Genomic DNA, 72,089 nt, shown 5'->3' with positions numbered 1-72,089 from the left:
AATTTTTTTCCATCTGTCTCGTTTTCATTTGACTGGCCCTTCTATTCTATTAAATTGTTACGTATTTCTTTGTTTCCAGTAACTAGTTTCGAACCTTTTCGTGTTGCGCAGCACGTGCTAGTTGTTATTCGGTTTCTGTTGATACTTAACGTTTACGGAATAGTAATAATGACTCGCGAGTAGTGGTTAATTCTTCAACTGACAAGCACTGCAATGGAATCTGCGTGCTGTATGTTAACAGCAAAACCGCTTATATCGCCAGAAAAGGCTACGAACTTCTGTGTGCCTCATCTGAAGATGAGCCTGAAAAGTCTCGAACTCTAGTTAACGATATAAATAAATACTTTGTAAGTGACTGGTCGAAGCTGTCTGTAGCTACAGGGTATAACATGAAATAGCGAAAACTGAAACCGTTGGAAGTATAGAATAATAGAAGGAGAAACGCCCCAGTAAGCATGCGTCAGCAAACGAGCCGTTAGCTAGTTAACTGCAAACATATGGTATCAAACCACCTCTAACCTCAGTATGCAGTATTGTCCTAGTTACTAAAACTCTGTTTGAAATGTAATGTATTCGAATAAGTTTGCCCCTTGGCCTATGGTTGGAGGATGTGGTGGGTCGTGATGTGGCAGCGATGTGCGACGGCGTGTAACGCGCTAATATGCTCCAAGATGGATTTTCCGAGCAGGTACTGCACGTGGCTCTCCAAGACCACCTCGCCTCAATGAACTGGTTTTTTTTCCTGTCTGAGGTTATCTCACACGTGAAGTGTACAGCACTCTCGTCAATACTGTTGGAGAAATGGCGAGCGAACTGAAGAGTGAATACTTAGGAGATGATCCAGATACCTTTGAAAGAATTCGTAAGTCACAGAAGAGACAAGTGCAGTATTGCGTCCAAATGCAGTGACGACACGCAGAGCACCTACTTGTGCAGGTACGACTCTACAATAACTTGTAACATGCAACGTACTGAAGCAGAACTGCACTTCAAATGGTTCAAATGGCTCTGAGCACTACGGGACTCAACTTCTAAGGCCATCAGTCCCCTAGAACTTAGAACTACTTAAACCTAACTAACCTAAAGACATCACACACATCCATGCCCGAGGCAGGATTCGAACCTGCGACCGTAGCGGTCTCGCGGTTCCAGACTGTAGCGCCTAGAACCGCACGGCCACTCCGGCCGGCAACTGCACTTCCTGTTGAAGTAGGCCGTGGGTAAAACTTAAGCTGAACTAGATGGGAAGTTAGTCGAAAAGTTTACATTTCAGATACATTATTTGCACCAAGTAGGCAACATTTGATACTGAAGAAAAAAATGAAATGAGCGTATGGCATCGATGGCCGAGAGGCCCCTACTCGGGGAAGTTAGGCCGCCAAGTGAAAGTCTTATTCCATTCGACGCCACATTGAGCGACTTGCCGAGCGGAGAAAATCTCCCATCTCCCAGGCCCGCTTGCATGGGAGGCGAGCACGTAACCACCCAGCTAAGCAGGCGGACCATACTGAAGACTCTGGCCATTAGTAACCACACTTCCGCAATTATCTCGCTAACGGCTCTTTTGTTAATGTTAATGAGCGTACGGCATTGGGGGCCGGGAGACCCCTCGCTGGGCGGTTCGGCCGCCGCTCCACAAGTTCTTTAACGCCACTACGGCGAGTGAATGAGGATGAAATGATGATGAAAGACACACAACACCCAGTCATCTCGCGGTAGAGAAAATCCCTGACCCCGCCGGGAATCGAACCCGGGAGCCCGTGCGCGGGAAGCGAGACCGCTACCGAAAGACCACAAGCAGCGGATGGCTCTTTTGTTGACTCACGTTTATTGGAACGCTTGTGGTTCTGTTGCCGTATAGGCCTACTTTCATCCGTGTCTGTTTTCGCCGTCAACCACGATACATCCTGTCTATTTCATCGATTTTCTTACAGCTTTACTCCGCCATCACTTATCGCAATATTTGAACATTTGTGGGACGCTTTGACTAAACTGACCCGTGAAACATTGCGACTCTCGTGTCCGTTGGTCAATATCGGATAGAGATCGAGATTGGCAAACAACAATAAGGAATCTGTAGACGGCTAGTTTTGCGAGTGAGTGCAGCTACCGAGGAGAACGTGGAAAGGCGAAGCGGCGAGCTGGACTTACCTGCAGGGCGAGCGCCGAGCGAACTGGCGACGATGGGCAGAGCGGCGCGTTACACTTAAACTCGTTCCCACAGCGGCCGGCCACCGTCCGCCCCGACCTGTTTGCAACAAACAAAAAAGGAGCCATCGGAGAACTCGATTCCTGGTAGCTGGACAGGCGCGAGTGAATGGCGCCAACCGACGCCGGACCCGGCAAACCTGTCTCGGCCACCGGACACTGTGTGTAAAGCTGCCTGCCTGCGACCGCTCCTGCTACGCCACAGCCACCCTTCTCGTCTCTCCAGTCCACTTCCACATCGGGCTGAAACAAATAAAAAATAAATAACATTCTATTAAAAATTTCTTAACAAATACACTTCTGAGTGGCCGTGCGGTTCTAGGCTCTACAGACCGCTACGGTCGCAGGTTCGAATCCTGCCTCGGGCATGGATGTGTGTGATGTCCTTAGGTTAGTTAGGTTTAAGTAGTTCTAAGTTCTAGGCGACTGATGACCTCAGCAGTTAAGTCCCATACTGCTCAGAGCCATTTGATTTGAAATACACTTCTCATCGTTGCGCCGAGAAATTATCCAAAATACAAACTAGTAAACAAGATTTATCAACTGAAGACATAAAATCTGTAAACAAGATATTAATAATGAAAATAAATTCCCTAATGAGTAGGCGCCCACTCTGATTTTTGTGAATAGAGCCGTCTAGGTCGCCTCACTACCGTACAGGGTGACAATTATTGAACTATATGAAAGAAAAAGTGGTTCAAATGGGTCTGAGCACTATGCGACTGAACCTCTGAGGTCATCAGTCGCCTAGAACTTAGAACTAATTAAACCTAACTTACCTAAGGACATCACACACATCAATGCCCGAGGCAGGATTCGAACCTGCGACCGCAGCGGTCTCGCGGTTCCAGTCTGTAGCGCCTAGAACCGCACGGCCACTCCAGCCCGCTATATGAAAGAAAATCGTCATAACTTCTGAACGGTTTGCATTAGGACGTTCGAACTTAAGAAATACACTTCTCATCTTTACGCCGAGAAATTATGCAAAATACAAACAAGTAAACAAGGTTTATCAACTGAAGACATAAAATCTGTAAACGAGATATTAATAATGTAAATAAATTCCCTAATGAGTAGGCGACCACTGTGATTTTTGTGAACAGAGCCGTCCGGATCGCCTCACTATCGTACAAAGTGACAATTACTGAACTATATGAAATAAAATCGTCATAACTTCTGAACGGTTTGCATTAGGACGTTCGAACTGCACGGCTGGCCGCGGGGCATGACGAAAATTAGTATGCACGGTTTGGTTTAGCGACGAAGCCCACTTTCATTTGGATGGGTTCGTCAATTAGCAAAATTGGTGCATTTGGTGGACTGAGAATCCGCATTTCGCGATCGAGAAGCCCCTTCACCCTCAAAGGGTGACTGTGTGATGTGCAGTGTCCAGTCGCGGAATAATCGGTGCGATATTCCTTGATGGAATGGTAACTACCTAACGGTACGTGAAGATTCTGGAAGATGATTTCATCCTCAACATCCAGAGTGACCCTGATTTCGACGAGATGTCGTTCATGCAAGACGGATCTCGACCCCTTCGGGGCAGGAGAGAGTTTGGTGTCCTCGAGGAGCACTTTGGGGACCGCATTCTAGCTCTGGGGTACCCAGAGGCAACTAGCAGGGGCCTCGATTGGCCGCCATGTTCTCCTTTTTGTGGGGCTATATTAAAGACAAGGTGTGCAGCAATAACAGCAAAACCAGTGCTTAGCTGAAAACAGCCATTCAGGAGAAACTGGAAATTTGTGGTAAGGTCTTATGGGACCAAACTGCTGAGGTCATCGGTTCCTAAGCCTATACACTACTTAATCTTACTTAAACTAACTTACGCTAAGGACAAAACACACAGTCATGTCCGAGGTAGGACTCGAACCTCCGACGGGGGGAGCCTTACGGACCGTGACAAGGCGCTTCAGACCTCGCGGCCATTCAGGAGATCATCGACAGCATCGATGTTCCGCTACTTCAGCAGATTTTCGTTATTCGTCTGTCCACATCATCGCCAATGATGGCAGGCATATCGAACATGTCATGACCCAAATCCGAATATCTGTAGTGTCGTTTACATGTTGAATGAAGCGTGTGTGCACCGCAGTTTGTAACTAATTTACGCTTTTTTTCATATAGTTCAATAACCGTCACCCTGTTCAAAAAAATGGTTCAAATGGCTCTGAGCACTATGGGACTTAACTTCTGTGGTCATCTGTCCCCTAGAACTTAGAACTACTTAAACCTAACGAACCTAAGGACATCACACACATCCATGCCCGAGGCAGGATTCGAACCTGCGACCGTAGCGGTCACGCGGTTACAAACTGAAGCGCTTAGGACCGCACGGCCACACCGGCCGGCTGTCACCCTGTATGTCTGTGTATACACCTGCCCTGGACATGAAATGAACGTGGACTGAGAACAAAGGGAAGACGACCACCCCTCCTCCTCCCCACTTTGCCCCTTTCTGTGGTCACCCAAATAATTCTTAACTGTTTAAATTTTATCGAGTTTTACTGAAAAAGCTCTTAATCAGTTTCCAGAACTTCCCGATAACTTTCAATTGAAATGTCTTTAGCTTTAGGTTGCATATTTAAATGCAGCTTACAGGTTCTTCAAATGGAGGTTCTCTGCACGCTCACAATGTATGATTTAACACCGCTCATGTTTATATTCCTTTCATTTTAATTTTATTTTATGCATTAGAAATCGCTGGTTATCTCCCCAAAGTGTAAAAACAAGAGTGTTTTGGTGAAAAATAACGTTTGCTGCTGCTATTGGTGACTTTCTTTTATTCAATTCCTGCACGACTAATTTCACGGCATTTCCCCTGATCGACCGCGTTTTTGTTGTGTTACGGCGTTCATCATTGATGAGACATATTTCCTGAAACGCGTAGTGCGGGACATAATTAAAAGAATATCTCCACTGGAACCAGTAAATGTTATTCCATAACAAACAGGTCCTTTAATCTTTATTACGAATATGATGTTAGAGGTAGCCGAAACGTAGTAATAAATAAAGAAATGCATTAGGCGATCTACAACGCTTTATTCGTAAAGAAAAATAAAAAAGAGATGACACTACGATGACATTTGGGGCACAACGATCTTGATTACTTACGGTTAACAGCTGCTCCTCCTATAGCGCTTCTACAGATTCAGAACGAATATTTTGTCTGGAATATAATGAATTGTAATGCACATACACTAAAAGTACAGTTAACTGTTTTGCATAGATTTTAAAACTAGGATGCAATGTCAGTGAATGTGAGCTGCATTTTCAACGTTACACAGCGTTTAGAAGCATATACACGGTTCCATATAGTCATACGACATTATGACAATTCAAGTGTCGTTTTATAATCATATATTTCTAAACGATATTTTTTTATTTTAAGAAAATAATGACTTATAGTGTTCAAATGTTTTATAAAAAAATCGGCATTTGGCACAACAGCTGTACGTATGTCACTGTATTAAAACTACCAGTTTTTGTCAAACAAAAAACCAATTACAGGTATTTAAAAATTCAGTAATTGTAGGACATTCGTCTAAGCATTGTCTTCTGAACTTTGATCTAGATACAAATGATCTTGACTGGACGCATGTCTTTTTTTATTGTTGATGATGGTCTGTTGTTTATGCATCAAAAAATTTTTTTTTGAAAATCTACTGTGTAAATCACCTGCTAATTATGGTCTGATTACTTTATTACTGATTATAATTCAGAGCCAAATTTCTTTCAGTTTACGAATGCTGTCTATACACTGTGTCCCATTCCTCTTACGCTATACAAATGGTAGACGGTACCAGACGAAGTACTCTGAGATAAATAAGTAATGGTCGGAAAAGAATTTAATTTAGTTATTGATATAAACAACATTTTTACTCACTTAAAAAAGTTAAGCTCACAGTTACTGTTCAGAGTGTCGGTGTCACTCTCATTGCATGCATTACTATGGTGCATAAAACTGAGCCACACTCTCTCAAATAGTCACGTTGCATGTTGTACAGTGAGACACACAGAATCCTGCCAGTCAGTTCTTCACTTCAAGTAACAACACAGGAAAAAAACCATAGGAGGGAGATTCGCATAACGTAATCTCCTACTACTCCTAGGATGAAGACGACAGTTGTTTGTGTGCTCAACGAGATTAATACCGAAGTAGGATGGTGCACCATCGTTCGGAAACCACATCTGCACGTGGACAACAAGGAGTATATTGTTCATTAAGTATTGGAGAACACCTCATACAACGCTAACTAACACACATTTGAAGTAAATCCAGGGTGGAGGGCCACTCCTGTGCAGGGTTGGGTTGCAGCAGCAGATCGAGGCAAGAGTGCAGATCGGTGGCAGCTCAAATAAATAACATCAGAAATCAATGATCTTATTAAGACTCGTGCGACTACACTTGTAGCGTCGCCGTAAGGCGGCCACGCTGCTCTCTGGAAAGGACGGCGCTTGGTACGCAGCGACACTTGCGCCCGGGAATGCTGACGCAAGGAGGTCGCTCAGCGGTGCTCTCCAGTTGGACGCTGCACGGCTGCTCACGAGAACGCGCGAAGTGCGGAATACACTCCTGGAAATTGAAATAAGAACACCGTGAATTCATTGTCCCAGGAAGGGGAAACTTTATTGACACATTCCTGGGGTCAGATACATCACATGATCACACTGACAGAACCACAGGCACATAGACACAGGCAACAGAGCATGCACAATGTCGGCACTAGTACAGTGTATATCCACCTTTCGCAGCAATGCAGGCTGCTATTCTCCCATGGAGACGATCGTACAGATGCTGGATGTAGTCCTGTGGAACGGCTTGCCATGCCATTTCCACCTGGCGCCTCAGTTGGACCAGCGTTCGTGCTGGACGTGCAGACCGCGTGAGACGACGCTTCATCCAGTCCCAAACATGCTCAATGGGGGACAGATCCGGAGATCTTGCTGGCCAGGGTAGTTGACTTACACCTTCTAGAGCACGTTGGGTGGCACGGGATACATGCGGACGTGCATTGTCCTGTTGGAACAGCAAGTTCCCTTGCCGGTCTAGGAATGGTCGAACGATGGGTTCGATGACGGTTTGGATGTACCGTGCACTATTTAGTGTCCCCTCGACGATCACCAGTGGTGTACGGCCAGTGTAGGAGATCGCTCCCCACACCATGATGCCGGGTGTTGGCCCTGTGTGCCTCGGTCGTATGCAGTCCTGATTGTGGCGCTCACCTGCACGGCGCCAAACACGCATACGACCATCATTGGCACCAAGGCAGAAGCGACTCTCATCGCTGAAGACGACACGTCTCCATTCGTCCCTGCATTCACGCCTGTCGCGACACCACTGGAGGCGGGCTGCACGATGTTGGGGCGTGAGCGGAAGACGGCGTAACGGTGTGCGGGACCGTAGCCCAGCTTCATGGAGACGGTTGCGAATGGTCCTCGCCGATACCCCAGGAGGAACAGTGTCCCTAATTTGCTGGGAAGTGGCGGTGCGGTCCCCTACGGCACTGCGTAGGATCCTACGGTCTTGACGTGCATCCGTGCGTCGCTGCGGTCCGGTCCCATGTCGACGGGCACGTGCACCTTCCGCCGACCACTGGCGACAACATCGATGTACTGTGGAGACCTCACGCCCCACGTGTTGAGCAATTCGGCGGTACGTCCACCCGGCCTCCCGCATGCCCACTATACGCCCTCGCTCAAAGTCCGTCAACTGCACATACGGTTCACGTCCACACTGTCGCGGCATGCTACCAGTGTTAAAGACTGCGATGGAGCTCCGTATGCCACGGCAAACTGGCTGACACTGACGGCGGCGGTGCACAAATGCTGCGCAGCTAGCGCCATTCGACGGCCAACACCGCGCTTCCTGGTGTGTCCGCTGTGCCGTGCGTGTGATCATTGCTTGTACAGCCCTCTCGCAGTGTCCGGAGCAAGTATGGTGGGTCTGACACACCGGTGTCAATGTGTTCTTTTTTCCACTTCCAGGAGTGTATTTGCAGAGAGTGACAGGCTCTGGTGAACGTTATTCACATAGTTTAGGTGATCAGCGCTTTGAAGATCTGACAGCACTAGACAGAGATTTTGATCTGTTCTCTCCATATTCAGCGATTATTTAAGAGATTCGTCCTGAGCTGCAGCAAGAAATTATTGACCTGCAGTGTGACAGAGAATACAGAGACAAATTTCAGAACAAGCAAAACATTTTGGAATGCTACAGACACTTCCCTCAGGATAGATTTCCTCGTTTGCACAAACTGGCGGCTACAATAATATCAATGTTCGGCTCCACGTATGTTTGTGAACAACTGTTCTCTGCAATGAAATGTAACAAGACGCGCCTGAGAAACGCATTGTCTGATCGAAATTTAAACTGCACGCTGCGCCTAAAATGCACAAGAACAATTACTCCGAATATAGACGAATTGTAAAGGGCAAAAAGTACAAGATAACCGAGAATCCCACACTTCAGTGACACCTTTTATTGTGTAACAGTTCACAAATTAATGCGAATGTAGAGGCTTACACGAAGCTAATAGAATTATGTGGCACGTGTACATTCTCCTTTATTTGTTTCATTTGTCACAGTAATAATTCGTGAGTGATATCCCTGCAGGTGGCCGCGGATTTACATTGACTGGCGGCAGCTGTTGTGTGCCCCACGTGACTTTCCCCACTCTCCGCTCTGGTCTGGTAGTGGGGGTAGCGTGCTCGCGCTGCTCCGTGCTCGCGCCTTGCTGCTCACAGCTTGCTCCACGAGCACGTATGTTGTGAAGCCCTGTTCTAGCACAAAGTCCTCCTCCCTGAACTTGGTGCCTCTGCACTGCCAATGGCACCACATACAATAGCCATGTCAACGGTAACGAAAATCGGTACGTGACTCTAGTCTCAGATGACCCGAAACAGTGCTCTATGAAACTGCGGGTTGAATTTATACAAGATCAGCAAATACGAGGGTAATCCCAAAAGTAAGGTCATCTATTTTTTTATAAGTACATAGAACTGTTTATTTCTACAGTGGTTTATATCAGTTTACAGCTTGAACATTTAGCTATTTTTCGACATAATCACCATTTCTGACGATGCATTTTTGTAGACGCTGTGGCAGTTATTGTATGCCCATGTGATACCAGCTCGCCGCCATGCTGTTCTTCATTGAACTCGTGGTCGGAACTGAATCGCTGGGACCACAATTAACGCTGACAGGTACTGTGACGCTCTGAAAAATCTCAGACAGGCAATTCAGAACCGGCGAGGAGGATTCTTGAGCAAGGGCGTACACGTTCTCCATGACTACGCTCGCCCACACATGGCTCGGCAAACCGTTGCTCTCCTGCGACAGTTTCAGTGGAACATAATCAACCACCCACCCTATAGTCCTGACTTGGCGCCCAGTTCCCTAGGTTAAAAGAACATTTGGCCGGAAAACGATTCAGCTCCGACGACGAGGTGAAAGAAGAGATTCATAACTTTCTGAACAGTACGGCGGCGAGCTGGTATGACATGGGCATACAAAAACTGTCACAGCGTCTACAAAAATGCATCGACAGAAATGGTGATTATGTCGAAAAATAGCTAAATGTTCAAGCTGTGAACTGATGTAAACCATTGTAGAAATAAACAGGTCTATGTACTTATAAAAAATAGGACACCTTACTTTTGGGATTACCCTCGTAACACCCAATCGGCTGCTACCGCGATTGAATAATATGTAGCGTCGCCACTAATTTTTGGGCGTTACTTCGGAAACTAGCAGCTCAGCCACTGCTGTTGAAGGAGCCGTAAGTATCCAGTAGGCGTTCTGGTGTTGACAGGCTGTTTGCAACAACGGGGCTGCCCACGCATTGCGAGATGGACCAAATCGAGCACTGCAATCTTGGCAAAGCAGATGGAAGGTGACACTCTTGCAGGACGGGCCAAGCATTTTCTATATCTCCGGGCCACGGTTTTGTTGTTTCGTACGTGGTTAGAAGCAGCTTGTCGGCACAACAAGTGAGCTCCTAACTCGTATTAATAACCGACAATTTTATCAGAGATATCAGTAATGCGATAGCGCCTACTACGGCAAGGGGGGAGGACTACGCCAGGTGCCTGAGCGGTATGGGTCCGCAGTCAGCTTCCACCACCGCACCATCTTCTAGCGCAAAGTCCCCCTCCCTGAACTTGGTGCATCTGCACTAGTGGTCCACCTCAGGCTTATTCCTGCCCTGGAGGGCAGCAGATCGAGACTGGGGCGGTGCAGTTGCTCGTCCTTCTGTATCGCTGCACCACGTGCAGTCACCTGCAGGAGCGAGACCCGTCACCAGAGCCTGTCACTCTCTGCAAATACACTCCTGGAAATGGAAAAAAGAACACATTGACACCGGTGTGTCAGACCCACCATACTTGCTCCGGACACTGCGAGAGGGCTGTACAAGCAATGATCACACGCACGGCACAGCGGACACACCAGGAAGCGCGGTGTTGGCCGTCGAATGGCGCTAGCTGCGCAGCATTTGTGCACCGCCGCCGTCAGTGTCAGCCAGTTTGCCGTGGCATACGGAGCTCCATCGCAGTCTTTAACACTGGTAGCATGCCGCGACAGTGTGGACGTGAACCGTATGTGCAGTTGACGGACTTTGAGCGAGGGCGTATAGTGGGCATGCGGGAGGCCGGGTGGACGTACCGCCGAATTGCTCAACACGTGGGGCGTGAGGTCTCCACAGTACATCGATGTTGTCGCCAGTGGTCGGCGGAAGGTGCACGTGCCCGTCGACCTGGGACCGGACCGCAGCGACGTACGGATGCACGTCAAGACCGTAGGATCCTACGCAGTGCCGTAGGGGACCGCACCGCCACTTCCCAGCAAATTAGGGACACTGTTGCTCCTGGGGTATCGGCGAGGACCATTCGCAACCGTCTCCATGAAGCTGGGCTACGGTCCCGCACACCGTTACGCCGTCTTCCGCTCACGCCCCAACATCGTGCAGCCCGCCTCCAGTGGTGTCGCGACAGGCGTGAATGCAGGGACGAATGGAGACGTGTCGTCTTCAGCGATGAGAGTCGCTTCTGCCTTGGTGCCAATGATGGTCGTATGCGTGTTTGGCGCCGTGCAGGTGAGCGCCACAATCAGGACTGCATACGACCGAGGCACACAGGGCCAACACCCGGCATCATGGTGTGGGGAGCGATCTCCTACACTGGCCGTACACCACTGGTGATCGTCGAGGGGACACTAAATAGTGCACGGTACATCCAAACCGTCATCGAACCCATCGTTCGACCATTCCTAGACCGGCAAGGGAACTTGCTGTTCCAACAGGACAATGCACGTCCGCATGTATCCCGTGCCACCCAACGTGCTCTAGAAGGTGTAAGTCAACTACCCTGGCCAGCAAGATCTCCGGATCTGTCCCCCATTGAGCATGTTTGGGACTGGATGAAGCGTCGTCTCACGCGGTCTGCACGTCCAGCACGAACGCTGGTCCAACTGAGGCGCCAGGTGGAAATGGCATGGCAAGCCGTTCCACAGGACTACATCCAGCATCTGTACGATCGTCTCCATGGGAGAATAGCAGCCTGCATTGCTGCGAAAGGTGGATATACACTGTACTAGTGCCGACATTGTGCATGCTCTGTTGCCTGTGTCTATGTGCCTGTGGTTCTGTCAGTGTGATCATGTGATGTATCTGACCCCAGGAATGTGTCAATAAAGTTTCCCCTTCCTGGGACAATGAATTCACGGTGTTCTTATTTCAATTTCCAGGAGTGTATTCCGCACTTCGCGCGTTCTCGTGAGCAGCCGTGCAGCGTCCAACTGGAGAGCACCGCTGAGCGACCTCCTTGCGTCAGCATTCCCGGGCGCAAGTGTCGCTGCGTACCAAGCGCCGTCCTTTCCAGAGAGCAGCGTGGCCGCCTTACGGCGACGCTACAAGTGTAGTCGCACGAGTCTTAATAAGATCATTGATTTCTGATGTTATTTATTTGAGCTGCCACCGATCTGCACTCTTGCCTCGATCTGCTGCTGCAACCCAACCCTGCACAGGAGTGGCCCTCCACCCTGGATTTACTTCAAATGTGTGTTAGTTAGCGTTGTATGAGGTGTTCTCCAATACTTAATGAACAATATACTCCTTGTTGTCCACGTGCAGATGTGGTTTCCGAACGATGGTGCACCATCCTACTTCGGTATTAATCTCGTTGAGCACACAAACAACTGTCGTCTTCATCCTAGGAGTAGTAGGAGATTACGTTATGCGAATCTCCCTCCTATGGTTTTTTTCCTGTGTTGTTACTTGAAGTGAAGAACTGACTGGCAGGATTCTGTGTGTCTCACTGTACAACATGCAACGTGACTATTTGAGAGAGTGTGGCTCAGTTTTATGCACCATAGTAATGCATGCAATGAGAGTGACACCGACACTCTGAACAGTAACTGTGAGCTTAACTTTTTTAAGTGAGTAAAAATGTTGTTTATATCAATAACTAAATTAAATTCTTTTCCGACCATTACTTATTTATCTCAGAGTACTTCGTCTGGTACCGTCTACCATTTGTATAGCGTAAGAGGAATGGGACACAGTGTATAGACAGCATTCGTAAACTGAAAGAAATTTGGCTCTGAATTATAATCAGTAATAAAGTAATCAGACCATAATTAGCAGGTGATTTACACAGTAGATTTTCAAAAAAAAATTTTTTGATGCATAAACAACAGACCATCATCAACAATAAAAAAAGACATGCGTCCAGTCAAGATCATTTGTATCTAGATCAAAGTTCAGAAGACAATGCTTAGACGAATGTCCTACAATTACTGAATTTTTAAATACCTGTAATTGGTTTTTTGTTTGACAAAAACTGGTAGTTTTAATACAGTGACATACGTACAGCTGTTGTGCCAAATGCCGATTTTTTTATAAAACATTTGAACACTATAAGTCATTATTTTCTTAAAATAAAAAAATATCGTTTAGAAATATATGATTATAAAACGACACTTGAATTGTCATAATGTCGTATGACTATATGGAACCGTGTATATGCTTCTAAACGCTGTGTAACGTTGAAAATGCAGCTCACATTCACTGACATTGCATCCTAGTTTTAAAATCTATGCAAAACAGTTAACTGTACTTTTAGTGTATGTGCATTACAATTCATTATATTCCAGACAAAATATTCGTTCTGAATCTGTAGAAGCGCTATAGGAGGAGCAGCTGTTAACCGTAAGTAATCAAGATCGTTGTGCCCCAAATGTCATCGTAGTGTCATCTCTTTTTTATTTTTCTTTACGAATAAAGCGTTGTAGATCGCCTAATGCATTTCTTTATTTATTACTACGTTTCGGCTACCTCTAACATCATATTCGTAATAAAGATTAAAGGACCTGTTTGTTATGGAATAACATTTACTGGTTCCAGTGGAGATATTCTTTTAATTATGTCCCGCACTACGCGTTTCAGGAAATATGTCTCATCAATGATGAACGCCGTAACACAACAAAAACGCGGTCGATCAGGGGAAATGCCGTGAAATTAGTCGTGCAGGAATTGAATAAAAGAAAGTCACCAATAGCAGCAGCAAACGTTATTTTTCACCAAAACACTCTTGTTTTTACACTTTGGGGAGATAACCAGCGATTTCTAATGCATAAAATAAAATTAAAATGAAAGGAATATAAACATGAGCGGTGTTAAATCATACATTGTGAGCGTGCAGAGAACCAGTTGCTATATGCATGGCAACAATAGAAATATTCCAAAAGAGTAACATTTAAGAACTGAATTTGATCGAAGGTCTTACAGAAACAAATTAAAAAGGATATATGACATATCACTTCTATCTAAATGATTCAAATGGCTCTGAGCACTATGGGACTTAACATCTGTGGTCATCAGTCCCCTAGAACTTAGAACTACTTAAACCTAACTAACCTAAGGACATCACACACATCCATGCCCGAGGCAGGATTAGAACCTGCGACCGGAGCGGTCACGCGGTTCCAGACTGAAGCGCCTTTAACCGCACGGCCACACCGGCCGGCATCACTTCTATCTGTACAACGACCCCATATGACATGTATAAGGTTTTGCTTCTAGAACGAATTTCGGTAAAAGGATGAGTTATTTCCACAAAATTGGTTCAAATGGCTCTGAGCACTATGGGACTTAACGTCTGAGGTCATCAGTCCCCTAGAACTTAGAACTACTTAAACCTAACTAACCTAAGGACATCACACACATCCATGCCCGAGGCAGGATTCGAAGCTGCGACCGTAACAGTCGCGCGGTTCCGGACTGAAGCACTTAGAACCGCTCGACCACCGTGGCCGGCTTATTTCCACACTTCATTTTATTATTTTCTGCTTCACTTTGTGTAGCCAGCTAAAGGCTAAGAAATTTTTTCGACGCAGACTGATAACACGCGAAAATGGAACTAATTCAAATTTTGGAAAAATCTCTTCAGTATGTCTGGTGTACTTGGGCACTCTTGCTATTTTTTTAACTCGTCATACTGTCGTACATTTCTAAATTGCTGATTACTAAGCCTTAGTAATGTGGCGGGAGAGCAGCTGTACATCCACGGCAAAGACGTTATTTCTATCGGTGGCTTCCAAATTTTTGGCGACTTCGAGAAAATGTTGTGGATGTATTTTTATAATGGTCAACAGCCGTACGCTACTAATACCGTAGTGGTCCCTTCAGAGGCTTTATGAGTTCTGCAAGTAACAAATAGACAACCCAGTTTCATATCGTAATTAAAGACGTAATAATTACTGAAATTACTTCTGAACGTATAAATGTAGAGTAAACATTGTTAACTGCATTGGCTATATTCAGCTGGTCGTCATAAAAGATTTCACTCGAAGTGCCGTCATTCTTCCTTAATCCGGCTCTATAAATTAGTCTACCACGGTCAGCCGCCGGCCGAAGTGGCCGTGCGTTTCTGGGCGCTACAGTCTGGAGCCGAGCGACCGCTACGGTCGCAGGTTCGAATCCTGCCTCGGGCATGGATGTGTGTGACGTCCTTAGATTAGTTAGGTTTAATTAGTTCTAAGTTCTAGGCGACTGATGACCTCAGAAGTTAAGTCGCATAGTGCTCAGAGCCATTTGGACCATTTTGAACCACGGTCAGCCGATTTCGGCCGTTATGGCCATCACCAACTGATCACGACGTGTAGGTAACTTATAAAAATACTTATACATCCAAACAAGAGACTTTTTTTTATTTTTTTAGGAAGAGGTTCAATTGGTTTCACAAGGTATGGATGAAGAAAGAAACTTCGGAGAAATTCAACGTTCACGTAGGAATACGAAGTGTTTGTTTATTTATTCAGAAGAAACACTGGAGTATATAAAGGTATACGCATTAAAATCGACAAACTGCGGGGACGGATTCGCGACTGGAAATGGGGGAAGAATAGTCTCATGGACATGTGTCCGGAAATGTGTCGTTACCACGGCAGATGACGCTCACGAATGAAAGTGCCTCTGGCCACGTGCCGGGTGTCCCTCGTATGTCGCAGGCTGTGCGATTGACGCAGCGTACTGCAAGCAGCAGAATGGTGCGGTATTCATGTCGGAAACAAACCGAGATGGTGTTTGTGTTTGGCTAAGCAGATGAAAATGGTCGAGAGGCAGTATGGCTCTACCAAAACAAGTAAACTCACGGACGCCCTCCATGTCACACAATTTTTCAAAGCTTCCTTGGGCGTTTCTGGGTTCATAGGTCCTTTCAGACAGACGAACGCGCAGGGAGGCGACGGTCTGTGTGTACACCAGATCTGGAGGACCAGGTTCTACATCTGCGTCGTTGCTCTGAGAGAGGCCAGAACGTGCGAAAGAGACCAGCAGTCAATGACGCGACGTGTCAACGTGTGCACTGCATCCCATGTAGGCCACTTTGAACATATGTTGTGACATGGATGCGATACAGCTCTGTAATGTGATCTGGGACGATTTGTTGTCGTTACACGCACACCACCCATTTCCGGACACATGTTCACAGGACCTCTTTTCTCCATTTCCACTCAGGAACTCGTCCTTGCAGCTTATCGGTTTTATTAATGTTCATACAAATATTCTGATGATGTTTGTTTTGTGGGGCGCCCAACTGCGCGGTCATCAGCGCCCGTACGAAGTTCCCATTTTTATGCAGTCCAATCTAGTCATTGTCACCAGTGATGATGATGATGATGAAATGATGAGTGCAACACAAATACCCAGTCCCCGGGCAGAGAAAATCCTCAACCCGGCTAGGAATCGATCACGAGACCTCGTGATCCAGAGGTAGCAACGCTAGCCACTAGACCACGAGCTGTGGACTCATATAAATATGACATAAATCTAGACGATAGTCAGATCGGTCCCACCATACTTTTACGGAGTCACTGCATTCAGTACTGTTGCAATGCGGCGCCGCAGTTAATCCTAAATTGTTGGAAGGGGAGGAATATAGATCTCAGGACCTCAAAAGAAAATAACATATAGCGGGATAGGGCGGACTTGGAGTCCGATGTTGCAGTTCAAAATCCGTACGCCCTTTATGGACGATCCACCGTCAAGGCAGCTCACTGTATTTCTATTTATTTATTTTGGACTTTGGGCAGCAAAGACCACACAGTTAACAATAGTTACAAAACTGCTATGCTAAGATAATTGCAAATTCCTCAGCAGAACAATAAAAATGAGTTCGACATACAGACACAAGATCTTAATGTAAAATAAAAACAGTAAAAGACAAACACCACACAGCCAGCAGTAGTTACAAAATGGCTCTAAGCGTTATGGGACTTAACATCTAAGGACATCAGTTCCCTAGACTTAGAATTACTTAAACCTAACTAAACTAAGGACATCACACACATCCATGCCCGCGGCAGGATTCGAACCTGCGACCGTAGCAGCTGCGCGGTTCCAGCCTGAAGCGCCTACAACCGCTCGGTCACAGCGGACGGCTCAGTAGTTACAGCAGTGTCAAGTTAACATTAGTGCAATTTTCACAACAGAACAAAGATAAGAGTGCGAAGTACAAAGATAAGTTACTAATATAAATTACACTACTGGCCATTAAAATTGCTACACCACGAAGATGTCGTGCTACGGCCACAAAATTTTACGACAGGAAGAACATGCTGTGATATGCAAATGATGAGCTTTTCAGAGCATTCACACAAGGTTGGCGCCGGTGGCGAAACCTACAACGTGCTGACATGAGGAAAGTTTCCAACCGATTTCTCATACACAAACAGCAGTTGACCGGCGTTGCCTGGTGAAACGTTGTTGTGATACCTTGTGTAAGGAGGAGAAATGCGTACCATCAAGTTTCCGACTTTAACAAAGGTCGGATTGTAGGCTATCACGATTGCGCTTTATCGTATCGCGACATTGCTGCTCGCGTTGGTCGAGATCCAATGACTGTTAGCAGAATATGGAATCATTGGGTTGAGGAGGGTAATACGGAACGCCTTGCTGGATCCCAACGGCTTCGTATCACTAGCAGTCGAGGTGACAAGCATCTTATCCGCATGGCTGTAACGGATCGTGCAGCCACGTCTCGATCCCTGAGTCAACAGATGGGGACGTTTGCAAGACAACAACCATCTGCAGGAACAGTTCGACGACGTTTGCAGCAGCATGGACTATCAGCTCGGAGACCATGGCTGCGGTTACCCTTGACGCTGCATCACAGATACGAGCGCCTACGATGGTGTACTCAACGACGAACCTGAGTGCACGAATAGCAAAACGTCATTTTTTCGGATGAATCTAGGTTCTGTTTACAGCATCATGATTGTCGCATCCGTGTTTGACGACATCGCGGTGAACGCACATTGGAAGCGTGTATTCGTCACCGCCACACTGGCGTATCACCCAGCGTGATGGTATAGGGTGCCATTAGTTACACGTCTCGGTCACCTCTTGTTCGCACTGACGGCACTTTGAACAGTGGACGTTACTTTTGAGATGTGTTACGACCCGTGGCTCTACCCTTCATTCGATCCCTGAGAAACCCTACATTTCAGCAGGATAATGCCCGACCGCATGTTGCAGGTCCTGTACGGGCCTTTCTGGATACAGAAAATGTTCGACTGCTGCCATGGTGAGCACATTCCCAGATTCCTCACCAACTGAAAACGTCTGGTCAGTGGTGGCCGAGCGACTGGCTCGTCACAATACACCAGTCACTTCTCTTGATGAACTGTGGTATCGTGTTGAAGCTGCATGGGCAGCTGTACCTGTACACGCCATCCAAGCTCTGATTGACTCAATGCCCAGGCGTATCAAGGCCGTTATTACGGCCAGAGTTGGTTGTTCTGGGTGCTGATTTCTCAGGATCTATGCACCCAAATTGAGTGAAAATGTAATCACATGTCAGTTCTAGTATAATATATTTGTCCAATGAATATCCGTTTATCATCTGCATTTCTTCTTGGTGTAGCAATTTTAATGGCCAGTAGTGTAAAAACACAAAATTATGACCAAGGTATCGAACCGTGCTGGAGCCGTTGGAGGACAAGATCCCCACAACTAATAGGTCAAAGCTGCAGAGCGGTGCCTTTTAAATAGTTCGTGAGCTAACTGGCGAAGTAAAGCAGCTACACTTGTAGGGAGATCACGCCAAAATCACGTGGTTCAGATCCACAAACACCGTTGTTTCCTGATCACAGTGCACAGAAGCGAAGATTTTCAGTTGGTATAGGTGGGCGGGTGACACCCGTGTCCCAGCCTCATGCGGATGACAGAAGTCACATGATGACGATTAAGCTACACCGAGATGAGAAGTTCTGTTGTAGGGCCGTCCTTACAGTGCTGGGATACGTGCCAGTCACACTTCCAGTCGTGATATGCAGCTTTCTTGACCGTCGAGCTGAAATCCGTATGAGGGATTGGTGTTGGGCGAAACTCTCCTTCCGTAATGTTCCTACTAGCGAGGCGGTCAACATGGAATAGGCGATGATCCCCTTTTAATCCAAAGTAATCAGACGTTTGTGTCCAATGTCCGCGCGTCTATTATGGCCTACAAAAAATCCAAGACACACTCGTATGTGTTAGCAACTCATTGTTAAGAAATACTCTTACATGTTTGTGCCACTGTAGTGGTGCACAGTCTTGCTGAAAATTGAAGTTTTCGGTATACTCTCGCAATTATCTAATTAGCTCAACTGCCTCAGCGAGGCTGCTGCACCAGTGCCACCCTTGCCGGCAACTGCATGAACCAGCACCTTACATTCGGTGCCGAACTAAACTTTCAGTTCATATTTAGCGCAAGTTTCTGTTTTCATTCACGTAGAAGATATAGTCTTCTAAAGCCTGGTTAATCTTTTCGGTCATTCCTCTAATTAGAATGTTACACATATTTTTGTTAGTTACCAGTATTTTAAAACTTTATTTTTGTGGGGCTCTGCAACTTCAACGTGTTTTGAGAATGAAAACATGGTCCAAAATAAAAAATAAAGACAAAAAGTGCACAGCCTACTTGCACCACGTTTCCATCCTCAAAAGTTACCAGTATGTACTTATCACTTGATAATAGCCACACAAAAATGGATTTTTGTGAATAGAGCCGTCTGGGTCGCCTCACTATCGTACAGGGTGACAATTATTTAACTATATGAAAGAAAAAATGGTTCAAATGGCTCTGAGCACTATGCGACTGAACTTCTGATGTCATCAGTCGCCTAGAACTTAGAACTAATGAAACCTAACTAACCTAAGGACATCACACACATCCATGCCCGAGGCAGGATTCGAACCTGCGACCGTAGCGGTCGCTCGGTTCCAGACTGAAGCGCCTAGAACCGCACGGCCACTTCGGCCGGCTAGTAGCCACACAGGCAGGTATCAGAAGAGCGTGTTCACTAATACAGCCTAAGTAAGGAAAAATGTCGTCACTTAATAACTCCATATAGGTAGTAGACGACAGTACTAAGAAATTAAAGATTTCACTTTCAAATTCGAATACTTAAAGAGGCAGACTACGTCATTCTCTGACAGGGGCTAAACTTGTCATGTTACGTGCTTGTCTCCCTGAAAACATTCGGCTGTAGCTTTCATAAGAACACAATCCTTCAGTAAGCAACTGACGTGCTTGTTCTGCCGCTCGCTGGAAGCCATTGTCCGACGTTATCCAGAAAGCACGAGCCGTGACGATTTTGCGGGACATCGATTACTGTGAAGTGGGCACCTCCAGAACTTGCCTCTCGTCTGCTGAGTGGCGAACGACAAACAGAAGGTGAGGCCAGGACGGGCACTGACTCACGACTTTCGATTCCCTTCCTAGCAGCACGTGTTTACTAACGCCCGAAGAGCAGCCCTTGCTGAAATATTAACAAGGGGTGCATCCCAGACAGCGACGTCCTACCCATCATGACCCAGACATCCTAAAAGAGCGGCCTCCGGCCATTGAGGTATTGCTCATTAGCGCTTTCAGATCCAGCGACGATTCTCATTAAGGTTTGGTACGGCGTAAATGTCTTACTGGACAGTAGGCCTCGCTACAACGCAGTACGCTCGATTCTGACAAAACCTTTTCGAATCTCCGGTATATGACCAGCAAAAGGAAACAGGAGCTGTCTTCTTCATCCATACTCTGTAAAACACTGATAACTGCGTGGCAGAGGGTACTTCTAACTTTGCACTACGAAGGTTTCTTCCCGCCTCTTTCACTTATGAAGACCGGCAGGAATTATTGTTTAAATACCTCCGTACGCCCTTTAATTAGTCTGCCATTGTGTTCGCACTTCCCATGAGAATGTTACGTAAGGTGTTTTTGTATGTTTTCAGGATTTTCCACATCCCTGTGTCGTTTTGCGTAGCATTCGTACTGCCCATTATTGTATAAGTTCAATATCCCCTATCCGTCCTAAATTGTGTGGGTCCCATACAGTTGAGCAATATTCTAAGATACGACGTACAAGCGTTCTTTAATCAGTCTTCTTTGCAGACTAATTGAATTTTGCCAGTTCGTTTGACTGATTACAATTGTGACTCGCTAGTATTGTAGTCACAGAATAGTACTTTTTGCGTATTTTGAAGTGCAGAATTTTACGTTTCTGTTCATTTAAACCAAGTTTCCAATCTATAAAAGTTGCACCAATTTGAATTCTTATCACGATATGACTAAATATTTGCTCTACAATTTTGCTTCCACCAAAGTTCAAAAATGGTTCAAATGGCTCTGAGCACTATGGGACGTAACATCTATGGTCATCAGTCCCCTAGAACTTAGAACTACTTAAACCTAACTAACCTAAGGACAGCACACAACACCCAGCCATCACGAGGCAGAGAAAATCCCTGACCCCGCCGGGAATCGAACCCGGGCGTGGGAAGCGAGAACGCTACCGCACGACCACGAGATGCGGGCCACCAAAGTTCGAGGTTTTATTGTGAAAAATCTTACAAAAAATTTACAATTCAGAGTGTTCCTGTCTTTCGGCATCACACGAATCCCGCGGCGGAAAAACTGGACGTCTTTTATGGAGATTCATAAAGCGATCCAATTTTTGCACTTGTTCATATGAGTGGATGTGCTGGTCAAGCAGGCCATGTGCCACTTACCGAAAAAGATGGTAGTTAGAGAGAACAATGTCTGGGGAACACGGCGAGAGGGGTAAAATGTCCCATTTCAACATTTCCAAATATGTTTTGACGGGTTTTGTAACATGAGATCAAGCATTGTCATACGGAAAAATCACCTTTTCAAGTCTACCGCTGTACTGCGGCTGTTTGTCTCTCTGTGGTCGGCTCGAACGCGTCAGCTGCTTTCGATAACGATCTCCGGTGCCTGCTTCAGTAGCCTCAAAAACCTTCTTTCTTTCCCCTCCATACCGGTCTTCGACGTCAAAATCATCGTTCTCGAAGAGTAGAAAACATTCTATGCACGTTCTTTCACTAATAGTCTCCTCACCAGAAAGTCTTAACCAGCATTTTATAATACACAGTCACAGATTTCTTCACGTTATAGCAGAAAATTAAAACTTCCCGCAAATGACGAGAATTGCGCTCCTAAGTTGACATATTCTGTCGAGAATAAATTTATAACGTAATCGGAAATCGAGTAATATGTTGATGACGTTTGTTTACATACGCCTAAGCTTATTGTATGACACTTTCGACCTAAAACTTGCCACTTCTGACTCCTATTGCAAAATGGCACAGGCAAAGTTGTAGACCTAATATTTGTGCAGCTTTTATCCGATAGTACTTCAGTAAAGATAAATGTAAAATCGCCAAAACCGAGCAAGGTGGCGCAGTGGTTAGCACACTGGACTCGCATTCTGGATGATGATGATGTTGACGTTTGATTTGTGGGGCGCTCAACTGCGCGGTCATCAGAACCCGTAGGAAGTCCCAATTTTTAAACAATCCAATTTTTACGCAGTCCAATCCAGCCACTGTAACGGATGATGATGATGACATTCTGGAGGTTCAAACCCGCGTCCAGCCATCCTGATCTAGGTTTTCCGTGATTTCCCCACATCGCTTCAGGGAAATGCCGGGATGGTTACTGTGAAAAGGCACGGCCGACTTCCTTCCTAATCCGATGGGATCGATGACCTCCCTGTTTGGTCCCGTCCCCCAAATCAACCAACCAATCAAAATCGCTAAAAAGGCTCAGGTAACTAATAACATTGTCAGCCAAGTAGAACGCGAACATCAACGGTTCCAACACACTTCCGTGGGAAAGCCTGAAGTTACTTTTACATCAAAAATGGTTCAAATGGCTCTGAGCACTATGGGACTTTACTTCTGAGGTCATCAGTCGCCTAGAACTTAGAACTACTTAAACCTAACTAACATAAGGACATCACATACATCCATGCCCGAGGTAGGATTCGAACCTGCGACCGTAGCGGTCGCGCGGTTCCAGACTGTAGCGCCTAGAACCGTTCGGCCACCCCGGCCGGCTACTTTTATATCTCTGGATCACTTTCCATCGAACGTAACACGCTGTGTCGTCCTTCTCAAGATATGCTCAGTTAAATCACAAAATTTGCTTAATACCCGTTATTGTCGTCCTTACGTTAATAAGCGTTAAGTGATACTGGGTTAAATGCTTCTGTAAGTCAAGAAATACTGTATCTTCTCGTCTGGCTTCATTCATGGTGAGTTGGGCTTTGCATGATCGATGTCTGCGGAATCCATTCTGGGTGGTTTGGAGAAAGTCATTGTGTTTGAGATACCTCATTACGGTCGTGTTCAAAATATATCGTAATAATATACCACACATAAATGTCAAAGATATCCGACGGTGTTTTTGTGGATCACTTCAGCTACCCTTCTTGTAGACGTATGTGACCTGCGCTTTCCTCCAACAACTCGGCACAGTTTTTTGTTCGAGGAATCTACGGTATATTAGTTTCACAAGACGCTATTTCAGACGGAAAATTACGTATAGAATCTGACAAAAATTATGTCGGACTATGGAAGTTTTCTAATTTTAGCCGGTTCAGTTGTTTATCAACACCACTGAAACTATTGCGTATATCAGTCTTACAGGTTGATGCTGAGTTCCTGGAGTACAAGGGAAGCTCTCGACTCAGTTCCAAAGCGGCACATTGGAAACAGAATGAGACCTCACGGAATATCTGACAGACTTCATGACTGGATTCAATACTTGCTCGCAAATAGGGCAATAACGTGTTCTTGATGGGGAGAAATCAACAAATATGAAAGGAAATTCAGGCAAGAACCGTGCGACCGGGTTGCAGGTTCGAATCCTGCCTCGGGCATGGGTGTGTGTGATGTCCGTAGGTTAGTTAGGTTTAAGTAGTTCTAAGTTCTAGGGGACTGATGATCTCAGATGTTAAGTCCCATAGTGCTCAGAGCCATTTTCTTGTTGGACAAGGTCGGATGTTCAGAGTATTTTTCAAATTATTCCTTGTTTTCATCAAATCTGTTTTGACACATCTGCTGCCTTTACCTTTTAGATATCAAGTGAGAGTTACCGGTCTCCATATATGTACATTTCCAAAAATGCCTTTCACCTCGAGGAGAATAATACATTTATTGCCTGAGACTTTCCATTGTGTGAGGGAACGGATAGGAAGCTTTTTACATGTATATCGCATAAAATGTTCTCTATACATACCTCACGATGTCTTGGAATGGGTAGAGGGCTCGGAATAAATAAAGTTTTGGGATTACACTTTTATGCTTGCGCATTCAAAACCGTCTGGAGACAGAAAATGTCCCTTATAGAAATTACCATGGATTCCACAATCAACGATTGTGTGAGATCCAGCTTACTCTGTTCGTCCACGAGACCCAGGCAGGCAGTTGATAACAGCACCCAGGTTGATGCTGTGTTTATTGACTACCGGGAGGCGTTCAATAAATTTCAGAACTGTCACAGAGTGAACAAAATACGAGATTGAGGAAGATCAGAATAGCTTCTTAAAGAGGCTGAAGAGTTCCTATCACACAGAACACAGGATGCCATCTTAACGTTGTGAAATAGTGAGACGTAAAAAAAACTTCAGGGGTATCTGAAGGAAATATTACAAGACCATTACTGTTCACAATATACACTGAAGATCCAAAGAAACTGGTACACCTGCCTAATATAGTGTAGGGCTCTCGCGAGCACGCCGAAGTGCCGCAACACAGTGTGACATGGACTCGACTAACGTCCGAAGTAGTGCTGGAGGGAACGGACTCCATGGATACTGCAGGGCTATCCATAAATCCGTAAGAGTACGAGGGTGCGGAGACGTCTTCTGAATAGCACGTTGCAAGGCATCCCAGATGTGCTCGATAATGTTCATGTCTGGGGAGTTTGTTGGCCAGTGGAAGTGTTTAACTCAGAAGAGTGTTCCTGTAGCCACTGTGTAGCAATTATGATGTCGCATTGTCCTGCTGGAATTGCCCAAGTCCGTCGGAATGCAGAATGGACATGAATGGATGCAGGTGATCTGACAGGATGCTTACGTACGTGTCGCCTGTCAGGGTCGGTGGTGACGGGCCCAGGCGAGGCGTAAGGCTTTGTGTCGCGCAGTCATCAAGGGTACCCGAGTGGGCCTTCGGCTCCGAAAGCCCATGTCGATGATGTTTCGTTGAATGGTTTACATGCTGGCACTTGTTGATAGCCCAGCATTGAAATCTGCAGAACTTTGCTGAAGGGGTGCACTTTTGTTACGTTGAACGGTTCTCTTCAGTCGTCGTCGGTCCCATTCTTGCAGGATCTTTTCCTGGCCGCAGCCATGTCGGAGATTTGATATTTTACAGGATTCCCGATATTCACGGCACACTGTTGAAATGGTCGTACCGGGTTTTAGAGGGTTTGGGAAAGATCTTTCGACAGTATTCGGCTACGGTAGTCAGTGACAGCTTCGTGCGATGCTCTCTTTACGGCGTTTCACTCAGCATCTCTCTACCTATAGCCCTATGCTTTTTTTATGTCTTCTATACAGTAGTCTCTGTTTGTTTACAAGGATATTTACAACTACTGTTTATCATGAGGGGTCTCTCTCATCACGAATTGCTCTACTGGGTACATACGTATCCAGGGTTCAAAAGGTTCAAATGGCTCTGAGCACTATGGGACTTAACTTCTGTGGTCATCAGTCCCCTAGAACTTAGAACTACTTAAGCGTAACTGACCTAAGGACATCACACACATCCATGCCCGAGGCAGGATTCGAACCTGCGACCGTAGCGGCTGCGCGGTTGCAGATAGTAGCGCCTAGAACCTCTCGGCCACTCCGGCCGGCACCCTATCCAGGGCATAGTCACCTAGTCTTTATAACTTGACCCGTAGTTCCTCTACCTGCTCCTGTCCTAAGCTGCAAGTTTGAAGTTCCTCACTGAGATATGACACTACTGCTTCTACGTCTAGTTTACTGAACATGTAGATCTTTCTACTTGTTGTAGTTGCCCTTTGTTTTGGTATTCGTTGTTGCTGTAACTACATTATGATCAGAGATTCGATGTGGAGATCCTCAAATGAGTCATATCTATTTCGTCTCATTGTATCTAATGTATTTCCATCACGAGTGGGGTCCCGGATTACCTGTTCTAGGTAGTTTCCAGAGGAAGCGTTTAGTAATGTTTCACAGGATGGATTCTTATGCCCACCATTAACAAAACTTTAATCATCTCAATTGATTGTTGAATGACTGAAGTCTCCACCTGTGACTGCAGTGTTATTAGGGAACTTACGAACATGCAAGCTGAGGTTTTCTTTAAAGATTTCTGTTACAGCAGAGGGTGTGTCCAGTGGTTGGTAGAAGGACTCAATTGCAATTTTATCCCACCGTTGATACAGAGTCTTGCCCAAACAGGCACGTGTGCATCCTTAATTTCTGTCTTGCTGGATTTAAGTTTCTCATCTACTGCGACAAATACACAACCTCCATTTCCCATAAGCCTATCCTTTATACACTTCAATTTTTCCCAAAAATCTCACTATTGCCGACTTTGGGCTTTAACCAGCTTTTTCTATCTAGTGTTATGTGAGTTTCTCTGCTTTATCGGAACGTTTCAAATTCTAACAGTTTGTTACGAATGTTTTGGCAGTTAACCACTACAGTTTTAATACTCTCACCTATATAGGGCGTTTCTTTGGATCTTCCACTGTTCCTCCCGGGTTTCCTACAGCTGTCGTTATCTGGATTGGATGGAGAGACGCCTAATCTCGTCAGCTTGCTAACTGGGTAGCTGCCTATGATGTGTAGTGCACGCTTGATCCATCTAGGGGGAACCTACATTTCTCAGCCAAGTTTGTCACAGAACCTTCACAGTCTCTGGGTTAAATCTTCCACATGACTCACAACCAGAGGGCCATTATCTGTTCTGGGGAAAAAGCTGCAGATCGTGAGCTTCGTTGAAATTCCGTGACCGAGGCTGGTTTTCTCATCTTTCTCTGCTAGTCGGAGCTATAGAAGTTGCTGAGTCAGCTAATATCTCTCCTGGGTGGCTGGGCAAGTCATGGAAACTCTAGGTTGGAGGTGCTGTTTGACACTGTTCCTGTATTCTGATATCAAAATTTTGTCATCCATAATGATCGGAGCCTGATTTTTGTGGCACAGAAAGCTTGCAAGAATTTTTAACTTTGTTCCCGAGCACTGGAGATGTATTCCGGTCAGTTTTCCAGATGTTAGGAGGCGTGTGAGATCGTGCAGATAATATCTATCTCGAGACGACGGCTGGTTGGTTGGTCGGTTGAATGGGGTAAGGGACTAAACAGCCATGTCATCAGGCCTTCGGTCGAATGGCTCTGAGCACTATGGGACTTAACAGCTATGGTCATCAGTCCCCTAGAACTTAGAACTACTTAAACCTAACTAACCTAAGGACAGCACACAACACCCAGCCATCACGAGGCAGAGAAAATCCCTGACCCCGCCGTGAATCGAACCCGGGAACCCGGGCGTGGGAATCGAGAACGCTACCGCACGACCACGAGATGCGGGCCCTTCGGTCGAAGTTTCATTCATCTGGAGGCAGTGACTTCCACCAGGAATGGGCTCGGATGAGGAAAGTACATAGGAGTGGTAAAAGTGAGACACTGAAGGCAATATTGATGCCAGAGCTGAGAAAACGATTTACAGAGAAGTACACGTATATGGATTGGATTGGTACATAGGTTAGAATAGATAAGTGGTCTACCAGGGCTGAGCTGCGGCAAGAGAAACCTTATCCACAACCGTCCACCGACAAAGGGTAAACACAGCTACAGAGAAAATAATGCCTTCCAGTCAAGAAATCCAGATAATTTAAATGAAAATATAATGGACATTTGCACCACCAACAATAAAACAAGGTGAAAGACATAATTAATGCAGCATATGGGTGTTCCCTGGGGTTCTGTATATGAAGAATCAGACCTTTACCACAGCCGTCACACTCCCGATCCATCGTAGACAAAACGTTGAAGAGAAGTGTAGCATCCACTAATCAACAGAGTGCTATTTCTAAAAAGGAAAAAAGCGCGTGGTAGAAAAAGAGGAAAATTCCCTAAAGCCAATTTAAACAGGGGAATGGACGGATGACAGAGGCAGCAGGCAAAGGAGGTAGGGTCAAGGCACCCCCCCCCCCCCCCGATGAGCCAGCATTTGGCAGGTGACGCCTCCAACCCCAATTACTCAGCCCCCAACCCGAAGGTAGTTTAAAACGTTTTATCTGAGAATAAATGCCACAGTCACCGAGAAAACTGAGAAACAGTTCAGTTTGCCGTGAGCCGTCCGGCACTAGGAGAGACAAAGAATTCGGAAGACCAACCTTATCATGGAGAGCCATAATATGAGCAACTGTCACGGCTCCTCAACCACAATGTAGAGGTGCATCGTTACTTAAAGTAACACTGTGGGTCAGTCGGGTATGACAGATGTGGAGGTGACGTACAAAGGTGAATTCCTTCCAGGAGGTACAGGAGGAGGAGTGCCGTGAGGCAGCAGTCTCCTTGATAGTACTGAGTTTATTAAAGGGGGCAGTAGACCAACAGATGTTGGATGGTCCTACAACCTCTATCACTTGGCTAAGCTATGCACTTCGTTTGAAAAAGCTTGTGACCTGGTAAGTTCCAGCAGAGCGGAGGCCTTAGATGTACCCAGAAATCCGCACCTAGGAGCCGGCTGCTGTGGCAGAGCTGTTCTAGACGCTTCAATCTGGGACCGCGCTGCTGCTACGGTCGCAGGTTCGATTCCTGCCTCGGGCATGGATGTGTGAGATGCCCTTAGGTTTGTTAGGTTTAAGTAGTTTTAAGTCTAGGGGACTGATGACTCAGATGTTAAGTCCCATAGTGCTTAGAGCCATTTGAACCATTTTAATCCGTACCTAGGAACGCGAAAGCGGGGTATGGTGGTGGTGGTGGTGGTGGGGGGAGCGAAGCGGGTAATCGCGTGTTTAGCCAAACAGAGAGAAGGTTATTAATAGCAGATATCACAGGGTGACAAAAGCGACATGTGTTTCCGGCAACAAGTGGTGTTTCTGATGCCTGACTGGCGGGAGATGTAACAGCATAACGTATCATACTCCTGGAGAACTGAAAGAAAGAGACGCAGAAAGGTCATGGGGCGACTGAGACTTTAGGTCCTTGAAATATATCGGTCCTAATTCGTGGCCTGGGGAACAAGAGAGAAAACACAGTGAGTATATTCCAAGGAGGATACGCGCAGGCATTGGCAGATCGCTGCGAGGCGCGTTCCAACTGGTAATCCCACCCGAGGACGGTTGTCAGACGGTCGATGGCTCTCGTATGAAAAAAGAATAGGATATGTTGGATGATTAAGAAGCTGTTGAATGGCGATTGCATAAGTGAGCAAGATGTGGTAGCTGTCTGAGGGACTAGTCGGCAGGGCGCCAGTCGAACTCCACGATGATTGATTGGGTCTAATGATTTCAAACCCGAAGATGCTGCCGATATGATTCAAAACGGGAAAGACCAACTGGCTGGGGATTAATTAAAGATAATAAGTTGCGTTTGTTTCAAATTTTTAATGTGACTCTTAATCTACATACACTGACGTGTCAAAAAATTTATACAGTCTGCTTAAATAGTGTAGAATCACCTCTGGAACACAATACAGTAGCGACTGTGCGTGGTATGGATTCGAAAAGTCCTAGGTGGGTTTCAGGACGTATATGGCAGAAGATTTTTACGTACAACTCACACAATTCCAACAAATTAGGGACCGTTAGTTTGTGGGCGCGGATTTGGCGCACGATAGCGTCCTATTTATCTTCCACAGGGGTCATATTAGGCGAATTTGTTGGCCCAGGCATCAACGTTAGTTCACTATCGTGCTCGTCAAACCACTGTAGCACGGTTCTGCCCTCGTGACACCGACAGTTGCTGGAAGATGCCATCGCCGTCGGGGAAGACTACAACCATGAAGGGATGTCAAAGGTCAACAATAACCTGCATGTAGTCCACAGCTGTCACGGTGTCTTTGATTACAACAGAGCACAAGGAATCCGCAGGTAATGTTCTCCGTAGCGTAATATTATCCCCACTAGCCTGTGTACGTGACACGATGCATGATTCGAACAATCGGCAGGACGATTAGGTTTCCATTGATTCACATTCCAATTTAAATGATTCCGTACCCACTGCAACGGAGAATGGAACATATAGAGGTCGTCTGCTGCGTAGTTTCGTCTTCAACAATGTGAGTTGAACGGTGTGCTCCGAAACACTTGAGCGTGCACCAGCTTGCACTCTGTCGCCAGATCTTGCGCTCATCGCCGCCTGTCCCACTTCACAGAGCGGGAAAGCCTCCAATCTCCGCAGGCCAGGGTGGCCGAGCGGTTCTAGGCGCTACAGTCTGGAACCGCACTACCTCTACGGTCGCAGGCTCGAACCCTGCCTCGGGCTTGGATGTGTGTGATGCCCTTAGGTTAGTTAGGTTTAAGTAGTTCTAAGTTCTAGTGGACTGATGACCTCAGAAGTTAAGTCCCATAGTGCTCAGAGACATTTGAACCTCCAATCTCCTCGTTCCGTAATGAGGCGTGAACGTCCAGCACCCTGACGGCTACTCGTCGTTCTGTCGTCCAGAGACTTTCCACAGACGCTCACGACAGCTGCACGTGGAAAGCTGACCTGCGTCGCCATTTCAGAGATGTTCAATGCGCCATGCTATAAGAGCATGCAGTTAGTGAAAGTCAGTGAATGGATTTGCCCATCTGCTGTCTGTATCGACGCTAGATTAACTGCCCATTCGTCTCCGCTCCGTTTACATACTTTCCATACAGCGTCACATGACCGCGACGCCACCAGAGGGCATCAAACCTGGCGATGCGCAGTGGTCACAATGTTTTGGTTCATAAATGTAGCGGTGAACCACTGTCATTGTGGAGATTATCTCCGTAAGTGGAAAGGAACAATTTGGAGGCAGCATATTGTACGTTTTCAAGCCCAGTGATCGGACTCTGAACATTTCTGAACGAAGTTAGGGTAATGTAGGGAATTTATTAATGGTATTGCATTAGTGACAGTTCTAACAGTTGCTCGTGCGTCAAAGACTGGAGATCTTTATTTGGCACTATTTTAAAGGTGTAACAGCACTGATAATTGATCTCGGAACCACAAATAACGATTCCTAGCAAATCATTGTAGCGTAGATTAGTTTAGATATTTGTGTGTTCCGTGGACCATAATTGCGACTTCTCGTTATGATGCGGAACATATCATTTTTACAATTATAAAGCGGTAGTAGACTTTTTTTGTGAAAAATATGGCAACATGATGACCATTTACGTGATTGTCTCCAGCTATTTTTTTTAATTCTCTCTCTATGACACACACACACCCACACACACACACACACAGACACAAACGATATTATTACACATTTAGAGATTCTTCTGTAGAGTAAAAGGAGTTGTCGAGCGATATAATTTTGTAGAAGTGGTGCGTGCTGGCGGTTTAAAAGAAACGAGGAGTTTTGCCTGTCACAGTTTCTCGTACCACCAGATTAAAATTATCTCATATGTGAATCTTTTGCTCTCTGGACCGTGTGAACACCGAACAGCGTCTCATACAGCTGAGAATCGTTTGCCAAGTTAAATATCTTGATCATTAAGGTGAACAAGGAAGACTGTTGACCAGTAACAGACAGTCAGCTGTAATTAAATCAGTTTCATTCCCGAAAAATCACAGAAATGCGAGGCAACCTCGTTATCAGAAGTGAGAATTTGGCAGCCCACATCTTTGGACGATACCGTGATCCGCAGACTTCTTTGGGTCAAGCCAAATGTACATGAAACGGCATACAAATACTTGAGAATTAATGATGAATTTTCCAGATCCTAGATAGCGCATGCATCAGAAAACCAGAGATGAATCTCCGGAATTTAGAATCACAAACGGAAGTAATGAGACATGATGGTAAAGTAATGAATATCTCGTGACTCCATCTATCTGTGAAAACCTCGTAATTCCAGTAACTCCATTATCAGAGAGAAATTTGAAAGTGCACGGATTTATCTAATTTGTCTGTACCTTGAATTCTACTACATAGTAGATACTTAATCTGTATCACTTTATATTATTTTTTGAGAAGCCGTCCTTACTTTTCCGGTAAAATTTAACAAAAGGGAGTTACGCGGGTTTCGTTGCCTATAACTGATGAGCATCACTTAATGCGAGCAAGCAGGCAGGGGCAGTGCGGCAATGGTTACTCTAATACTGAAGGAACGGGAACGCTGATTTCGCGAGTGCAAATCGCGTACTTGCACCTGTACCACGGGCGGGTTTCCTACGAGCAGTCTATCGCAAGTGTCTTGAGAAAAGTTGAACGTAACAGTGCATTGTTGCATCCAAGTTGCTGGAAACCAACATATGTATCGCGGAGAAGGCGGCAGCTGCCGCACTGTTGCTAGTCACTAAGTAATGCCTGCAACGAACCGAGAGCCAGAGAGGCTCTCCCAGTAGTTTTGTTTCGTCGGACTCTACACAGCTGCGAGCATCCCATGAGATAAAACGTTTCCTGTAGCCAATCTAACGCTGGGTGCCAAAGCACACGGTGTATATAGCTTTTAACCGAAGGCGATGCGTCCTGCCCAACGAGCCGGTTGGTGGTCCCGGGACGCCGCCAATTCTCTGACCGCAGAAGTAGTCAGCATCACTAGACGCCCATGATGCTTTGGCTTGAATTCGAAACTAAACCTCTGGGACTCCTGCAGATTTACGCCATCTTGTGTATTTCAACAAGTTTTTATTAGGTCTCTTTCTTATCTGTTTGTTCGGTACGAATTTTGCACTTGATTTTAAACTTACTGCCCGATAAACTGCATACTTGAAACTGGCAGCAAAGCTCAGAACTGGATGATAATGCAATATTAAATCGCTTTATAGTCAAGTGTGTGGCGGAGGGTACTTTGTGTACCACTGCTATTTCCCCCTTTCCCTAGCCCACTTGCGAATGTTTCGTGGTAAGGACGGTTGCTGGCAAGTCCCCGTGTGAGCTCGATTCTCCTTCATTTTTGCCTTCGAGGTCTTTCCGTCAGATAATCGTAGAAGGAAGTAATGTACTGGCTGACTCATATGAAGAATAACTGAAATAATCCTGAAATTTATAACGTGACTCGGTTGTAATCCCTTGAAAATGTTGGAAATTGACTGAAAAATCTGATACACACAAGATTAAAAAGCGAAAAATAATTGTTTGAACAAAAAACTTTTAATATAACTCGTTTTGAAAACGGGCTAAAAGGTGTAAAATAATTTCTCCTAGCTCCATACAGATTCCTAAACCCATACAGACAGTCACGAAAATTTGTGCTTGCGAAATTTAATAGTTATGAAAACATTTGTAGAATTAAAAATGAAAAACGTAGGGTGCATGCAACATACAACAGATCCATGAATAGTTCATTTACTTACTATTACTTATCGTATGTTTTTCTTTTAAATTCTACAAGTATTTTCGTGGAAATTAAATATTCACAAGCACATATTTTCAAGACTATCAGAATGGGATTAGGAATCTGTACGGGGCAAGGAGAAATTATTTAGGCTTTTTAGTCCGGTTTAAATACGTGTTGTATTAAAATGTTTTTTATTTAAATGATTATTGTGAATTAAATGATTGGAAACCATGAAAAATTCTCTCCCCCCCCCCCCTCCCCCCCCCATTCGATTGTCCTCTACTTACGCGAGCCATCGGTGGTTTCATATGGCTGGGAAAAATTGATTTAATGTATAAATAAGCAGATTAAATTCATCGACTTTTTGATTAACTAATTTACCGGCCCGTGTCTCCTACCACTGTTCTCTTAATTGCATAAGCATTCCGCATTCCGAATCTGTGATTGCGAACGCAGTTATAATTTTATTTTACTCTCTCTCTCTCTCTCTCTCTCTCTCTCTCTCTCTCTCTCTCTCTCTTTGTAAAGGCAGCTACTGAGACATTGAGGCTTGCACTAAACGTCTCCGAAAAGTCTCTCGATTACAATTTCAGTTTACGTTTAAGTTACTTTTATTACGCGTGAAATTTTACGTCACTGATTAGTCGGTTTAAATGGCTCAATACCTCACTTTTTTCTGTGCCAAATTAATTCTGAGTAATGGTCATGTCTCCTTCTAGTATTATACACTGAGAGCCAAAGAAGCTAATACATCTGCCTAATATCGTGTAGGGCCCCCGCGAGCACGTTAAAGTGCCGAAACACGACGTGGCATGGAATCGCCTAATGTCTGAAGTAGTACTAGAGGAAATTGACACCATGAATCCTGCAGGTCTCTCCATAAATCCGTCAGAGTACGAGGGGGAGGAAATCTCTTCTGAACAACATGTTGGATGGCATCCAAGATATGCTCAATAATGTTCATGTATGGGGTGTTTGGTGGCCAGCGGAAGTGGTTAAACTCACAAGAGTGTTCCTGGAGCCACTCTGTAGCAATTCTGGACGTGTGGGGTGCCGCATTGTCCTGCTGGAATTGCCCAAGTCCGTCGGGATGCAGATTAAACATGAATCGATACAGGTGATCAGACAGAATGCTTACGTACGTGTCACCTGTCAGAGTCGTATCTAGACGTATCAGGTGTCCCATATCACTCCAACTGCACACGCCCCACACCATTTCAGAGCCTCCACCAGCTTGAACAGCCCCTGCTGACATGCAGGGTCCATGGAGTCATGAGGTTGTCTCCATATCCGTACACGTCCATCCGCTCGATACAATTTGAAACGAGACCCGTCCGACCAGACAACATGTTTCCAGCCATCAACAGCCCAATGTCGCTGCAGACGGGCCCAGGCGAGGCATTAAGCTTTGTATCGTGCACTCATCAAGAGTATACGAGTGCGCCTTCGGCTCCGGAAGCCCATATCGATGATGTTTCGTTGAATGGTTCACACGCTGACACTTGTTGATGTCATAGCTTTGAAATCTGCAACAATTTGCGGAAGGATTGCACTTCTGTGACATTGAACGATTGTCTTCAGTCATATTTGGTCCCGTTGTCGGGATGTTTTCAAAAATGGCTCTGAGCACTATGGGAGTTAACTGCTGAGGTCATCAGTCAAAAATGGTTCAAATGGCTCTGAGCACTATGGGACTTAACTTCTGAGGTCATCAGTCCCCTCGAACTTAGAACTACTTAAACCTAAGGACAGCACACACATCCATGCCCGAGGCAGGATTCGAACCTGCGACCGTAGCGGTCGCGCGGTTGCAGACGGTAGCACGTAGAACCGCTCGGCCACTCCGGGCGGCTCGGGATGTTTTCCTGGCCTCAGTGATGTCGGAGATTTGATGTTTTACCGGATTCCTGATATTGACGGTACACTCGTAAAATGGTCTTACTGGAAAATCCCCACTTCATCGCTACCTTGGAAATGCTGTGTCCCGTCATTTGTGCACCGACTATAACATCACGTTCAAACTCACTTAAATCTTGACTACCTGCCACCGTAGCAACAGTAACCGATGTAACAACTGCGGCAGACACTTTTTATATTATATAGACGTTGCGGACCGCAGACCATATCCTGCCTGTTTACATATCTCTGTATTTGAATACGCATGCCTGTACCAATTTTTTGGAGCTTCAGTGTATTTGTGAATGATGTTCTTGTTTTCGGACTGTGACTGATAACTGGCAATGAACTTCGAATGTGTTATGCCGCCATAATTTGCCTCTATCGTTGCACGTATCGAAGAACGAGTGGAGTCCGACCTCGGTCGCAGTTAGTCTGTGCGCACGCCACAGCATTCCGAGGACTACTTTTCAGATGTAACAGTGCTAAATGGTAGCCGTTCCTATAACGGAATGGGACGCAGAACATCAGTGGCAGAAGGGACTCTGAACGTGTGATGAGGCATGTGAGTACTATACATCTAACATTTACGTTAACCCTGAGCTTTGTTTCCAAGTAAGTCAGCTAGTCGCAAATCTACGATGGGCGTTCATCAAGTAACACGACACAATTTTTTTCTGAAAGGATGTTGGTTTTACTCAGGATTCGAGTACACCATATTATTCCCCACTCTTCTGGCTATAACCTTACGCCAACTTACTGTGAGAGCCTGTATGCCAGCATGGTGCCACTCTATTGGTCGACGTCGGAGCCAATGTTTTGCTGGATCAGCAACTTTCCCATAATCCACGTACTGCTCCCTGTGGAGTAAATCCTTTATTGGGCCAAACTGACGGAAGACGGAAGATGCGAGATCCGGGCAGTAAGCTGTATGGGGAAGAACAGTCCAAAGAAGTTTTGGGAGCTCCTCTCAAGTGAGCAGACTTGCGGGAGGCCTTGCGTTGTCATGGATTCTCCCGAGTTTCAACACTTCCGCAGGCCACCAAACTCCCCAGACATGAACATTATTGAGCATATCTGGGATGCCTTGCAACGTGTTATTCGGAAGAGATCTCCAACCTCTCGTACTCTTACGGGTTTATGGACAGGATTCATGGTGTCAATTCCCTCCAGCACTACTTCAGACGTTATTCGAGTCCGTGCCACGTCCTGTTGCGGCATTTCTGCGTGCTCGCCGGGGCCCTACACGATGTTAGACAGGTGTACCAGTTTCTTTGACTTAAGGGGGTAGGACGTCAAACGGGCCGACTTCGATAAGGAGGGGCACCACAGGATATTTTAATTTGCACTGTCTATACTTTTACAAATAAATTCGTAAAACTTTGTCAGCATGACCAGGAAGGATTCAGGATTCACACTCATAGCAGTGGAAGTTGAAAAACACGAAAAAATAATATTTTTTTAAATGTGAAATTTCATGATATTTTTCACTTACTGTTGGCTGCATTTGTTGCTATAGGTACACTTTTCTTCATAAGTAAGAGAGATTCTTCGATGAATTTTGCACAGATTACAAACCATACTTACAGGTGTGTGAAACTCTAGGGTTTATTTAATCTAAGGAAAAATGAATGGGCTGTTACGTTTTAAACTTCGTGTTTAGAGAAAAATCGTATTTTATAATTAATTATCTCAATTTTTACCACAGTTTTTAACAGATTTGGTAAATTCTAGAGTTTCATACACCTGTAAGTATGATTTGTATGCTGTGCAAAATTCATCGAAGAATTTCTCTTACTTATGAAGAAAATTGTACCTACACCAACAAATGCAGCCAATACCAAGTGAAAAAATGATGAAATTTCACACGTAAAAAAAATTTGTTTTGTTATGTTTTTGAACTTCCTCTGCTATGAGTGTGAATCCTGAATCCTTCCTGGTCATGCCGACAAAATTTTATGAATTTATTTGTAAAAGTATAGACAGTGCAAATTAAAATGTCCTGTGGTGCCTCTCCTGTTCCAAGTCAGCCCGTTTCACGGTCTACCCCCCTTAAGTGTAGATTATTAAACGAGACACTAAAAGTAGTAGTAGAGTTTTTCTATTTGGGCAGCAAAATAAATGATGATGGCCGAAGTAGAGAGGATATAAAATGTATACCGGCAATGGGGAGGAATGCGTTTCTGAAGAAGGGAAATTTGTTAACATCGAATATAGATCTAAGTGTTACGAAGTCTTTTCAGAATGTATTTATACTGAATACAGCCATGTATGGAAGTGAAACAAAGATGATAAGCAGTTCAGACAAGAAGAGAATAGTGGTTTTTGATATGGGGTGCTACAGAAGAATACTGAAGATTAGTGGGTAGATTGCGTAACTAATGAGAAGGTACTGAACAGGACTGGAGAGACAAAAAATTAGTGGCGCAACTTAACTAAAAGAAGGAATCGGTTGTAGGAATCATTCTGATACATCGAGAGGGAAGTGTGTATGTGTGTGTGTGTGTGTGTGTGTGTGTGTGTGTGTGTGTGTGTGTGTGTGTGTGTTGGGGAGGGGGGTAAAAATCGACGAAGATATGAATACAGTAAGTATATACAGAGGCATTTAGGTTGCAGTAATTATTCGGAGATGAAGAGGCTTGCAGAGGATATGGTAGTATGAAGAGCTGCATCACATCAGTATTCGGCCTGAAGACTACAACAACAAAAGAGTCAACGGACATCAGAAATTGTGTCAATGATAACCTTCTACCACACTAGCTATAAATAAATAGCTTAAAATATCGTTGTATTTGATTTCCGTTACTGGGCACCTTAAGTACAGGAACTTACCGCATCCCTCAGTGTTCTAAGTGACATGGATTGACCGAAATTGACAACTTCAGATTAGGCACCAAATGAATCTATAGCAGCAGTGATGTAGATGCACTTGGTCTCACGTCTTTAGGTGTAGAATCAGGCCAACGCATAACGCTTTTACCATTTTGTAATTTGATGAACGTCTGCAATGAAACCCAAACATGTCCAGTGTCTTGAGTTATACTATAGAAATATCTGGAGTTGTCTACCCACCCGAAACTGTGTGATAATAAAAGAAAATAAAGGTGTGTTTTAATACACCGAATGCAGCCAGTGTGGATGAATGTTTCATTCTAAAGGATTACTGCCAACAAATTCCATCCGATAAAATATGTGCTGTGGTGCTGTAGTTGGGTTTAAAATATTTCCCACACACTTTTTCGTGAATGCAGAACTGGTTCCTCATTAACCCTGCAGTAATAGACAAATAAAATAAGAAAATACAGAACATGATTAACTCGACCCACAATCAGATAGCGGTCGCTTACAACAGTCGTGGCTTTAGGCTAAGACACGGGACTTGCGTTCACGAGAAGCGTGGTTGAAACATCTACATCTACATCTACATCTACATCCATACTCCGCAAGCCACCTGACGGTGTGTACATTCTGTACCTCTATCGGTTCTCCCTTCTATTCCAGTCTCGTATTGTTCGTGGAAAGAAGGATTGTCGGTATGCCTCTGTGTGGGCTCTAATCTCTCTGATTTTATCCTCATGGTCTCTTCGCGAGATATACGTAGGAGGGAGCAATATACTGCTTGACTCTTCGGTGAAGGTATGTTCTCGAAACTTTGACAAAAGCCCGTACCGAGCTACTGAGCGTCTCTCCTGCAGAGTCTTCCACTGGAGTTTATCTATCATCTCCGTAACGCTTTCGAGATTACTAAATGATCCTGTAACGAAGCGCGCTGCTCTCCGTTGGATCTTCTCTATGTCTTGTATCAACCCTATCTGGTACGGATCCCACACCGCTGAGCAGTATTCAAGCAGTGGGCGAACAAGCGTACTGTAACCTACTTCCTTTGTTTTCGGATTGCATTTCCTTAGGATTCTTCCAGTGAATCTCAGTCTGGCATCTGCTTTACCGACAATCAACATTATATGATCATTCCATTTTAAATCACTCCTAATGCGTACTCCCAGATAATTTATGGTATTAACTGCTTCCAGTTGCTGACCTGCTATTTTGTAGCTAAATGATAAAGGATCTATCTTTCTGTGTATTCGCAGCACATTACACTTGTCTACATTGAGATTCAATTGCCATTCCCTGCACCATGCGTCAATTCGCTGCAGATCCTCCTGCATTTCAGTACAATTTTCCATTGTTACAACCTCTCGATACACCACAGCATCATCTTCAAAAAGCCTCAGTGAACTTCCGATGTCATCCACCAGGTCATGTATGTATATTGTGAATAGCAACGGTCCTACGACACTCCCCCGCGGCACACCTGAAATCACTCTTACTTCGGAAGACTTCTCTCCATTGAGAATAACATGCTGCGTCCTGTTATCTAGGAACTCCTCAATCCAATCACACAATTGGTCTGATAGTCCATATGCTCTTACTTTGTTCATTAAACGACTGTGGGGAACTGTATCGAACGCCTTGCGGAAGTCAAGAAACACGGCATCTACCTGTGAACCCGTGTCTATGGCCCTCTGAGTCTCGTGGACGAATAGCGCGAGCTGGGTTTCACATGACCGTCTTTTTCGAAACCCATGCTGATTCCTACAGAGTAGATTTATAGTCTCCAGAAAAGTAATTATACTCGAACACAATACGTGTTCCAAAATTCTAGAACTGATCGACGTTAGAGATATAGGTCTATAGTTCTGCACATCTGTTCGACGTCCCTTCTTGAAAACGGGGATGACCTGTGTCCTTTTCCAATCCTTTGGAACGATACGCTCGTCTAGAGACCTACGGTACACCTCTGCAAGAAGGGGGGCAAGTTCCTTCGCGTACTCTGTGTAAAATTGAACTGGTATCCCATCAGGTCCAGAGGCCTTTCCTCTTTTGAGCGATTTTAATTGTTTCTCTATCCCTCTGTCGTCTATTTCGATATCTACCATTTTGTCATCTGTGCGACAATCTAGAGAAGGAACTACAGTGCAATCTTCCTCTGTGAAACAACTTTGGAAAAAGACATTTAGTATTTCGGCCTTTAGTCTGTCATCCTCTGTTTCAGTACCATTTTGGTCACAGAGTGTCTGGATATTTTGTTTCGATCCACCTACCGCTTTGACATAAGACCAAAATTTCTTAGGATTTTCTGCCAAGTCAGTACATAGAACTTTACTTTCGAATTCATTGAACGCCTCTCGCATAGCCCTCCTCACACTACATTTCGCTTCGCGTAATTTTTGTTTGTCTGCAAGGCTTTGGCTATGTTTATGTTTGCTGTGAAGTTCCCTTTGCTTCCGCAGCAGTTTTCTAACTCGGTTGTTGTACCACGGTGGCTGTTTTCCATCTCTTACGATCTTGTTAGGCACATACTCATCTAACGCATAATGTACGACGGTTTTGAACTTTGTCCACTGATCCTCAACACTATCTGTACTTGAGACAAAACTTTTGTGTTGAGCCAACAGGTACTCTGAAATCTGCTTTTTGTCACTTTTTCTAAACAGAAAAATCTTCCTGCCCTTTTTAATATTCCTATTTACGGCTGAAATCATCGATGCCGTAACTGCTTTATGATCGCTGATTCCCTGTTCTGCGTTAACTTTTTCAAATAGTTCGGGTCTGTTTGTCACCAAAAGGTCTAATATGTTGTCGCCTCGAGTCGGTTCTCTGTTTAACTGCTCAAGGTAGTTTTCAGATAAAGCACTTAAAAAAAAATTTCACTGGATTCTTTGTCCCTGCCACCCGTTATGAACGTTTGAGTCTCCCAGTCTATATCCGGCAAATTAAAATCTCCACCCAGAACTATAACATGGTGGGGAAATCTACTCGAAATATTTTCCAAATTATCCTTCAGGTGCTCAGCCACAACAGCTGCTGAGCCAGGAGGCCTATAGAGACATCCAATTACCATGTCTGAGCCTGCTTTAACCGCGACCTTCACCCAAATCATTTCACATTTCGGATCTCCGTCAATTTCCTTCGATACACCTCACATAGCCTCACAGATTTGAGCTTCCTGTGGTTTTTTTAAATTACCCAAGGTAAATGCCAGGAAGGCTCTTCTCAATAGGACATGATCGATTTCCTTCCTCATCCTTGTGCGTTCCGGACTTGCGCTCTTTCTCTAATGACATCGTCATCGTCGGGGCATTAAACCCTAACGTTGCTTCGTCTTAGAGTAAGAAGACGGTTTGGCGTCTACGACGGTCTCAGTTCATGGACAAAATGGCCAGAATTTTCAGGCTCTGACCATACTGTAATGGGATAACCACAGACCAATAAAGAATGAGACTAATTAAATGGTTCAAATGGCTCTGAGCACTATAGGACGCAACTTCTGAGGTCATTAGTCCCCTAGAACTTAGAACTAGTTAAACCTAACTAACCTAAGGACATCATACACATCCATGCCCGAGGCAGGATTCGAACCTGCGACCGTAGCGGAGACTAATTAAATGTCTATAAAGAATGCAATCTCTCCAGCAGCAGTCCCAGTACGTTCTATTATCGAATGAAAGAGGCACTGAAGATATTATTGGAATCATACCTTGCAGGTTATTTCCGCAGACCGTTCACAGTACTAGATTAAAGGGATGGGCCATTTGCCGAGTGACTGTATCCATTGTGAAAGAAATTAGTATTATCGACTCCTTGAGTGTAACTTCGCGTAATATCGAAAAACTCAGAGTCGAACATTTTGTCTGCAGTCCGAAAGCCGTATTCTCAGCGCACATGACAAAAGCTGTCTCAAGTCCCGCGTTCACCTGACACGATGGAGACTGACTATACTGGTTTGGGCACGGAGTCCTTCAGCAGCAAGTTTTTGGCATTTGTTGACTGAGACGGAAGTCTTCTTTCACTTTATTTCTTTATCCGTCCACTGATGAATGAATTCCTCTTTCTATTTTTTCACTTCACTCGATTCTCTCCCCTCAGAGAACACAGTGATCCAGCAGTCCTCTTGATACTATCGCGCCACCTCTTCTGGGGTTTCTCAGCTCTTCCCCTTTGCCTCATACCTGGTAGGAGCAGACTCGCCACAAAGAAAAAAATTAATATATTAAAACCACAACTACAAATCATTCTGAACTCTGAAGGCAGTTCACGGGACAACAATGACGAAAGACGACTCTTGGCTTCTTGGAAGACGTCAAGATCACATACAAGAATAAAAAACAGACGATTAGAAATATTATCATTTATTTTATTGGTGAAATACAGTGAAAGTATTCCCAGTGCAGGATTTCGTCCACGAACTGCCCTCCCCAATATGTCCCATAAATGTTCAGTGGGTGGTAAAATCATTCGCTCAAGGCGTTCAGAATGTTCTTCAAACAAATCGCTAACAACTGTAGCCCGGTGACATCGTGCATTGTCATCCATAAAAATTCCGTCGTTGGTTGGGGACATGAAGTCCGTGAATGGTTGCAAATGGTCTCCAAGTATCTGAATATAACCATTTACAGTCAGTGATCGGTTCAGTTTGACCAGTCCAGTCCTTTTAACCACAGCCCACACAATAATCGAGCCACCATCAGCTTACACAGAGCCTTGTTGACAGCTTGGGTCCATGGCTTTGTGGGGTCTATCTTACCATCAGCTCTTACTAGCTGCAGGCTAGACTCATCTGTCCAGCCCACGGTTTTCCAGCCATCTAGGGTCCAACTGATATGGTCACGAGCCCAGGAGAGGCGTTGCAGGCGATGTCGTACTATTAGCAAAGGAACTCGGGTAAGTCGTCTGCTTCCGTAGACCATTAACGCCACATTTCGCCGCACTGTCTTAAAGGATACGTCCGTCGTACGTCCCACATTGATTTCTGCAGTTATTTCACACAGTGTTGCTTGTCTATTAGCACTGACAACTCGACACGAACGCCGTTGCTCTTGGTCGTTTAGTGAAGGCCATCGGCCATTGCGTTGTCCGTCGTAAAAGTTAATGCCTGAAATTTAGTAGTTTCGGCAAACTCTTGACAATGTGGATCTCGGAATACTGAATTTCCTAACGATTTCCGAAATGGAATATCCCATGCGTCTAGCTCCACTTATTATTCGGAGTTCAGGGCCTGTTAATTCCCGTCGTGAGGCTGTAATGACGTCGGAAACCTTTTCACGTGAGTACAAATGACACCTCAGCCAATCCACTGCTCGTTTATATATTGTGTACGCGATACTACCGTCATATGCGTATGTGTGTATCGGTGTCCCATTGCTTTTCTCACTTATATGGTTCAAATGGCTCTGAGCACTATGGGACTTAACTTCTGAGGTCATCAGTCAAATAGAACTTAGAACTATTTAAACCTAACTAACCTAAGGACATCACACACATCCATGCCCGAGGCAGGATTCCAACCTGCGACCGTAGCGGTCGCGCGGTTCCAGACTGTAGCGCCTAGAACCGCTCGACCACTCCAGCCGGTATCACTTACATGGCGCAGCGAATGATGGCTATCTTAACATTTCTTTCTAGACGGTATAGCTACATTAACGTGAGCACCGTTGATGTTTGATATCATCGTTCAATAGCCACTCACAGCCGACAGGTGGCAGCACTGGCAGTGGAGGGTATATAAATCGTGTGGGAGGGTGTGGGCGTGAGGGTGCCGGGTAGACGAGACGCGGAAATCAGTGCAGTTGTAATGCGAAATCTAAGTGATTTATCTGACGGCCAAAAGGTCACGGTCGCTTGCTTTTGGGCCAGCGCTGGAATCATTTCTGAAATGGCTAAGAATGAAAACTGTTCGCGTGCAGTCGTGTATGGCAAAATGGCGCTATCCAAAAACCAGCTCCGATGTAATTTGTGGTGCACCACGCGCCATAGATGACGACGTCTGCAGAGAAGTGTGCGTGCAAATAGACGTGCAACTGGTGATCAGCTGATCGCCCAGATGAAGAAAGGGGCTACTCAACGGCCGTTCCGCGAACGTTGCTGCGTATGTGCCTTCGCAGCAGGGGCCTGTTTCGTACAGTCATGCTAACAGCTGTTCACCGGCGACGAAAACTAGGTTTTGCAGTCCAGTACTGAGTGGCGACAGGTGGCCTTTTCAGACGAATCACGTTTTATGCTCCATCGGACAGGTGACTGTTGGGATGTACGGTGTGAAACGTCTGAAAGCAAACACCCAGCGACAGTTGTCGGAAAGGTCCAGGACGGAGGACAGAGCGTCGTGGTCCGGGGAATCTTTTCCGTGGGCGACCTTGCCGTTCTGAAGGCACAATGGATCGACATAAGTATGCGTATATATTTGGGGATCACGTACACCCCTCCATGCAGTTCGTTTTTAGTCTACCAGCAGGACAATGCGACTTATCACACAGTTCGCAGTGTACGTGCGTGCATGAGTTTACCGTCCTCCACAGGCCACTAGACTCCCAGGATTTAAACCCAGTCGAGAACCTGTGGGGCCAACTCAATCGAGAAATCTAGGACAACCGCCCACGGCACTGGAGTGGGCATGGCTTCACATCCTTGTCGGTAACTTCCAGTGACTTCCAGTGTCTTCCTGTACGTTTAGCAGGTGGTCATATTAACGTGACGGGACAGTGTAGTACACACGTAACTTAGTCCGTAATTATGAGCTGGAGTCTCAAAAACGGCAGCTGGAGCATCGCCTGCGTGGTCCGTCGACGAGTCGCGTCCTGAACGCCGCTGGCAGTCTTCTGCCCGCTTCTGTCTCACAAAGAAAGCTCTATCGAGTTTCTTCTACCACTCCTGGCCCCACGAAGAAACGTTCACATTGGTTCGTTTTCGACCTACTTATTTACGTAATAATTATTTGGGGTTGAAGCTCTTTTTTTTTCGTGTTTGCTTTAACAATCCGTATGTTTTTGATAGGGTCCGCCTTTACCGAACACAATTTATTGTTTTAGCCCAAACATGTTTCACTGCAGTTGCAGCATCTTCAGTGGGCTTTTATTTTTCATCTGTTAAAGATAAAGAATGTTCTTTACTGTTTGCGTACATGTAACTATTAGTTTTTAATTCACAATTACATATATTTGAAAAAACACATAAATTATGAATTAATACATTTTTACCACATTATGTGGTTTTCCTGATATGCTGTGTTTCTACAGAGACTGTCTTGTTCCACAGTTTGTCATCTGCAACCACTTATACCTTAAAGTGGATAAATTGTTTAAGTCAAAATTACGATTTGAAACATTGTTTTTTCTATGCCTGAAATTACTTAATTCTATGTGTGTGTCAATTTACATAATGTTTCAGTTGCATTTTCTTTATCTTCATCTTCATCACTGTAAAACACTATATATTGAGTTGCCACTGCCACTGTCACTGTTTCACCGTTTACCAGTTATAAAAGCAAACATGGCGGGCAGTGGAACAATTGAAGATGTTAAAACAAGATGGCCGCCATGTTTGTTTTTACAGCTGGTAAACAGTGAAACAGTGACAGTGGCAACTCAATATATAGTGTTTTACAGTGATGAAGATGAAGAAAAGAAATGCATGTGAAACATTATGTAAATAGACACACACACACACACACACACACACACACACACACATAGAGAGAGAGAGAGAGGGAGAGAGAGAGAGAGAGAGAGAGAGAGAGAGAGAGAGAGAGAGAGTTAAGTAATTTCAGGCATAGAAGAAACAACGTTTCAAATCGTAATTCTGACTTAAATAATTTATCCACTTTAAGGTATAAGTGGTTGCAGATGACAAACTGTGGCACAAAACAGTCGTTGTAGAAACACATCATATCAGGAAAACCACACCATGTGGTAAAAAGGTATGAATTCATAATTTATGTGTTTTTTCAATTACCTGTAACTGCGATTTAAAAACTAATAGTTACATGTATACAAACAGTAAATAACATTCTTTATCTTTAACAGACGAAAAATAAAAGCACACTGAAGATGCTGCAATTGCAGTGAAACATGTTTGGGGTAAAATACAAAATTGTGTTTTTCTAAAGGCGGACCCAATCCAAAAACATACGTATTTACGTAATATGTTTGACGATATTGTGGAACTTAGTACGTACTTTTTTGTGTTTAACATAGAAAATAAGGCTCTTGATTGGTCACAAATTTGACAGTTTAAGAGTTTATAAAATAAAATAGAGAGGTGGTGTTTGAATGCGCATCTAAGTTTTTCATCAATGTCCGATCCTAGGAATGCTTGTCCCTCTCTGCCTTTACATGCTACGTAAAAGACAGGAAGGCGTTCATCTTCGCAACATGAATGCTGTATTGCACTGGGTAATTGCGAGCAAAAATGTTATCTACTTCTAGACTATTACATAAGAGTAAGTCGTCGCTTAACTTTGTTGCCAAAAATCTCAAAAAGTTGTTGCCTGTTTACTTCAAACTTTTACACCATACTCTAATAAACGTTCGAACGGATGTCGGCTGCATATTTTTTGTAACATATATGGTATATATATATGTATCTACTGTATGAAGGGGAAATGTTTTCTCAAGAATCTCTAACAGTTCTTGACCAGTTTGTTTCAAATTTATACACGATACTCTATCAAACAGCTCGACGGCCATGGTCTATATATACTTTTAGCAAAAATCTCGAATAGTTCTTGACTGATTTACTTCAGATCTTTGTACAATACTCTAATAAATATTCAGACAGACGTAGGATACATATATATTTCAAACAAACATACGGGTTCTCTGTTAAAACCAACTACAAGAAAGAAAATGTTTTGCTGTGCTGTGAAAATGTGCGGTTTTATTTTCCTTCCTGCATTCAGTTTTAACTCTAGTAGCAAGGAATTTAAACGTTAGATAGATTATTTCTCCCGTACACGTTCTTTCTTCTTCCCACACGTATTAAGCAATTACGAAGGACTGCCGGTTTCGCTAGTACCAATATATAAACACCGTCACAAACTAATATTCGAGAAAGACTACAACAACTCTTCTTAATTCGTGAATGGAATTGGACAGGGCATTGCTAATGTTGGTGAAAAGTATTCCTCATGTTGCACAATACAGTGGATTTGAGAGTGTATGAGTTGGCGAAGATTTATATTTGTATATTTGTATATTTATATTTGTATATGTTTGTATATATATATATATATTTGTATATATTTTTATATATTTATATTTGTATATATTTATATATATATATATATTGTATATATTTATATTTGTATATTTATATTTGTAGGTTATCACTGATTTACATCTTCCCTCAATGTACACGGATGGAATACGTATTTCCAAAGATGGAAAGAGAAAAAAATGGTGGAAAAAGTATCTCAGACAACGAGTAAGGTATAACGTTATATTTATCAGTTCCTACGGAAGAATACTCAAGAGGAAATTGGCAGACCTGCTGCATCTACGGCGGAAAGGCGCGAGAAATTTTCTTAATACTACAAAATAACGGCATACTGGTCGCAAAGCTTTCTGACACAACGAGAATGTTTCCTTTTTTTTTTTAATAAAAGGCAGCAAAGTCGTCCCCACTGTAAGCATGTAAGAATCCCACTTATCCACGTCGGTGGGTGTGCTGGGAATACACAGGCGGCAGAAGTTCCCACAAAGCTGCCACACCAAGTCCCTCGGCTCATTATTTCTCAACGCTTATCTCTGAAAACATAATCAACACTCGCGCATTAGAGCAGAACAGAGATTATAGGCCGGATGGGGTACCGTTTAAATACAGCGACTTTTGCCGTGCACCAGTCTCGCCTGTCGACGTCGAGATAATTAGAGACGGAGCAGTCGCGATCGCATTAGGCCAAGTTTACGCGAGAAATCGGCGCCGGCCTTCATTAGCTGAATCGTCCTGTAATTCGCTCGTAGCGTTCTGGAAAACCACGCCAAACTTGCTGCCGAGTGGGGCTCGATCACGAATGTTGCCGACTGCGCAATAGCTCTGTAGCACTGGGGTGCGTCGCTTATGTGGCTCCTAGACGTGTGAACCATTTTAGTATTATTGTACTCTATTCATTTTTGTTTGAAGGTGACAGTTTATGCTGTGAAGTGATCCTACTCAAGAGATTATTCTGCTTTTATGTAGAAATTCCCAGTTTCACACTGCAGCATACTAGTTTCATTTATCGACTTACACGAATAACATTTGCTTTAAAAATGTTTTTGGTGTATTGTAGCACAGGGGACGACGTTAAACATGTATGGTGTCAATGAGGGAACAAGCCATCTTCCGTATCCACGACCAGTGCTCCACCGACATACCTCGGTGAAGCGTTTATATCTTCTTTGGGAGAATGCTGAGTAGGTTCCTCTTTCATATATTACGAACAACTCACACACGGGAGATGATTCATCGGATATGCCTACTCGTGAGTCGATTAAACAGTATTAAAATTGAGTGTAAAAGACAAGGAGCTTGTGTGTGTGTGTGTGTGTGTGTGTGTGTGTGTGTGTGTGTGTGCGTGTGTGTGTAGACTGCACAGACAAAATGTCTGTTTCACTTAATCAGCTGTTACGCACACTGAGTATCACATAAATATAATTTACACACTGCAGGTATAATCCGGCTCTCAAGTTAATTTCAACAAACACAGAAAGAAATGGTTCAAATGTCTCTGAACACTATGGGACTTAACTTCTGAGGTCATCAGTCCCCTAGAACTTAGAACTACTTAAACCTAACTAACCTAAAGACATCACACACAAAAATGGTTCAAATGGCTCTGAGTACTATGGGACTTAACATCTATGGTCATTAGTCCCCTAGAACTTAGAACTACTTAAACCTAACTAACCTAAGGACATCGCACAACACTCAGTCATCACGAGACAGAGAAAATCCCTGACCCCGCCGGGAATCGAACCCGGGAACCTGGGCGTGGGAAGCGAGAACGCTACCGCACGACCACGAGCTGCGGACCATTACACACATCCATGCCCGAGTTAGGATTTAAACCTGCGACCGTAGTGGTCGCGCGGTTCCAGATTGTAGCGCCTAGAACTGCCCGGCCACACCGGCCGGCACAGAAAGAAAGAAGAGCATGAACATCCAAAAAGAATATTATAATTTACAAATCTCGCATAAGTGGAAGACTATATTCTCTCTGAGAGAATTAATATTTTTGTGAACCAGTCGACAAGTTTCACATCATACCGAGATAATGTGTGGTATCTAGGAAATATGGATATAACAAAGTCAGCTATCTCAGTTTCCTCTTGAGATCCGTTTTCTTGTGGCTGACTGATTGAATGCTGTAAGAATAAACACTTAAGTGAGTTTATTTTGGACTCACTGACAGTATCTTCACACTTTCTTTGCAAAATTAAAGCTAAAATTCAGTAACTCGGAGAATTTCCTACACTACGACCGCTATAGGATACAAAGTGGCTAATGTTGATAGCAGAGAACGGATCGCATTGCCCTCTCCGTGAACAAGATGGCTAACCAACATTTTTAATCTGTACCTTAGCCAATTCTGGTTATGCAACTAGGACTTCTTTCATTTCCCAGCAAATTACCGAAAGCATAAGCACGCGGTTTCTGTTGCCATGCTACACAGCTGATCAAGGCCAGGACCACTGAGCTGCACCTTAAGAAGTGCAAACAAAATATACTGCCGACGGTTATTTACAGGTAACAGGATAAGATTCTGTTTGGTGTCAGCTTCACATTTTGCACTGATACGGTAGCAAAGAACTAAGACATTTAATATGCTACCATTTCCATCCCCACTGGCTGCAAGCCCAACATGCTGCGTAAGTACTGCAACTGAAAGTAACATACAACATACACTGATGAGCCAAAGAAACTGGTATGGGCATGCTTCTTCAAATACAGAGATAGGTAAACAGGCAGAAGTGTCTAGCGCAATTTCTAGATGGATTACTGATGCTACAGTGGCAGGTCATCAAGATCTAAGTGAGTTTGAACGTGGTGTTATAGTCGGCCCACGAGCAATGGGACACAGCATTTCCGAGGTAACGATTAAGTGGGGATTTTCCCGTACGACCATTTCACGAGTGTACCGTGAAGATCAGGAATCCGATAACAAAATCAAATCCCCGACATCGCTGTGGCCGGAAAAAAGATCCTGCAAGAACCGGACCAACGACGGCTGAAGAGAATCGTTCAACGTGACAGAAGCATAACCCTTCCGCAAATTGCTGCAGATGTCAATCTTGGTACATCAACAAGTGCCAGCGTGTGAACCATTCAACGAAACATCAACGACATGGGCTTCGGAGCCGAAGGCCCACTCGTGTACCCTTGATGACTGCACGACAAAGCTGTACGCCTCGCCTGGGAACGTCAACACCGACATTGGACTGTTGATCACTGGAAACATGTTGCCTGGTCGGACGAGACTCGTTTCAAATTGCATCGAGCCGATGGACGTGTACAGGTATGGACACAAGTTCATGAATCCATGGACCCTGCATGTCAGCAGGGGACTGTTCAATCTGGTGGAGGCTCTGTAATGGTGTGGTGCTTGTGCAGTTGGAGTGATATGGGATCCCTGATTCGTCTAGATACTACTCTGACGTGTGACACGTACGTAAGCATCCTGTCTGCATCCATTCATGCCCATTGTGCATTCCGACGGACTTGGACAATTCCAACAGGACAATGCGACACCCCACATGTCCAGATTTGCTACAGAGCGGCTCCAGCAACACTCTTCTGAGTTTAAGCACTTCCGCCTGGACACCATTATTGAAAACATCTGGGATGCCATCCAACGTGCTCTTCAGAACATATCTCTACCCCGTCGTACGCTTACTGATTTATGGATAGCCCTGCAGGATTCATGCTGTCAATTCCCTCCAGCATTACTTCAGACATTAGTCGAGTCCATGCCACGTTGTATTGCGGCACTTTTGCGTGCTCGCGGATGCCCTACGTGATATCAGGCAGGTGTACCAGTTTCTTTCGCTCTTCAGTGTAGGATCGTTGTGTAAGACGTTACCGACAAGTTTCTACCATACCAATCACATCTAAATTAACTAGCCGGAAAAACACTAATCAGCTCCCAAACAGAAAAGTCTGGTCGCTCTGGAGTGCTCTACCACCTGAGCTACCCAAGCACGACTTTCGCCCTGAATTCACAGCTTTACTTCTGCCAGTATCTCGTCTCCTACCTTCCAAACTTTACAGAAGCTCTCCTGCGAACCTTGCAGAACTAGCACTCCTGAAAGAAAGGATACTGCGGAGACATGGCTTAGCCACAGCCTGGGGGATGTTTCCAGAATGAGATTTTCACTCTGCAGCGGAGTGTGCGCTGATATGAAACTTCCTGGCAGATTAAAACTGTGTGCCCGACCGAGACTCGAACTCGGGACCTTTGGCTTGTGCGGGCAAGTGCTCTACCATCTGAGCTACCCAAGCACGACTCACGCCCGGTACTCACAGCTTTACTTCTGCCAGTATCTCGTCTCCTACCTTCCAAACTTTACAGAAGCTCTACTGCGAACCTTGCAGAACTAGCACTCCTGAAAGAAAGGATACTACGGAGACATGGCTTAGCCACAGCCTGGGGCGAGTAGACTTGATAGAGTGTATGTGACACGAGCTCTGCGGACTGCGATACTGGATGCCGAAATCTGGCCAGCGGCTTTTACGGATCATATGGCGTACGTCTGTACGATTTCACTAACGCGTCAGAAGATATGGCAGAGTAAGGGTCACTGGAAAATTAATTGTGCCCTTTTACGTGACACTGCATATCGCCGGTCGATAGAGGCGGCCTGGGAGACCTGCGTTCTCCGCCAACGAGCATACACCTCGGTTCTCCAGTGGTGGATCAAATGCGCAAAACCAACGTTACGGAGAACGTTGATACGATACGGGCAGGACAAATCGCAGTGGAACCGCACGACGGCTGATTTTTATTTTACAACCCTGAGGGAGCTGATGACCCAACAACCATCGCCGGAAAGGCACACGGCCATGCGCAGGATAAAAGCCAAGTTATTACAGCTGACGAGACTAAGAATGGAAGGTATAATGGTCCGGGCGAGATTGGCGGACGCAGTTGCTGCCGAAACCCCCTCCATGCACCACGTAGTACGTGAACGCCAACGACGACGCAGGGCATTGATCAGGGAACTAATCTCTGAAACTGGCCAGCAAGTTGTGAACCAGCGTGATATTGCGCATGTGTTTACTGACTATTTCCGCTAGTTATATGGACCTGTACCACGAGACACTACATGATGTCATCTCGGAAATGCCAGATAGAGGACCACCACTGGATGCAGAGACTTTCATCACAGCGATAACAGAGGACGAGCTGACAGACGCAATTGCCAGGGGGGCTCCGAACAAGTCCCCAGGACAGGACGGCTTCCCAATTGAATTTTACCGCGCCTTTGCATACCTCATGGGACGGACCTGGATTCAGATGTCAACGAACTCCTGATACCGCAGACTGAGATACCTGCCGAATTCACGGAGGGTGTCATCATCCCAATACCCAAACCACGCGGTGGCAGAAGGCCAGGAGATTATAGCCCACTCACTCTCTTGAACTGCGACTATAAGATTTTCGCGCGCATCCTTGGGGCTCGCCTGCGGTCTTCAATTTCTGATCGACTCCTCATAGATCAAACTTGCCTCGGCGGTAAGAGTAACGTACATACGGCGCTCGGTGACTACCGAGATATCATCGCATTAGCAGCGGCATGCCGAGTGCGTGGGGCACTCGTCGCTATTGACTTCGATCATGCGTTCGACAAAGTGGATCATACCTTTCTGCATGCGGCGATGGGCAGATTGGGAATCCCACAGGCCTTCATTCTAGTGATCATGCGACTGTTACACGGCGTGCGATCAAAGGTCTCGGTGAATGGGCGGGGCACTGACTACGTTGTTATTTCAAGGTCAATTCGTCAAGGTTGCCCCCTTTCGATATTTTTGTATGCAATAGTTTTGGAACCCTGTCTATATGGTCTCCGAAGACGGTTGGAGGGAGTGCCGTTGCCACAACTGACCTTTCATTGCCGCTCTTATGCTGACGATGTGATGCTGGTGGCAAGGACAGGCGACGAAGTACGTACGGCGTTGGGATGGATACAGCGATACGGGATGGCGGCAGGAAGCGTGCTTAATCTACAGAAATCACGTTGCATGAAGGTCGAGGATTACAACCGGGGGAGGAAGGCCCGCTCATGTTAGTTAAGACCATAAAATGTCTAGGTGTTACGTTCCACACGGATGTGCAGCGGACAGCAGCGGATAACTACCGACGCATATTGAAGCTGATGCGGACAATGGTGCTGTTACAGAAATTAAGAGCGTTGGATATGATTCAGAGGGTGACCTATGTTAACGTATAGCTAGCACCGAGACTCACTCACGTAGGGCATGTCCTGCCTTTAACGCGCACAGTGGCATCACGAATACAAGCAACTTTCGGAACCTACGTGAGTGTGGGACACCTGTTTAAGAACCAATACACAACGCGCTTACGCTACCACCTGGAGAGGGTGGACTTGGTCTAGTGAACGTATATGGAAAGGCACGGGCGTTATTCGTCAGTACGATTTTCCGACAGTGGCGCGGTCAATTTCGCAATATCTCGGGTGCGTTGGCCAATTTACTAGCGCCCCCTTCAATGCTGCCCCCAGTCAATGTGGGACATATTTCACTGAAGCTGTCACATTTCAAGTGGTTTTATTTATTTTTTTTTTTTTTTTGGGGGGGGGGAGCTTAGATATGTCAGAGATTCCTTCCCAACAACACGACTACCGACGACGCGAGATGTATACCAACTCTTACTGCGCAGGTGCCCCAGGAATACCCTGGAAAAGAAGTACCCAGACAAGAATTGGCGACAGATATGGCGCGTTATACGGAACGTTTACCTCCCAACGTCGGTACGCTCAACATGATGTGTGGTGGTAAATAGGAAGTTCGCAACGAATCAACGGCGGCACGCGATTCATTCGGCAGACACTACACTATGTTTAGGCTGCGCAACAGTGGACACTAATGAACATCGTTTAGCATGTAGTGGGACGGCTCCAGTGTGGCACTTGGCACAACAGATATTTGCGTTCCTGATACGCTCCGCCCCTCACACAATTTCGTCAGACACACTTCTTTTCCCCGAATAATCTTATTTTCCGGTCCAAAAAACCAATGCAGTGATATGGGTACGGAGAATGGTGGTGGGCTATGTGTATAACGAATCGGAAAAGGGCAAAATTGATTTTTGGCATTTTCTCCTGGATGGACACACGAAGCTGCAACAGCATAAGAAATATGGGCAAGACTTCGCTAATTACTTGCGACTTACATTTACCGACCTGCCGGCCAGATGGGGTGTGACGGGTGAGAGATGAGATAGACGAAGAAGCCGAGATAGACATCGATCACACTTACGGACCTTTAGTTAATTTCGAGAAGACGACCGAGTCTTACACCAACGTCTGGAGAACGAGTCGATAGATGGCTCTCTTGCTCTATCGAACGTCGGGTCGTGAGCAGGTGTCGCCCCCGACACGAATTTCATTTCATCGCTACAGGAGCATGTTTCTTTTGTATTTGTACTATCCGCCATGTCTTCATATCTTTCATTTGGGCATTTTCAGTTTTATTCATTTCCTTAATTAATTAATTTTCTAATAAGCCACTATTTGTCAACATATGGACACTGTAGACACTATTTATGCGGTAGTACAACAAAATGTATGTCAGCAAAGGTGGTAAGCCTGACATAATTAAAAAAAAGATGGATAGAGAAAAAACAATTTAAAAAAATTAAAAAGAAGAAAAGAAAAAAAAGATGGTAGAGCACTTGCCCGCGAAAGGCAAAGGTCCCGAATTCGGTATTGTTTTCCGTCAAAAAATTAACCAGCAAACAACGAAGTGTGAACATGTCCGTTATCGTGGTGCAATATCCGTTGTCTCTTTCGCCACAGATCCAATTTATTTTTATTGCTCCACGCAAACGGCGTTGAACTTGTTAGTATTACTGATTGTACGACCCTGAGACAAGAACTCATGGTGCTTGTCAAGCTCATAATCATTTCTTGCACTTTTTCCATGATTTCATAGGTTTATGATCTGCTGGGATGTCCAGCCTTCATCGAAACGCTTATACCACTCGTAAACCCTTCTTTCGCTCATCCAGAGTTTATCAAAAGCAGTTTTATCATTTCTAATACTTGACTGTACTTTGTTTAATACAAATTCTCTGATCTATTTTTGTACAAATCAAATAATAGCCGATGGTTACAAAACTCGAGTAACCTTTTTCACGTCTGGCAGTAGACTAAATATCTGATATGACTAACTCCGTACACATACTTTTGAGACAAGTTTATCAGCACAACAACCAAAACACTGAACGAATCTGACCAGCACAACATGCGAAGCTGTTAAATTCCCGTTACCTTTTTAACACATCTTGTATATCAATTTCCATATTTCACAGTTACCTTTCGGAGAATAAAGCAGTGTGGGAATCAGATCTCAGGAGTGAGTCCACAGGTAGAACTAGCGGAGCATAGTAAATTGGGTAAGGTAAGACCGAAAGGGAAAGACCCTTCTTTCGGCAAGGAACTACTGAAAGACTATAGCAGTCCGCTCATCTGCACGCTCGCACTCCCACAGTTTACATGCCAGTGTTCTCAGTCATAGTGATTACTGAAATATTGGCAATTGTAAGTGCGTATTTGCATTTTACATTGTGTAGAAAAATGGCTCTGAGCATTATGGGACCCAACTTCTGAGGTCATTAGTCCCCTCGAACTTAGAACTAGTTAAACCTAACTAACCTAAGGACACCACACACATCCATGCCCGAGGCAGGATTCGAACCTGCGACCGTAGCGGTCTCGCGGTTCCAGACTGCAGCGCCTAGAACCGCACGGCCACTGCGGCCGGCTACATTGTGTAAATTATGACGTAATCGAAGATTATTGCTATTATAATTCTTAAATTCTTCACATGTACTTCTCAAATTTTTGAGTGTATTTTTTTCAGAGTCTATATCCACTGATTTATACAAACTATTATTGTTATTATTTCATTGAACTATTTGATATATTTTATGACAGTTAAACAATTTATTATTATTATTATTATTATTATTATTATTATTATAGTAAACATTTATACATTTTCGGGTTATTATTATTAAAACAGCATACATTCTTGACACGTAAAAGGTGAGGGTGACGGTAATTTATATTTCGGGATTGGAAGACAGAGTTAGTAAGAAACTGTGACCCCAGAACAGAACCCAAGGTCCGCCGTTGTTAGTCTTCGACATCCTATAATCACCTTACGCTGATCTTCAAGCGCATCGCGAAACTTAACACTTTCGACGTGTAGACGTCTACTTGGATACTCTCTGAATCAACCCGTAACGTGCAGCCGTTTGCAGGTCTGATATATAGGTCTCCCCGGCCTCCCAGGTCTGTAGTTCACTAGAAATCGATAATATCTTCATTTTCTCACTTCTCTTGTGAATAACGGAATGGATTCGTGTATAGTCTACAGAGGTTGCCTACGTTTCGGATGATGCAAGTTAGTATAACCGGCCCGCGTTTTCATCTATCCGCTGTTTCGTGGGCTCCATAACAGCGCCCGATTCATTACCGTTAACAATACAAGACGGTCCGAAAATTAAGTGACTGTGAAGATGCTAATCAGCAGTTTGAGAAGTTACCGCTCATTGTCGTAAAAGCTGCAGCACTCTCTGTGACAGTCACGTATTTTCCTTGAACAACGTAGCGGGCTTACTGAAATACTCTCTTCCTTCAGCGTGCAGTAAACAGTATGGTCAGACATTTGAAGCTCGAATTGGCCGAGGATAATTCATCGAAATTCTACGTTCTGCTAGAGTGTCTGCGTCTCCGTAAACTGAGTCGCTTTTCGCGACATAAGGGCTGTACTTGGCTGAGTTATAACGTAGCAGCCGTCTCCTCTGCCAGTTTACATTAGTGTTCTACTTCGTCGCACTGCGCGCCGTAATAGCAACGCCATAAACGGCCTGGGAGGCCGTTCTTAAAGACGTGGGGCAGTGTGTAGTGACGCCACTTTCTAGAAGACAAAAAGGGTGCCGAGACGCGACACAATTGCCGCTATCTTGTGGCGCTATCTCGGCGCCGTCGTCTGCTACTTAGAGCGAAGGAGGCCGATTCTGTGTCGCTAGTTGTCGTTTCAAACGCTTCGCGAAGTGTAATTTACTGCGGGAGGACACTCGGATCGAAAATACTGTGGCGGTGTCAACAAGCATGACTTTCGCACGTCATACCTGCCGATGCATGAACTGGCTACAAGTGAACATGTGAGTACAGCGCGCAACGTACTCCTAATCATACTCTGTAGAAGAAATCACAAATGCTTAATGACAGTAGATAGTGTCAGTAACATCATTTCCTGGCTTTAAATGTTGTGGGAAGGCGCACCAAAGAAAGATGCAACACGTAAAAGATGCAACAGACTACCTACACAGCGGTTGTTCGTCTTCTACCAGAATAGTCCTGAACGGTATGGGATCCTAACTAGGTAGGTCCAACGATCAACATTGAAAAAGTTCATAGAAGGGCAGTTCGTTTTGTACTATTGCAAAATAGTGGAGAGAGTGTCACGGACATGATGCGCGAGTTGAGGGTGGCAATCATTAAATCAAAGGCGTTTTCCGTTGCGGCGAGATCTTTTCACTGAATTTCTATCACAAACTTTCTCCTCAGAATGCGAAAATGTTTTGTTGACGCTCATCTAAGGAGAAATAATCATCGCAGTAAAATAAAAGAAATCAGAGCTCCCACGGAAAGATTTAAGTGTTCGTTATTCCCGTGCGCTGTCCGAGAGTGGATCCGTACAGAAATAGCCTGAAGCTGGTTCGATTAACACTCCACCAGGTATCTAAGTGTAAACTGTAGAGTAGTCAGGTATACGAAGACGAACACAAATGTGTCAGGGTACGACACTTACGAGATCCCTTTAACCAATCAAAGCGTCATTATAAGAGTGTGAATGTGAATGACGACGTGCTACAGAGTAGAGTGCTGCAACGCTCAATGTTTGACCGGTCAGGGCTCGCCTGTTGACGTGGGGACCGAGCAGCTCGTGTCCGGCCCCATACGACTCTGCTCGGTCACGTACTCACACCATGTCTGTTGTCCAGATTCCGGACACGCGGATAACATATCCGCATCCTCTACACCTCCCGCCGTCTTGAACCCCCTCACCCCCTGGTTGCTCCTCTCCTCTCCCATTCCTGCCCCCTGCCACGTCTTCACCGTTGTGTCCCCCCTACCCTCCATCTCTACACCCTACATCTCCTTTCCCAAGGTGGCTTCCATCAACTCCCCCTCCCAGATGATGCCCTCTCTCCCTCCATTTATCCCTCCTATCAACTATGATCCTCACTCCCCCTCCTTTCCTCTGTCCTTTTCCCGGGCTCCCTCGCCCCCCTTCCATCCTCTTTCTTCCCCACCTCCCCTCTCTTTGCCCCCTTCTCTCCCCCGCGTCCTTTTACATTTCCCTCCTCTGCCTCCTCTCATTCCCTCTCGCGTCTGCCCTTCTCCCCCCTTTATTAGTCCTCTCCCTCCTTGGTTTCTCCCCCTTTTCGGTTTTTCCTCTCCTCCCTCCTTGTTTTTCCACCTACTCCAGGTCCCCCCCCCCCCCCATCTGCCTTGGGTCGGGAGTGCCATCTTTGTGCCGCCTTTTTCGTGCAGTGTTTTACAGTGTGTTTTCCAGTGCGTGCTCCGTGTTGTGTCTTTTGGGACGTGTAGCGAACAGCCATCATACTGTCGCTGGGTGTGCTTTTATTACTTGCGAACAGAAACCAGACTGTCGCCATGTTTTTCAGTTGTGTGTCTACTGTGTTACTTGTCTGATTCCTGTGTCTTTTATCTACATTGCCAACCCCCTTTGCTTTCTGTTTTAACTTTCCGCAATTTTACGCCACTTTTCACTTTAAATCGCCATTTTATCGCCTGTTTTTTCTTGTTTCTTTCTCCTTCCTTTATTTAAAAAAAGTCTGTAGGCTGTAGAGCAGCGTAGTAAGCTGCTGCCGGCCCGCCCCCTTCGGGGGGAATTGAAAATCAATAAAGAAAAAAAAAAAAAAACGCGGATAACCGAGCATGACCGGTCACCGCTGACGTCTCACCTCGCCTCGCCCCGGCACGCTGCACTGTACTTTACTGTACAAATCCAACGCCTCTCTCTCTCTCTCTCTCTCTCTCTTTTAATACAAAAGTAACATTTCCAAGAACGGGTACGTGACACAGCTAAATTCATAAAGCACCTGGAAAGTAAAATGATATTTCAATACAATCGCGGATAGAAGACGAGTCTCATTTCCAAACAAAAAAGATATTTTTCCTTTCATTTATAGGAAACATTAAATAAGTGCTTTCCCTGTAATCTAGAAGACAACCATCTTCATAAAGAAAGCACACAAAGAACATTAAACATTTACAGACGTAACTTGTCACACGTTTCAATTGTTTGCAACATAAACAAAATTATAGTTATTGTTGATCAGCATGAAATCACTAACGCGTTCCGGATTTAATTGGCTGCGGCAATTTGTTTAGTAACATGCCGGCTTTACTAAAGCACCTTTCACTAGGTGCGCTTGTTGCTGGGATAAATAAAATACGTCTTGCAACTGCAGCCAAACCTGGCAGATCTGTTTCATGTCTGCTCCACCACTTTAAGATGTCATCATCATCTCCGGGGTGCATTAAAAGGTACAGATCTACTTCATCTGCTGCGGATGATCTGTTGTTCCTCCATTCCTTGAAACGAGCTCTCTTTCTGGGTGGTGATGACACAGTACTTGAAGGATCTATGATAATAAACAAAAGAGACAAGTAATACAGAACTGATACGGAAATCATCGAAATATTCCCGTAAGAGACCGATGACCTCGCTGTTTGGTCTCTCCCCCCAAACAACCCGATCCCCGTTCCCATAAAAACCAGATGTTTTACGTTAATGAAATATTATACGAGTCACAACATTCCCGTTTCTCTATAATACACTTTCCACTAACTATGCATAAACGATTATGTTAATGATTGAATGTTGTACCTGCGTACGTAGCACACATTTGTCGCACATTGTTAAGAATTTCCTGCTTTTCACTTATTTCAAGCATATTAAGATAACGGAAGGACGGCCAAAGAAACGATCTTTCTGAGGCTTCTTGCAACTGTGTTTCTTTAAATGAGTAGTTCCCGACTGGAAAAACAATAAAGTGGAGCAGTTTATGCACTATACGTACCCAGTAGACGCAATGTTTTCATCTACAACCAACAGAAATGTACTCCATACTTGGCTTTTTAGACCTTCCCGTTTCTTTAATGTGTAAACATTGGTTTCAATTTTACGTCTTACTACACTGGCTTCCTCGCGCTGCATGATTACAGAGAGAGACACGCCACAAATAAGAAGCCCGTACTGGCCGCAGTGTCACACGGATAATGACACGTGTAATGTGTTTGAAGTCGTGTGCTACGTATTCGGTCACGGCTTCTATGCTCGGTCACAAGAATTAATGCGGGTAGCCTATCCAGTTAGGGTGTGCTCGCCCCACCTCGTATTTTGTGCTCGCTTACTCGGTCATGCAGGACTCTACTACAGAGTGCGTATAGTGTTGTGTTAGAGAATGTAGCTATGCAGTGGAGATCACGGCGCCACAGCAGGCAAAACGCTCCATAGCATTTGTATATCATCCACAGGGGTCCGAGGAGACCGATGCTCCCTCGTAATGGATTCTAACATTTTGCTGGCGAAACCTACGGAGACTGTTTTACAGCTGCAGCAGAGTCGACAGTCGACACTGATCCACGAATAAAGGTTTCTTCAAATTGTCAGCGTTGTGATATGTCGTAAGCGCTTGTAATGCTTGCATCTCGGATTCTAGGTCGTCAAGAAAGACTAGGGTAGGAAAACACACTACTGGCCATTAAAATTGCTATACCAAGAAATAATGCAGATGATAAACTGGTATTCATTGGACAAATATATTATACTAGAACTGAGATGTGATTACATTTTCACGGAATTTGGGTGCATAGATCCTGAGAAATCAGCCCACAACAACCACCTCTAGCCGTAATAACGGCCTTGATACGCCTGGGCATTGAGTCAAACAGAGCTTGGATGGCGTGTAACAGGTACAGCTGCCCATGCAGCTTCAACACGATACCAAAGTTCATCAAGAGTAGTGACTGGCGTATTGTGACGAGCCAGTTGCTCGGCCACCATTGACCAGACGTTTTCAGTTGGTGAGAGATCTGGAGAATGCGCTGGCCAGGGAAGCAGTCGAACATTTTCTGTATCCAGAAAGGCCCGTACAGGACCTGCAACATGCGGTCGGGCATTATCCTGCTGAATTGTAGGGTTTCGCAGGGATCGAATGAAGGGTAGAGCCACGGGTCGTAACACATCTGAAATGTAACGTCCACTGTTCAAAGTGCCGTCAATGCGAACAAGAGGTAACCGAGACGTGTAACCAATGGCACCTCATACCATCACGCCGGGTGATACGCCAGTATGGCGATGTCGAATACACGCTTCCAATGTGCGTTCATCGCGATGTCGCCAAACACGGATGAGACCATCAATGATGCTGTAAACAGAACCTGGATTCATCCGAAAAAATGACGTTTTGCCATTCGTGCACCCAGGTTCGTCGTTGAGTACACCATCACAGGCGCTGCTGTCTGTGATGCAGTGTCAAGAGCAACCGCAGCCATGGTCTCCGAGCTGATAGTCCATGCTGCTGCAAACGTCGTCGAACTGTTCGTGCAGATGGTTGTTGTCTTGCAAACGTCCCCATCTGTTGACTCAGGGATCGAGACGTGGCTGCACGATCCGTTACAGCCATGCGGATAAGATGCCTGTCATCTCGACTGCTAGTGATACGAGGCCGTTGCGATCCAGCACGGCGTTCCGTATTACCCCCCTGAACCCACAGATTCCATATTCTGCTAACAGTCATTGGATGTCGAACAACGCGAGCAACAATGTCGCGATACGATAAACCGCAATTGCGATAGGCTGTAATCCGACCTTTATCAAAGTCGGAAACGTGATGGTACGAATTTCTCCTCCTTACACGGGGCATCACAACAACGTTTCACCAGGCAACGCCGGTCAACTGCTGTTTGTGTATGAGAAATCGGTTGGAAACTTTTCTCATGTCAGCACGTTGTAGGTGTCGCCACCGGCGCCAACCTTGTGTGAATGCTCTGAAAAGCTTATCATTTGCATATCACAGCATCTTCTTCCTGTCGGTTAAATTTCGCCTCTGTAGCACGCCATCTTCGTGGTGTAGCAATTTTAATGGCGAGTAGTGTATAATTACGGTACCTGTCGGTTTGCGTCTTATACTTAAGTAGTTAAATAATACGTCTGGATGTAGAGGAAAGAGTGTAAACGGACGAATAGATGCGGCTTACAGCGTTTCTCGGAAACTAAATAGAGTTTTCGAAAATAAGTTTCTATGTAACTATACCGAAAAGGATACAGTTAGTATCTTGATGATAATGAACTGGATGCTGAACGCCCATCGTCATGGTCATCAGCGCCCTGACGGAAAGTCAACGTGCAATTCTCGACGGGGAGGCAGGGGGGGGGAGGGAGATGGGGGAGGGGAAAGCTGTCCGTGCGTTGGGAGGTAGTTTTTAATGCATTTTAAAGTCCGCCTCCCCTCCCCAGCACTTTAGGGATGAGGCCCGACAGATATCAGAACCCGTATAGCACTCGTGTCAGTATCGGAGAGGATCGTGGACAGATAGCCAGTCAAACCGAGGGCTGCTCTTATGTCACACGTAACCAAAAGATGCTGAATCGAAGGTAGCACAGCACAAACTTCACAAAGTGGAGGACCCTCCTACCGGTGGAGGAGGCGGTGTGATAATGGGCTATGTATTATGCGCAATATTGTAAGCGGCGCTTACTTCCATCAGTGAGGTCGGCATGAAGTCCGCCATGTCTGTGGGGTCTATTTGACTGGCCTCAGTTTCTTTTCCGCCACCTCCAACCGTTCGTTTCCCTCTGATGCATGATTCGTCTGTCAGATAATGATATAATTGCGTATAAGGAGACGGCACATCGACGTGCAGCACCCTCCCGACTTATTTCTTTGCTGCTTTGTCGGCTATGTCGTTTCCCTGTACCCCGATTTGTCCAGGTACCCAGCAAAAATGGCTCTGAGCACTATGCGACTTAACTTCTGACGTCATCAGTCGCCTAGAACTTAGAACTAATTAAACCTAACTAACCTAAGGACATCACACACATCCATGCCCGAGGCAGGATTCGAACCTGCGACCGTAGCGGTCATGCGGTTCCAGACTGAAGCGCCTTTAACCGCACGGCCACACCGGCCGGCAGGTACCCAGCAAAAGACCCCTCCTTGCACAGTGTTGGAGCCACTGTAAGGAGTTAATGATGAGCTGAATAACTGGTCTGTCGAACACATGTGGTGTGCCGCTTGTAGCGCACGGAACGAGTCAGAACAGACGAAAAACGTTGTTCGGTGATGCCTGTGAATCCACTCCAAAAAAAAAAAAATGGTTCAAATGGCTCTGAGCGCTATGGGACTCAACATCTTAGGTCATAAGTCGCCTAGAACTTAGAACTACTTAAACCTAACTAACCTAAGGACATCACACACACCCATGCCCGAGGCAGGATTCGAACCTGCGACCGTAGCAGTCCCGCGGTTCCGGACTGCAGCGCCAGAACCGCTAGACCACCGCGGCCGGCGAATCCACTCCAGTGCCGCCATAATGCAATGTAGCTCCGCACCATAATTTCTAAATTGTTCCGCAAGGTGCACTTTTGAAACCTTATCAGGGAAATGAGCTGAACAACGGAGGGCATTGCCTCGCGGGGTAGCCGCGCGGTTTGAGGCGCCTTGCCACGATTCGCGCGGCTTCCCCAGTCGGAGGTTTGAGTCCTCCCTCGGGCACGGGTGTGTGTCTGTTGTCCTTAGCCTAAGTTACTTTAAGTTAGATTAAGTAGTGCGTAAGCCTAGAGACCGATGCCCTCAGCAGTTCGGTCCCATAGGAACTTAGCACCGAGGACATTCTCTTGGTGAGATCCATCCGCATAAACAACGATAAAACTGTGATACGTACTTAAAACTGAAAAAAATACAAGTTTTCGTGTACCGCATCAAGCTTAAAATCATTTTGGGACTCTGAAGAGGCCAAGGCAGGTCTTTAATTACGATAGTGAGACGTGAACTAAAACGCGAAAAGCATTCAGAACTGTGAGTTGTTCAGCGAGAAATTTATAAATGCTTGTTGTAAATTACTAGGAGATTCAGGCAAACAAACAAATGGACCATCAACCAAGCTGAAGGTTAAGACAAAATTCTGACCGAAATTAAAATGAAATGGAGGTACACGGGACACGTTGTTAAGCGAAAAGAGGTTCTTTGCTATATTCCAAGGGATAACAAAAAAAAACCAGTCTGCGTCCGGAAGCAAGAGGACAGAAAACATAATGGAACACCATGAATGCATTTCACAAAGTCGGTAACTCTTGGAAAGCCTGGATGGCCTTTATCCAACAGTGGGCGCCACCTGGATGATGATATTTATTATAACGATAATGATGATGCTGATCAAGAGAATGAAAACAGATCGACACTCGAAGTAAATAGTTAAATTTAGCGAAAATAAGATTGAACCAAAACGGAGACCATTATTTTTACTGGATAAATAATAAACACAAACTGAAATTTACAGGGATCGTGCAGTAAGACTCCAGAACAGGAAATATTTCCGATCTGAAGTCGGGAAGTGGCTACTGTACATAGTGAAAACCGAAGAAACAGGTGGCAGAAATTTAGTACGAAACGAGAAAAATAAGCGATCGGGGATACGACGAAAGAAATGCGATCACATGAAAAACCCACCAATGACTCCGTGAAATTTTACAGTTCCCATTCGGGATCGTTCTCAGAAAGACGCAGACATAGGTATCAGATGAAGGCCTGCGACAACCTGAAATTGTCTACTAGACTGGGATTCCAGACGTGTTTGCTTCACAGCACGTCGGGAGGGAGGAGGCGGTGAGGAACCGACTTCGTCGAACCTCAGTGGTGTCGTATATTAGTAGCCTTTCGCAGCCAGAGCCACTTTCCATATATTTCTTCCGGGTAATAGACTGCATCATATTGTAAAACGACGAACCAATGTTGGGCCGTTATTGAAAGGGCCTTCGTCGAGGAATGTATGACGTCAGGATATTTATGACGTATGTCACTTCAGTAGTGGACGATACATTGGTTTATCACTTTACAGTGAAACGAGGTCTACAACAAAGAAGAATTATAGAAATTATAGCGTGTTCTGAGACGATATCCAGTTTTAGCTCGTCACACAGCTGTAACTTGTCACAAGCGTTAAATAGAAGAAAAATGTCATCTCAAGAAGCTGGATGTTATCATTTGAAATCTGCTTGAGTACAAGCGCCGGGAAAACAAGAATACCAAGAATTTCGACGCGAATATGTGTCAAATTTTTGTAAGTGAAATAGATTTGCAGCTTTCAATCTATGACCACATGAGAGAGAACTGGCAGACAAAATATAACTGCCATGTAAAAAAAACAGTTTGTTAACGGTTTTAAATCTACGATTAACAAACGTCAAACCAGAACGGTATACCATTCCAGAACATCCACGGTTGATGCCTTTCATATAAAAGATGAAACATATCTGGAAAGATAAGTATTATTAATGCAGCAAGAAAATGACGTTTTGGCTGTAACGAATGTTAACTACGTGTACCCTTCTCAGATGTGAACTGTTGTGAGAGACTGCCATTACGTGTACGCAAACCAAATGGTGGAGATGTGAACATGAGCGAACAACTGTAAAATATGATTTGAAATAAAGTTTTATCAAGTACTGAGATCCCTGTGTATTCGTATCAGACAGTTAAAACGATATGAGACGTCGCTCACTTTGAGAAAACGGATTAGGAACACCGCCATTTATCCTGTCGACTTGATTGTAGTTGAAAACATCGCAAACTGTGATACGTTATTGTCACCTGGTTTGTCTACTTGATAGCTGTTGCGTGCAAGGCGCTACGAATCATATACTCGATTCATAGGAAGAAGGGTTAGAGCTTAACGTCCAATCGACATCGAGGTCATTAGAGACAAACATACACACACATTTTCGAGAACGTTAATGTCTCGCAACAACGTGACTGAAACACAGGACTAATATCGGTGATGCGTGGCGCTACTGTGCCGAGTGTACTTCATTAGGGAATGAAGCCTCGGGTTTGCTAAAGGATGACGTAACTCCCCTCCTACGTAAGACACGTTAGATCAAGCGAAAGGCTTGTTAAGTTGATTGCTCCCCAGTGGGTGAGAAGTCGCTGCTACCTGTACAGCAAATCAAAGCGGGAAAAGAAGTGTAGCGAATTTCATTACCAACTAATGCGCAGGCGTTTAGTATTACTGCCTTGATGGGACGGTCCGGCTTTTCCTGCCTGACAACCGGCTTGTTTAGAATCCGCGTTTGTTTTACTTTCCTATGGGAAATAAGTATTTGCCACCAGACATCCAAGAAGTACACGATGACCCACACATTTAGTATCGAAATTATGCAGATAGCAGCGAACCGTAAACTGAGTACTTTGAGAAATGGAATAAAGATCGGAAACAAATATTTAGTTTCTTTTTTTTTTATAAGCAACTTAAATGTTTTACGGCATAGCTCATAGAAACGACGTCAACCGCCAGTCTCCAAGCATGCATTACACCATTACTCATCGACAGAACTGAACTCCTGATTTAAAATCCTTTTATCTCATTATTTGCATACGTTTTCAGGACAGGAGAGTGACTGCTCATCCCCACACAGTATTCTTCTGTCTGTGCTACTAATTGAATCATCTTCTTCCAACTGATTCAATACCGTCGTTTCCAGTTCTATTGCGCAAACAGTTCTTTTTCGAGAACATTGTCAACTTTCTATGGCTCAAGCCAGTTTCTCGTTTCTCGTTTCTCGTTCATATCTACATACGGCCATAAATTTCTTCCATTTCGGATGGTGACCTTTGCGAAACTTCTCTCTGACCTTTCATTCGGCTTTGCGAGAATTAGATCTCTGTAGCAAGCATTGTATACAGGTCTGCAATGGCCCTTTGGCATATAGGACGTGAAGACTGAGGCTTTTAGCTTAACTCCAATAGCCAGTAAATATCAGATAAGAAAACCGCAACTGCCTCATATCTTGAAACAGGTGGTTGGGACACTGTATGTTTACTAAACGAGGTGTAAAAAAGTGTCAAATATTTTTAGAGGTGGTAAGATTTACCGTACAAAAAAGTCTAGTAAACATAGGTCCAGACTTTTTCACACGAGAGGCTGAAGGACGTTTGGTTGCAGGTCTAATTATGTCCGAGTACAGTAGCTGGATTAGCGCTCGGCCAACATGGTTAACAGCGTGTTCTGCTGTCTTTCAGCATGACGGTACCCCACGCAGGCCTACACATTATTCCAGCCTGCAGTTAGATGTGTGGTTCGAATTGTGTAGTATTGCAGTATTCCGTGAATTAAATGAAACATACACTCCACCGTTACGGGTGAGTGTACTGAGCGACGACATTCCCACATTTCCGGTCAATAGTGTGGGATCAGTGCCAAAATTCCAGTAAGAAAACCGTCGATTAACACGGCTTTCAGTAATAGCGATTAGACTTAATAGTTGCAATGTGAAGAGTGATGCATATAGTCTTGCACTAGAGTTGTTTTCTACCGAAAGTGTTCCTGCGCAATATGAAGCGCCGGCACGTCGCAGATAAGGCAACCGCAGATAAGGCTGTGAGACGACGTCAGCCCATAGTACGCTACCTAGGATCGCACCACGCAAGGAGCCACCTCTATCCGGAGAGAATATAAGCGCTGCTCCAGCCAAGCCTCGGCTGCACTAGAAGACGAGCCGTCATCCGAACTGTTTAGCTGAGACTTGTGATGTATGTCAATTGCTTGCATGGAAATTGTATACATCGAAGGACATTGATTATTTGCATGTCACCAAGTGCTTGCGACACTTCATTGTGTAAAAGGCAAAGTTAAGTACTGTCAATTCAATTACTGTAATAAACTCCATTAATATAATTTGCTTGTATGTTGTCTAGCCATCCGAGAAAACAGCTTCCTAGGCACCTTGTATTACACGAATGGGCAGGATCTCACAGGAAGCATCTAAAACACCATCTACAACTGAACACAAATTCTGAATAACATGTATATTCCGCAGATAAACTTACGGCGTGTAGCGGAGGGTGGTACTTCGGCTATCACTATCTTTTCCCCCTTTCCTCTTCCATTCGTTAAAATAACGACTGCCGATAAACCTGTGAACAAGTTCTAATTTGTCTGATTTTTTCGACAAGGTCCTTTTCGAGACGTATGTGGGAGGAAGTAACATGTTGCTCGACTCTTCTTGGAAAATACGCTACCGGAATTTGAAGAGCAAACCTCCCCGTAATTCACAATGCCTCTCTTGCAGCGTCAGCCACTGCAGTTTGTTGAACATTCCGTAAGGGTCTTAAGCGTAATAAAACATCCCGTGACGAAATGCACCGCTTTTCATTGGATATTCTCTATCTATTACATTATTACAACCCCATAAGTGTCAGAGAGTGATTACCAAGAACAAGAATCGGTCTTACAAGTGTTTTGGAGGGCACTTCTTTCGTGGATATTTATCCTCTTTTAATTTTGGTCGAATATATCTCAGCCTGGCATCTGCTTTCCTAAAATTTATTTTATGTGGTCACTTCACTTTAAGTCACTCCAGACCGTTACTCTTCGCTGTTCTAGAATTATTACAGTTCCCAGTGTTTTGTTGTCAACAGTTATGAGAAGTACGTTAGATTTATTTTATGTTCGGGATTATTTCGAAAACCAACCATCGATGCTCCGCAGATTCTCAAGTATGTCGGTACAGTCTTCTAGCGTTGTTACCTTTCTATAGACAACTGCATCATCTACGAGATTCTGGCATATTTACTTAGACTTAGTTCCTGTAATGCTGAGTAGCTTATCGGGCAACAAATTTCCTCCAGCACACTCATAACAGCTGCCAGGTTTTCAGCTTCCTCCAAGTTCACGTCCACGCATTAAAGATCCTTTGCAAAATTTCGTTTCTAGTTTTTACGACGTCTTCCTCTACTTCTGTGTCCATTCGTTGATTTCCACAGCAGTGTTTGCGGCGCGGAGGAGAAAAAATAATGTTGACTTAAATCGGAAGTATGGATTAGGTGATACAATGATCTGATAACTTAGGTGTAGTAGTGCGCGTAGGCACTGCGATTTATCCGGACACCTCAAAACAAATTTAGATAAGGACAAGTTCCGACTTTAAATCTGAGAAAAGATTTCTACTACCAACAATGCAGATATCTCAAACGTGCTTCTGATATAGCTGGCACTTGGAGTGTACACAAAATTTCTCAGGCTCTGAATCTGTGAGATAATTTCAGACCTAATTACACTTAAGTTCTATGGAGTTTCTTGTAAATAAGAGCGTCAAAACAACACTTTTATAGTAAAGTTGCATTTAAAATTTTGCTCCTGCAGGACTGAGTAACTGTTGCGACAAAAGCTTCAATGCAAAAAAGGTTAAAAGTCATCATATACAGAATAAGATACCTACATTGTTTTTTTTTTTTTTTGTATGCTTAACTACCATTCCTCAGTTCGTGTCGACGACGAAATCTTTTTCCTCTTTCTACATGTGTAAGAGTGAAAATTATTATGTTTATTTGGGTTCGCACTGTGGTGTCACCGCCAGACACCACAGTTGCTAGGTGGTAGCCTTTAAATCGGCCGCGGACCGTTAGTATACGTCGGACCCGCGTGTCGCCACTGTCAGTGATTGCAGACCGAGCGCCGCCACACGGCAGGTCTAGAGAGACTTCCTAGCACTCGCCCCAGTTGTACAGCATCGAGAACTGACAAATACGCTCTCATTTGCCGAGACGATAGTTAGCATAGCCTTCAGCTACGTCATTTGCTACGACCTAGCAAGGCGCCATTACCAGTTTATATTGAGATTATAAACCATGTATCAACAAGAGCGATGTTCTCCAATTATGGATTAAAGTTAAGTATTACATCAACTACGTACTTATTTGCTACTATACATTTCCTTGTCATTTTCCAGACCTCACGCCAGCCTGCGTGAGCTTTAACCGGTGCCTTTCGGCTACCCGTCACTGTGGGTTGGCTGTCTTGCCAGTCCACACCACGCACAGTAAAAGAATTCAGAAATGCATCTTTCTTATTGGGAATATCTATATGGTACAAAACACAATACATTTCAGCGCAAGAACTATTTATGTTATACATGCAATAGAACTATTTATTACTTCACCCAGCGAGGTGGCGCAGTGGTTATCACACTGGACTCTCATTCGAGAGGACGACGGTTCGAACTCGCGTCCGGCCACCGTGATTTAGGTTTTCCGTGATTTTCCTACATCGCTTCAGACAAATGAAGGGATGGTTCCTTTGAAAGGGTACGACCGCTTTCCTTCCCCATCATTCCTTAATCCGACGGGCCCGACGATCTCGCTTTTTGGTCCCCTTCCCTAAATCGACCAACCAACCAATCTTACTTCGTACATATACCGTGTAAATTCCCCAATGTCATTAGGGCACTGTCTTACGCCGTTCTTGTCAGACACGGTCTTCTGTAGAGTGCCTGATTTGTAATTATTGTTTCAAGATTTATTTCTCAGTTTGGTGGAATATTTATTACCCGTCAACAGCAGCAAGGTAATCCAAACGGCCGCTTCACTTTTTATTTCTCACCTATCCTAACTTCTCATACGTTACAACATTCTTTGCATATCACCACTTAGGAGTAACATTCAATAGAAAAACAAGTTCAGTTACTATAGTAATCAGTCACGTGCAGGTCACAAGCGAAACATACAGAAAAATTTTAATGCCGAAGGTACAGGAAAACAAACGTGATGCGCATTTACTCCTAGTGGAAGCTCACAGTTTTTCCACGAAATAATTATAAATGTTGAGTCATGACCGAGCCTTCTCTTCATCAACTGTGCAAGTACTCGAACTATGAGTGACTGATCGAGTGACGGGTTTTGTGGCAATGATCTCGAGGGTTCAAATTCCATTCCGCCCGTCCTGATTTTGGTTTCCTGCGGTTTCCTTAGGGAAATTTAAACGCGTGATGGTATGCTGAAAGATGTCATCATTAAAATTTTATGCAGAAAAACTATTTCGGCAAATGTAATGTGGCTGCGCACCAAAGGATAAAAGAGACTGTTGAATGTTTTGCTAGTTCTTTCAAAGAGATAGAGACATTTTGTTAATAGAAGAGAATTTCTGTTATATCTCTAGTTACCCAAACTATGTGTGTTAAACTCTACTTTCCATTACGAGTTAATGCAAAATAAACTTCAGTCACGTTCTACGTGAACCGGTGGGGTCAGGGATTTTCTCTGCCTCGTGATGACTGGGTGTTGTGTGATGTCCTTAGGTTAGTTAGGTTTAAGTAGTTCTAAGTTCTATGGGACTGATGACCATAGATGTTAAGTCCCATAGTGCTCACAGCCATTACTACGTGAGCCGCAGACGTTGCACAGCTCGTATCGAAACTAATTTTCTGAAATGTACATTGAACAACGCATTTAGTAAATTTATACTACGTCCACAGGCCCTGTCGACCCCATGGGCACCAACCGACTGCCGTGTCATCCCCACCAATGGCGTCACTGGA

Source organism: Schistocerca cancellata, chromosome 4 (genome assembly GCF_023864275.1).
Source record: "Schistocerca cancellata isolate TAMUIC-IGC-003103 chromosome 4, iqSchCanc2.1, whole genome shotgun sequence".
Taxonomy (NCBI): Eukaryota; Metazoa; Arthropoda; class Insecta; order Orthoptera; family Acrididae; genus Schistocerca; species Schistocerca cancellata.
Note: the sequence above shows the minus strand (reverse complement) of the source record.